The sequence below is a fragment of the Acomys minous genome (assembly GCF_964271855.1).
Source record: "Acomys minous genome assembly, chromosome: 3".
Classification (NCBI taxonomy): Eukaryota; Metazoa; Chordata; class Mammalia; order Rodentia; family Muridae; genus Acomys; species Acomys minous.
The window spans coordinates 51,571,132-51,643,220 of record NC_140485.1 but is presented as its reverse complement, the minus strand read 5'-3'; positions in this window follow the sequence as shown (position 1 = coordinate 51,643,220).

Below are 72,089 nucleotides of genomic sequence, written 5' to 3'. Positions count from 1 at the left end.
GTACTTTGAGGCACAGATTGTTTCTTTACGAGTTATTTGCTAGAGAGGTCCCACAGGCACCCAAACCTATACAGGTTAATGCCATTTTTTCTTGGTTTCCACCATAACCAGATGATAAGTCTATACTGCTGGAGATACCACAGACTTTGGTTGAATGACACAGATAAATTAACCTTCAATTGACCTAGGAGAACTCTCCTCCATTGGCTTGGTTTCATAGTGTTGGAAGGTGCAATACAAAGTGATGGGAGATGAAAGACGTCAGTGATTTTACGCAGTGCTGGACTCTATGTGCTACAATACCGACCTGTCTGGCAAGAGATGCCTCCTAGTGTAACAGTGGCAGTACTGTTTATGGTGATACCTACCATCTCTCTGGATTGGATTTGAAGCCTGATTCATAAGAGAAAATTCATACCCAGTACTGTAAATATGTCATAAACCATGTTTAGGAAAGTCACAGGCTCTAGAGGAGAACCCACTGATGTTCTTGTTCTAAATGGTTATGTTGTTGAACTGCCTTCTTAGTATTTATGCTTATATTCACAGACTTGGTAAGAGAAACTTTTTATTGCACTGAGAAGTGATTAATACAAAGGTATATTACCATACAAAGTGATGACAATAAGTGACCAAGTGCTCATCTGTAGATGGAACATTTATTTCCAGCCTGGCTCCTCTAGACTCAGGAAACATCTCAGAAGAGGGAGCAAAAAGATAAAAGATAGAGAATGATGTGTGTGGGGGGAGGTGTTGCTATGAAATGCTGCCCTATGAGCATGACATGATTGATACATACGTGGACTCACAGTAGCTGTGGCTACTTAAGATATGCACATGACCAAGCCAGTCCAAAATTCCAAAATGGGACATGCCCCTTGAGCTAATATGCAGATATAAGTGAGTATATACCATTTGAGTCTTTCTGCTTCTGGGTTAGCTCACTCATTATGATCATTTCTAGCTCAATCCATTTATCCACAAATTTCGGGAATTCCTTGTTTTTAATAGCTGAATAGTATTCCATAGTGTATATGTACCACAGTTTCTTTATCCATTCTTCTACTGATGGACCCTTAGGCTGTTTCCATGTTCTGGCTATTATGAATAAGGCTGCTATGAACATGGTTGAGCAAATTTTCTTGTTGTATGCTGGAGCATCTTCTGGGTATAATAAGAACTGTCATAGGGGAGGGGAATAAGGGGAAAATGGGAGGGAGGGAAGAATGGGAGGAGACAAGGGATGGGATAACCATTGAGATGTAACAAGAACAAATGAATAAAATAATATATATCTTGGAAAAAACAAAACAAAACAACAAAACAAAACAAAATTCCAAAATGAAGGGGGCTGGACTCCCAAGGCCCCACCTAGCTGAGGAACTATTAACAATTGATGGCTACTAAGAGAATGAGCCTCACATTTGTTTAAGGAGTGGCCCTGGGTAAGTGTTCCAGTGCACAACTCTATATTTATGTGTGTACGGGCAGCACTAATTGGACTCAGTGGGTTAAAATAAATTATATAAAAAAATTAACACAAAGTTGGGTGGGGATTTATAGCAGGGTTCTGGAGGGAGCTTTAAGGGCAGGATGTGAGGTGTGGCCATGAGACACTGTCAGTGTGTATGAACTTCCAAATGAGTAAATCAAAATAAAAAAATGGGACTCTGTATAGTCAAGCTGACCTGCCTTCATGATGCACTTCTGCAACAAGTGGCACAAAAGCTGTGGAACTAAGTGGCCATTGTCTCATGGACTTTAAAGCCCACTCCGTGAGAAGTAACTCATACTTGAGGCTGCTTGGGTGACCAAGGACATGAGACTAGATAGACCATGGACTTACAGAAAAAGCAAATACTACCGTCCTACTAAAACAATATAGTAATAAAATGACTCTTAGTTACATTCAGCTGTACCCACATACTCTTCAGGTTCTTGTTTGGCCATCATCAGAGAAGCTTCTTCCTGCAGGTGATGGGAACAAATCCAGAGACCAATAACTAGACAATGTGAAGAGAGTGAGTGAGAGGTGTTGGAACACTGAGTATTAAATGAGATACCTCTATCAGATCTTTCCACCTCCACCTCAGGGCTCAGACATCTTTGTAAAAGAGGAGACAGAAAGGTTGTAAGATCCAGGGGAGATGAAAGACACCAAGAAAACATGGCCTTCTAAATATAACAGGGCTAATGCAATATGAAATCACAGAGTTTGGCAGCATGTACAGGGCCTGTGCAGATCTAAGCCAGATGGGATCCCAGCATTGAGACCGGAAAGTAGAAACAAGACATTATCTGCGAGCCAGAAGCTGTTTCCAATAGATTACTGCTTGCAAAATAAAAGTTAGTTTTCTCCAACAGAGTCTCACTGGGTGTGTAAATCACACTAAAGGACAGCCTCCATGTGCAACAGTATATGGCCACCACAAAACAAACTCATCGGTGTTTTGGAAGGATTTTTATCTCATGATGCTTTGGGTAATATATAATATATAACAATTATATATTATAATACAATACATCACATGAAATTTCATTTGCTTACAGATTATGGTTTCCAGTTATACGTTTTTATGGGCTTTCAGTGTTTGTGCACATGTGTATCTATGTCTGTCTGTCTGTGTTTCTTGTGGTTTTTCTTTGGCTCTTTTTTTTCCCTGTTTGTTAGTGTCCTGTTCTCTCTCTCTCTCTCTCTCTCTCTCTCTCTCTCTCTCTCTCTCTCTCTCTCTCGTTTGTTTTCTAATGAAAGAGAAAGAAATATGGAATTAAGTGGATGGGGTTGTGGAGAGAATCTGGGTGGCTTGCAGGAGGAGAAACCATGAACAGTATATATTGTATGCAAAAAATCTTTTTTTCCAAAAAAAAATTATAAAAAAACATGACTCCACAAAGTGATGGCCTTGAGCCATGTGCAATCTTTAAGTGCCAAGGTCATCAGAAACTCTGAATTTTAGATAATTCTACTACCAGAGAAGTGTTGGGAAAATGAATGTCTCTCTAACCCATGGACTAATAGGCTTTTCTGTCTGTTTATTTATGAGCATCATTTAACATACTGTAAGTTTCTGACAATTACGTCTAGAACTTGATGACACATTAGCAATGGCACTACCTGATTTAAGACCAACTGCTAGGGAGTTGCTGTTTCCTTTATTCTTTCTCCACAATTGGAGTTTCACCCACATGTTGTCTTATGCTGAGAACTCCTGACAGGCCCCAAAGGGAAACTCAGTCCCTGCACCTACAGAGGCTGCAGTTACTTATGCACTGTCTTGCCCTTGAAGTTTTTCTTTTTCATATAGAGCTCTATTTTCAAGTATCTAGATGATATTTCCCATACATAGCCAAAATGTTAAAAAATGTTTTAGAAACATCTACTTCATACACCTAAATTCAAAAACCCTTTAGACAGTTTGGAAGTCAAAAGATTATGATCAGGAAAAATGTAACCACGCAGTATAGGGCAGTTAAAATGCTTAAAATAGGCACACGATTAAACACTGTTGTTGCTCAGAAATAATGTCTTACAGGATCACAGGACTCCTCATGGAAGCAATATAATTCTAAGCAGGTTTTACATAAGCAGTGACAGTTGATGATGGGCCTTTTCCCTGTCTGTTTATAAACACTTTCTCTTGGTTGTGAGTAAACCCTCCTGCATCACAGGACGTCATGGACAGAATGAGAAGGGCTCCCATAAGCTCATATGTTTGAATACTCGATCCATAATTGGTGGCACTATTTGCATAGGATTAGGAGGTGTGGCCTTGCTGGGGGAAGTCTGTCACCAGGCATGGGCTCTCAGCTGCTGTTCTAGACCATGTCTGCCTGCTGCCATGTCCCCTGCCATGATGGTGAAGGACTCCTATTTCTCTGAAGTCTAAATAGATGCTGCCTTTAAGTTGTTTTGGTTATAGTTTTATCATAGCAATACAAAAGTAACCAAGACGGAGGGGAAGGTTCATTTTCCTCAGCAGGAACTTTTCATGGCTTTGCATTGACTGTGTCGAGTTTGTAGATTTTTGTGGGGATTAATGTACCTTTCTTAGGGTATAGGAAGAATCCAAGGCAATATAAATAAGTGGATGTGTGCATGTGGAATGAACCACAAAGGTATAAATAACTATGATGCCTGGTTCATAGGCAGTTTTCATAGGGAGAGACACCAGCTTGCAGCATAACGTTATCATTTTGGAGACACTAATGGGGGGGAACACATATGGAAAGTTTTAGAAGCCACTTGGAATATTTGTCTGTGGTCCATTAACTTCCCATCTGATTAGAAGAAGAAGAATGCTTTTACATGCGTTATTAGTGAATCAAAGAGAAAGCAGAAATAAAACCAGCTTTCCCTCCTTCATATAAGACGTTGTTCTGGGTGTTTTAATTCTGTCATTTCAAACATATTGAAGTAGGCAAGAAGAAGTAGTGATTTGGGGCCAAGTAGGTCACTCAGTTGTTAAAGTGATTGCCATTAAAACCTGATGGCCTGACTTTGGTAACCAGAACATATGTAAAAAAAAAAAATCTGGGTCCTATAGTAGTACTTACTTGTAATCCTAGTGATAGTGCTAGGAAAGTGGCTAGGAAAGTGGAGGAAGATCCATGAATTTGCTCTCAATGAACTCTAGATCACTAGGGGGGGAGGGAGGGAGGGAGAGAGAGAGAGAGAGAGAGAGAGAGAGAGAGAGAGAGAGAGAGAGAGAGAGAGAGTCTATGTGTGTTGTTATATATGTTATATATATATGCATGTGGATACACACCTCCAGGCACACAGTACACACACACACACACACACACACACACACACACACACACACACACACACACACACCACTCCCAGGAAGTTCTGATTTATAAAAGTCAAAAGGTCTGCTCTACTTAGGAGCCTGAAATCACTAATCTTTGAAATCAGCATTCACTCACACTTATTTACTAATCTATTTCATTCAAGGTAATATTCAGTCTCCAAGAAAAAAATTGTATAGAACACAAATCCACTGTGATGGTAGTTATGTTTTTATAGATTTAGTTATATTTTATAACTTTTATATGTAAAAATGCAATATATATGTGTTCTGTAAAGGTGCATACTAAATTGGTAATAGTGGCAATATTGGAAGATGGACAAAGAAATTGAATATGTTTTATGTCTGATCTTTTAATCATTTATATAGAGAATATGTCCATGTACTATACATGCAACTAAAATTTAACTTTAAATGAGTATTTTTGCCAACAACATATATACTAATACAGACATAAGAACTGCACCAGGTATTTGAATTAAGTAAATGAATAAACAGAATGAGTTTATGAACATAGTTTAGAAAACTTGCTTCTCTAAGCTGAGCCACACACAGCTGGGTGGAGCTTGTCCTTCTGAGGTATGTTAGTACATATGTAGCGTGAGGTGGGCACTCTTCAACAGGAATTTAAGTACAGCTTTTTATTCTTGTGACTGGGATTTCTTTAATGGTATTTTAACAAGACTGGATTGGAAGGGAGTCCCTGGGCTCCTCTTGCTTCCAATTCCAGTGCTTGGGTTACAGATCTGCAGCTTCAAACCCAGATGTTATGTGGGCCTGGACACTGAACTCAGTCTTTTACTTGGGTGTCAAGTGCTTTGCCCATCTTCCTAGCCTTACTTCTTTCTTTATTGTTTTCTCATAGCTATTTAACTTTCTTTATTCACGAGTCTCAGCTTAAATTGAACACTTGCCGTAATAATTTTCTGTGTCCCACTACCTTACAAACTAGAACAGGTGTCTCTTCATGTGTCCCTATAGCCCACTACTTCCTGTATCACTGTACTCTCTCCTCTAAGGCTCACCATTGGCTGGACATCAGATGCACTATTGAGGCTTTCAAAACACACACAAATACCTGCCTTCCCCACAGACCTATTGCATTTGAGTCCTCTGAATGTACTTAGGTATTTTTGTATTTAGTATGCAGTGTGTGATGTCAAGGGTGCTTCATGACCAACTGTACTATGACATGTTCTCTGATTACCTGCACCTGTTTCTTTTACTGCTACTGAGAATTTTTCTCACCCTCTTTTCTAGTTCTGATGTTGATGGAAACACTAGAATCATCTCATAACTACAGAGATCATTTCAATTTTTCCCAAATTTTAAGACACATTTGGTGTTGTAAATGATGTTTTCTGGGTCTTAGACATAGAAAATGGGATGTCTAAAAAGAACCTTGGCAAAGTCAACATTCAAAAATACTTATCCCAAGCAGCCTTTCATTGCAACATTGTTCACTGTCCATTTTAGTTCATTTGCATACTTTTACCATGCTAGCTCATACCCAATAATAGCATTAGGATTAAGACGGAGATGTGAAATATTCAAGTTTATCCCCAGAGTCACAGTTTTTCTTCAAAACGGCAAATGCTGTATTTTTTCATGCCTTCCTCTTTTTTCTTTTAAAAAATTTAATTTTATTAATTTATTCAGATTACAACTCAATTGTTGTCCCATCACTTGTATCCTCTGTTCCTCCCTCCCTATCGCTTTCACGCTGTTTTCCTCCCCTAGGTCTAAGACCTAGGGTGACCTCCTCCCCCACTGTATGGTCACAGGCTATCAAGTCAGAGTCACAGTTTTAAAGAGTCTCACTGACTCTTATATGCAGCACAATACAATCAGTGTTGAAGAGATTCTTTTGGATCCAGATTCTCCAAATAACTTGGTATCCACATTGATTCTAAAAATCATGTGCTTTTGCTCAGCATCCATGGATGGTCAAGACACAGGATACTGTAATATCAGGAGGTACTAGAGTCTGGTTCTGGCTTTATCAGCTAGTTCTACTGTTTAGAGGAATCATGGGCTTCTCTGTGCTGCAATGTTTCTGTCTACAAAATGTAGGAAATATAGTGTAACATCTATTTCATAGAATGTTAGCAAGATTCAGTGAGTTAATACACATAAAAGGCTCAAGATATTGCCCAGAACATTGCTTTAGGAATAATAGCTGTTTTATTCTCAAAGATTGGGCACACAACCAAATTATGCAGATGCTACAAGAAAAGCAGGAATAAGATGAGGAATCAACTAATTACAGCAAAACAGTCACTTACAGTAAAGTGGAGTACATGAAGTGACTGTGTACTCAATACAATTAAAGAGATGTAATTTTTTATGAAGTGATATCAGTAAGAGTGAGTTGTTCTTTTCATTTATCTCTCAGTAGGTCCTCTGGAGGTCTTGCACTTTTGGAGTTTTCACTTTGTACTCTTTCTTAAAGAATTTACCTTGAATTGTATAAACTAGCTTTATAAAACTGAGATCTTCTAAATGAATATAAAAAACATTATTAATGAAGAACAAAACAAGACAAAACAAAACAAAAACCAGAAGAATAATTGAGACCAAATTAACGAGATAGGCTAAATGTACACAGACTACCAATGTTTGCCTTTTAACTTAGGGGCTCAGAACAATTTGCCACAATCTAAGTTTTAATTTTTTTTTTTTAGAGTGGGAGGGTTTTTTTTACAACTTACTAAAAATGTCACATTACCCAATGGATGGACATATTAATTTTTTATTTTTACTTATTAATTGCTTTAATCTTAAAATATAAGGAAGAATTAATTAACTATCCTGATGGGGAAGAAAATTTAATAGCAGTTTTAATGACTGTAACCTTAGCAGGATTTGTAATACTCCACAAAGATGGTAAATTCACTTATTCTTTCTCTTGAATTCCTCACCTTCTGTGACTAGCTGTAAGTGCTGATTACAAGTGATTAATTACCTCCTGGAAGACCTGTCTCTAGCTCAGTTTTTTTAGGGTGAAATCAACTGCATCCTGGATTCTAACTGTGAAAAGATGGTACTGTGGATTTTTCTTCCTCATATGATGTGAAGAAGACAGGTTTTTATGGATGTCCAGCTAGAACTTTTCCACAGTCATCAAGACCAGCAAGTACATTGTACTGAGTTGGCCCTCAAATTTGTTTATAGAGTGACAGAGAATATGGTTAGGCCATAACTGAGATACAGTGAGATATGAGGTGACAGGCAACACTCAGCGAGGAGGAGATCACAGAGAACAGAGTAGTTTCTGTGAGTTGAGAATTTAACATTTTGAGCTAATGATACAGCTGAAATTTGAGGACTGTAAAGGATAGTGAAAGCAATATAGAAGCATGGAGAGGAGGGTCAGAAGTGTGTTCAGTGGAAGACTTAATCCTCATTTTAAATACTGACTCATGAGCATGTAGATTGGGCATCTGGGTGGCCTAGTAAAAAGCAAATATCAGACAAAGGACCAGTACTGGGGAGTGGCCAGTTTGCCCTGTGCTGGGAGGCCATTCTAGTTCTAAGCAGTCACTGTGCAATGGTCCTAGGCATTCAGTAGAGACCTTAGAAAGACCTTCCAAGCCTGTTACAATGAGACAAGCTACAGTCATTTGGGGAAGGTGACTCTCATTTGAGAGAATGCCTCCATAAGATTTGCCTGTAGGCAAATCTGTAGTGCATTTTCTTAATTAGTGATTTATGTATGAAAGCTCAGTACGGTGGTTTGATTGAGAATGCCCCCCCCTCATAGGCTCATATAGTTGAATACTTCATCCCCAGTTGGCAGGAACATTTGGAAGAATTAGAACATGTGGCTTTCTGGAGGAGGTGTGTCACTGGGAGTGAGGAGGTGTGTCACTGGGAGTGAGGAGGTGTGTCACTGGGAGTGGGGAGGTGTGTCACTGGGAGTGAGGAGGTGTGTCACTGGGAGTGAGGAGGTGTGTCACTGGGAGTGAGGAGGTGTGTCACTGGGAGTGGGGAGGTGTGTCACTGGGAGTGGGGAGGTGCGTCACTGGGAGTGAGGAGGTGTGTCACTGGGAGTGAGGAGGTGCGTCACTGGGAGTGAGGAGGTGTGTCACTGGGAGTGAGGAGGTGTGTCACTGGGAGTGAGGAGGTGTGTCACTGGGAGTGAGGAGGTGTGTCACTGGGAGTGGGGAGGTGTGTCACTGGGAGTGAGGAGGTGTGTCACTGGGAGTGGGGAGGTGTGTCACTGGGAGTGAGGAGGTGTGTCACTGGGAGTGGGGAGGTGTGTCACTGGGAGTGGGGAGGTGTGTCACTGGGAGTGGGGAGGTGTGTCACTGGGAGTGGGGAGGTGTGTCACTGGGAGTGGGGAGGTGTGTCACTGGGAGTGGGGAGGTGTGTCACTGGGAGTGGGGAGGTGTGTCACTGGGAGTGAGGAGGTGTGTCACTGGGAGTGGGGAGGTGTGTCACTGGGAGTGGGGAGGTGTGTCACTGGGAGTGGGGAGGTGTGTCACTGGGAGTGGGGAGGTGTGTCACTGGGAGTGGGGAGGTGTGTCACTGGGAGTGAGGAGGTGTGTCACTGGGAGTGGGGAGGTGTGTCACTGGGAGTGAGGAGGTATGTCACTGGGAGTGGGGAGGTGTGTCACTGGGAGTGGGGAGGTGTGTCACTGGGAGTGAGGAGGTGTGTCACTGGGAGTGAGGAGGTGTGTCACTGGGAGTGGGGAGGTGTGTCACTGGGAGTGAGGAGGTGTGTCACTGGGAGTGGGGAGGAGTGTCACTGGGAGTGAGGAGGTGTGTCACTGGGAGTGGGGAGGAGTGTCACTGGGAGTGAGGAGGTGTGTCACTGGGAGTGAGGAGGTGTGTCACTGGGAGTGAGGAGGTGTGTCACTGGGAGTGGGGAGGTGTGTCACTGGGAGTGAGGAGGTGTGTCACTGGGAGTGAGGAGGTGTGTCACTGGGAGTGAGGAGGTGTGTCACTGGGAGTGGGGAGGTGTGTCACTGGGAGTGGGGAGGTGTGTCACTGGGAGTGGGGAGGTGTGTCACTGGGAGTGAGGAGGTGTGTCACTGGGAGTGAGGAGGTGTGTCACTGGGAGTGAGGAGGTGTGTCACTGGGAGTGGGGAGGTGTGTCACTGGGAGTGGGGAGGTGTGTCACTGGGAGTGGGGAGGTGTGTCACTGGGAGTGGGGAGGTGTGTCACTGGGAGTGAGGAGGTGTGTCACTGGGAGTGAGGAGGTGTGTCACTGGGAGTGGGGAGGTGTGTCACTGGAAGTGAGGAGGTGTGTCACTGGGAGTGGGGAGGTGTGTCACTGGGAGTGGGGAGGTGTGTCACTGGGAGTGAGGAGGTGTGTCACTGGGAGTGAGGAGGTGTGTCACTGGGAGTGAGGAGGTGTGTCACTGGGCGTGGGCTTTGGACTTTCAGAAGAGTCCTGTGATTCCCACTTTCTCTGCTTTGTGGTTGTGGACCGAGATGTGGGTCCTAAGCTATTCCTTTCCTTTGCCATCACGGATTCTAATCCTCTAAAATGGTAAGCCAAATTAAATGTTTTCTTTTGCAGCTATCTGGGTCAAGAAATTTTGTCACAGCAATAGAGTGGTAATTAAGATGCCCAAGCCATTGTGGGTGGTACCCATCCTGGGTTGGTGGTTCTTCAGTATATAAGAATGCAGACCACTCAGTGAGCCCCGTTGAGCAAGCCTGTAAGGAGCATTCTTCCTCAGCCTCTGCATCAGCTCGTACCTCTAGGGTCCTGCCTTGAGTTCCAGCCTTAACTTCCCTCAGTGATGGACTGTGATGTGGAAGTTTAAGTAAAACAAACCCTTTTTTCTTCAAGTTTCTCTAGTTGATGCGTTTTATCCCAGCAGTAAAATGCCCAATTAACACAGATCCTTCTCTGGAACTAGGACAAATTAGCTCTAGACTGAAATGAGAGTCTTGAACTACCACACATATCACAAAATCAAGACTGGAAGGACTGAACAATTGCTGTGTGCATAGAATGAAGCTCAATATTTAATTCAGGAAGATACTAAAAATCAGGCACATGAAACATGCAGTGCTCATTACATTTTGAGCAAAACAAATCTATGTAGAAGACATAAGTAGAGAATCTGTCCTGTAACTGACCCCTAAATTATAAGTACAAGAGAGTTATATCAGAAAAGAAACAACATTTATAATTAATCTTAGGGGCTGTAATGGCAAATTTTATGTCAATTTGACAAAGCTGAAAGTTATGTGAAAGAAGGGAACCTCAAGTGAGAAAATATCTCCATAAGATCCACCTGTAGAGAACTTTTCAAAATTGATCAGGAAAGGACAATCCCATTGTGAGTGGGGTTGTCTATCCCAGGGATGGTGGTATTGGGTCCTATAAGAAGGGAGAGGAATCCATGATGATCAAGCTAGTAATCAGCACCCCTCCTTGGCTTCTGCATCAGCTCCCACCTTCAGGTTTCTGCTGTGTTTGAGTTCTTACCCTCACTACTTTTGAGGATGATCTATTATATGGAAGTATGAGTAAAACAAACCCCTTTCTCCCAGGTTTGTTTTTTTGGTTATAGTGTTTCATCACAGTAATAGTAACACTAAGACAGGAGTATAAGACAAACAAACAAAACTCATACTCCCACAATTAGTAAAAAGAAATTTAACAGACAAATGGAATATGTAAAAAGTCCAAGAATCTGGCGATCTAACACTGGATGACATGAAAAGGATTATATGGCCTGTCTGTGGTGGCACATGACCTTAATTCCAGCACTAAGGAGGCAGAGGCAGGCAGATCTCTGTGAGTTTGAGGCTAGCCAGGTTTTACAGAGTGAGTTCTAGGATAGCCAGGGACATTTCACAGAGAAATTCTGTCTCAAAAGCCTTCTCTCAAAATCCTTCCTCCTCCCCTCAAAATAGAGAAAGAAAAAAAAAAAAAAAGAATCATATGGTGGTTTGGATGAGAGTGTCCCTCATAGGCACACATGTTTAAATACTTGGTTTCCAGTTGGTGGTGCTATATGGATAGGAAAGTATGTTCCTAGTGGCAGGTTTTGAGAGTTTAAAGACTTCTGCCATTTCTAGTTTTTCTCTCTCTTTTTTTGTGTTTGTGTTTTAAGATGTGAGCTCTCAGCATCCAGTTTCTGTTGCCATGACAGCAGCTTGCTGAGATACTTCTAGCTATGACAGACACTTATGCCTCTGGAACTACAAGCCAAATAAAACATTTCCTTCCATAAGTTCCTTTGGTCATGTTGTTTTATCACAGCCATAGGAAAACAACTAATACATATTCCAATGATTGTACTTAATCTAGAAATGAAAAACTGTGCATCTGAAAATATATTGCATAGGTTTAAAGAGGAGAGCTCTCTACAGAAAAAGAAATAGTAGTGAGTTAGTGGAAATGACAAAGGAAACTATGCAAAAGGAAGCTAAAAACAAATGAAGGAAGCTTCAGTGACTATCACAACAATCAGGTTGTCATAAGTATACATAACATGAGTTTGCAAAGTGAACGAGAGTATGGGCACATAACTCAGTGACAGAGCACTTGCCTATATATGCAAAGTCCTAGGTTTAGTCTATAGTGCAAAACAAACAAATCAACCAATAAACAAACACAGAAACAGGAAGAATGTGATATTCAGCAGAATATCTTTTAACAATGTTGGGGGTGGAAAATTTCAAAGTCGGTGAGAAAAAAACATATAGAACTTGCTTACATCTTTCAAAAGACAGCAGGTAGGATTGATCTGACTAAAACCATGCCAATGTCCATTACGATTAATCTGTGGTGATCAAAGAAAGATGAAGAGCAAACATTGAAAGCAACCCAATAAAAATCACATGTAATAATATATAGTAACGAGAATGTTTCTATCTATTTGGGGAAAAATCCAAATTGTAAGATGATGACATAAGTTGTACATACTTAACAAAGAAAAATAACATAATTTTATATTAATTGTATGGTGTGAAACACATTTTTTATTTTTCAGCTATTTCACACATGCATATAATTAATTTTTAGTCTTCTTCCAATTGGAGGTAAATGACACCAGTTGAGGGACCTATGGGAGAACTTAGTGGTAGAGCATATGCTTAGCATACGTGAGGCATTACTAGATGAAACAAAATCAGTGACAATAAAAAGCAAATCAAAGCAGATATCTATATAAAAGAAAAATAGTAATAGCAACAGTAATGTGGATATGTTATTTTTTTTCTGGTGAAGGAGATGGCTCAGTGGGTTAAAAGCTTGCTGTGTGAGCATGAGGACCTGAGTTCAGATCACCAGCAGTCACGAAAAAGCTGCATGAGGTGGTATTTCCCTAGAATTCCAGTACAAGGGGCTGGGAGTGGAGACAAGCAGATTGCCAGAGGCCTCGTAGCTAGCCAGACTAGACACCCCATGGGTTCAGTGTATCCGTGTGTGCATATGTGCATGTGTGTGCTCATATACTCACTCATACATACCAACATCAATCTCTGATCTCCATATGCACCCGTATGGGTGAGTGCACCAGCATAAATGGGTGCACACATGCATATAAGACACACTCAAAAATTTTAAAAATGTCTTCATGTCTTTAAATGTACTGGAATAGTATTTGGTTAAGAAAGGAAAACAAAAAAATGAATTATACTTGCTTATAAAATCTACATAAAATGCATGCTAGTAATACAAAAATAATGGAGAGATTTAGAATAGACACTTTGTAAGTTATGGTAACTGAAGTTAGAATGTACTATATTAGAGACATGTATTTTAACTTTTTGAGAAACCATTAAAAACCAAACAGGTTATACCTAATGGAACACCCAGAGGGCAAAGTAGATTGCAAAAATATTTCTTAACTGATAAAGAGAAAAACAGGGAGGGGTAAGCATGAGGAGTGCCTGCAGAATACATATTATTTTTCAGCTTATGTGGAACATTTATTAAGAAAACACATCTTTAAACAAAAAACAAGTTTATATAAGTCTAAAGACATCAGCGTGAATTGGAGTATACTATTAAACCAGAAGTGAGTGAACATGAAACTTAACAAAAGAAGATTTCTGGAAAATCTCCAAATATTTAGAGATAGAAAACATGTTTCTAAGGAGCACATAAATAAAAGAAGCAATTACAAAGAAAACAGAAAACCAAAGTGTAGCAAATCAAACTGTGTATAGGGCAGCCAACCTGAGTCCTGTGGGGGAGAAGATACAGGTGAAAATGTTTAGAGTAGATGAGAAGAAATATCAAAAACCTGTGATCAATTCTTTCTCTCAATATATAAAATCAAAGTAAACACAAAATTATAAAGAAACTATACATAGCAGATAAATAACAAACATTAAGGCAAAGCAAGCAAAAATAGCCAGTTAATAATAAGGACTGAGTAAACATCACACTGGTCAAAAAGTAAAATTTCAGGTGGATAATAAAGACACTGAATTAGACTTTCAGTGTCTACAGAATAGCAAGGGCTTTTCCATATTTCCTCCATATAACTTCCAGTGTGCGGTCCACATATGTGTCAGGCAATATAAATCTCCTTATATTAATTCCATATTAATACATTTTACTTATTTTCTGATAAATATCTTGTCTTACTTCTGCTTATTTTTTTGCTATAGTCTATAATTTATAATTAAAATAGTTTATAATTGTTGTTATAAGAATTAAAACCTTCATTATAACTACTTACTTGTGAGAACTGTAAACAATTTCATTTCATAGTAATGTATAGATTTAGAATCTAATTATCTTTGGTACATATTGCATAGGTTTTTCTTAACCACTCAATCATACAAAAAACTTATTTTTACTTAGAGTTGTAGTTTTTCTTTTTTCATATTTAGGGCCTAAGTGGAAGATTAGAAATGACTTCATTTGTTTAAAAAAAATTGTGCTGGCTACATTTATGTTAACTTGACACAAACTAGAGTTATCTGAAAGCAAGGAATATCAGTTAAGAAAATGCACCCATAAGATCTGGCATTTTCTTAATTAGTGATAGTGGAGGGCCCAGCCCATTGTGTGTGGTGCTATCCCTGGACTGGCGGTCCTGGTTTCTATAAGAAAACAGGATCAGCAATCCATGATGAGCAAGCCAGTAAGTAACACCCTCCATGGCCCCTGCCTCAGTTCTTGCTTTGAGATTCCTGCAATATTTGAGTTCCTGTCCTGACTTCTTTCAGTGACAGACTGAAGTAAGCAGAAATATAAATCAAAGAATTTCTTTCCTATTGAGTTAAAAAAAAAGTGTTTTTCTTAGATTAAAAGAGAAAAAGAAGTTAACAAATGCATTAAATATGAATGCTGTGTACATTTTTCTGAAGGTGCCAACTGCTCTCATGCAGCTGGAAGTCTGAGTAGAACCCATGATCCTCCAAGGTGCACTCAGCCTGAGTCAGCCTTTCATTCTTTCTTCTCAAGACTTGATAAAACGCTGTGCTGTGGAGCCCAGGGCCTGACTTTCTGAGTGACTGGTAGCAGGTCAGATGACAGAACACGGAGGCACAGAAAACACATTTCCTGGGACCAGAAATGAAAATTTTTTGAGGAGTTATATGTGCTTTGCCTGATTTGAGCATTACAATGTATACCTGTAACAAAGCATATCATGTAGACATACTACATGCCACAGGTATGTGGAAATTTGTTATCAAAGCAAAGCAAAGCAGGAGAATGGAAGAATGGTCATTTATTATTTTGCTGAGTAGCAGTGACTGGACCGTTTGGAAGAGCAGGGGTCAGTTTGACTAAACCCGGGGACTGGCGCCTAGTTACGCTAAAGGGATCTGTAATTGAGAAGCCACCAGTGCAACAGAGAACCATCGGCTTGAAAAGAGGAGGACGACTTGTCTAAGAAGACTCTGAAGGAATTTCTTCAGATTTCATTAAATTTTACTCCAGAGAGAGAAAATTTAATAAAAAATTAAAATAGTGTGTAAGAAGGCTATATTCTTACTCTCTCCTATAAAGTTCTCTCTTACAGTGACAACTTTTTTGTCACACAGTGAGCATTTGTATCCATTTGATATTGTAACACTGAACTTATTGTTTCCTATATAGTCACGATATTTTATATGTCACCGGTAAGCATGTAAGTTGTCTTCCACCAAGCCTGCCAACCCGAGTTCTGTCCCTGAGATCCTCGTGGTAGAACCAATTTCAAGAGTTGTCTTCTGACCTTCACCTGTTGTCTCTCTCCCTTCCCCTCCCTCTCTCTCCCCACCCTACTAAATATTAAAGATATATTTTAAATACAAGGTTTTAATTAACTAAATAGTATTAATTCCATATAAATCCAATAGTTCTATGTTTAACCCTTACGAAATTGTTATCTAGGAAACTTCCAGTTCACAGTACCCAGGAGAGTATATTTTCTTGATAGCTTCTTTGGCCATTGTTAACTTTTCTCCATGTTTATTAATGACCTTGCTACTGCTTTGACTCTGCAGAGCATAGATAACATTGTAGATGTAGTAGTGGCACACATATCTTGCTAGTAACAAACAAGTCTTTAATTAGACACAAGACCCTCTCAACAAGAGGAAGACCATGCTTGATACTGGAAACTTAACTTCTCAGTTCTAGTTGAGTCACTGTTACTGGAAAATCTACACGCACTAATTTACTAAACCAGCACAATCCCTAGCAACAATCTGTAAACATTTGTGCTGATACCCTAAGTGTGGTCTTAACATCTCATCAAGGACATTATCAATTCTTTTATGCTTTAAAAAAGTTGAAAGGTGCCTGGCTGGCGTCCTAGTTCACGCCTTTGAGGGAGGCAGAGGCATATGTGTCTCTGTGAATTCAATGCCAACAGGACAGCCAAGGCTATGTAGGAACACACTGTCTCAAAAACAGCAAACAACAAATAAATTAAAAAGCTGAAACTTAGAGATACAGTTTGCAAGAATGAGAATAGTATTCAGGTTTGCTTAGCTTCAAATCTGTCTGCTGTCCACTAAACCAGGGCTGACAAACTTTCTGTGTTAACAGGGAAATAGCACATGTGTCAGGTTTTTGTGAACCAACTGGTTTCTTTCACAACTCTTCCATTACAGCAGTGGTTCTTAACCTTCCTAATGCTGTGACTCCTTAATACAGTCCCTCAGGTTGTGATAAGCCCCAACCAGAACACTATTTTATTGCTAGTTCATAACTGTAATTTTACTATTTTTATGAATTGTAATGTAAATATCTGATATGCAGGATACCTGATGTGTGACCTCCAAAGGGGTCGCAGCCCACAGGTTTAGAATTGTTGCATTACAGGCTACAGACATGCTACATAAGACATGAAGGTCTTGGTTTACAGCTGCATTTCAGGAAAAATTACTAACAGAAACAGGTAGCAGGATTTGGCCCACAGGTGGCAGTTTGGCATCTCCTTGAGTAAACTACGCTGGCTCCTTAAAAATATATTTTTTTAAAATTATAAACATATAATGTATATATATAGCAGTGATTCTATTCTAAATACCCACATTTGCTTTTTAGTTTTCATACATGTATGTATGTACTTTTTAATTTTATGTGTATGAATGTTTGGCCTACATCCATGTCTATGTGTCACATGTGTGCCTAGTGTCCACTGAGGCTAGAAGAAGAATCAGTCCCCTGGAACTGGAGTTAGGGAGGGATATGGGCTGTAATGTGGGTATTTGAACTCACATCTGGAGCTCTAGAAGAGAAGCAAGTGATCTTTTGCAGAGCAATCTCTGTTGCTTCAATGTAGTGTACTTTGACCATGCTCACCTGTTACTTTCTCTTGTGCTCCACCCATAACCACTGGTACCCTCCTGTTTCCCCACTAGCCCAACTTCTACTATGGTGCCATAAATGTTGTGTGCAAAAGTTAAGTCTGCAGCTAATACTTAATGGTGCTGATTATCTTATAACTAGATTCCTTAATGAAGTCTTAATTGCTCTTCGGGATTTTAATGGAACTGGAAGCATTGAATAGAATAGTATATTTGAAACTAAAATAATATTCCAGTCTTAGAATACTATCAATTCTTTTTCCAGATTAAATCATAACAATTTCTAATTTTTCAAAAATATTTGGATATATTCCAAAGGAGAATATATTATAACTTCCTCCTTCTGTCCATTTCTCCTTCCTCCCTTCTTTCCTTCCTTCCTTCCGTTTCTTTTTTTTTTTTCCTTAGATTTCCTGTATTCAATGGAGAAACACACACATTTGATTTAGAAGTATATTAGAGTCATTTTCTTCATGGAGTTCATGTTCTCTAACATAAAACATACAATTCCAAATATAATTTGTTCTAAAAAATATTTTAATTTGCCAATTTTAATTTGCATGAGATCAGTTCACTAGAAAATTAAACACATTTTTTCTTGAATGTAATAATGAACACCATTGTCTGTACCACTCAAGCAGAACTACAGTTTAATTGTATTTAGTACAATTAAGTATATATATATAATTTTTTACTACAAGTTGACAGCAGAACCCATTGTTACCTCACTTGAGCAGGAGTGCTGGGGGTTCAGGATTTAAGCTAAGTGAGTTGTAGAAGAGCTAAAATTGTTATTTCTCTGAATCATTTACATTCAGTTGTGAAGTCAGGATTTTCCTTCTCCTTTCATTTTGGTTAATTTCTTCTGAAAATTAGAGGCTATCAGAAGGGCTGTAATTCATCTTTTGGAAACACAAATCACAATAAACTCTTGCTTCTCTCTAAGGTAGTGCTTAGTACCCATTTTGCAGATTGAGTTTTGAAATCCTGCCTTGTATATTTATTTAGTAATTAATGTTAGCTACTTCTAATTGATTGAAAACCAAAGCAAGGCAATATAAGATTTGCTGTTGCTCACCATATCCTATATCTCTTACTTGATTCTCATTTTCCTTTGGAAACTACCTCCTTTCTGCCTGTTTAAGGGTGCTTCTCAAACTTATAGATCATCAAGGTCCTATCTTCTGTACACATAGCCTGTGTAATCCTAACCTTCTCAAATCCGTAGTATTGAGGTTATTGGTTATGACATGAAAGAGACAAGTAGATAAAATGTTGAGGTTATTTATATGTGTACATGTCATCTGATAGCCAGATCAACCCTCTGTTACCGAAGTAGATTGGTTTTTATTAATAGTTTCAATTATTTCCTTATAATCACAATTTTCTCTATAATTTAAATTTAATATAGTTTTAGCAGACTTATTTTGAGGTTACCCATAGGATCTTGTCTTGATCATGGGAAGTTAACAAATTTAATACAAAGCAGAACCTTGAAAAGCAGGTGCGTCTTTCTCTTGCCTTTTTTGTGTGATTGGTCATACCTCTTTATAGATCTCATTCACTTCATAATGTTAGATAGGTTAACCTGCCAGGAGATGGAGAGACCCTATGGATCTAAGCAGACATGGTCCTAGATCGGCTAGCTTTAAGTTGACTTCATAGAGAACTGCAGGGTACTGAGCATAAAGCCACTGAAATAAGCCAAGGATGACTTAAAACAGCAGGAGTATCTAAACAACAAACAGCAATAATAAAACCACTATTTTAAGTCTTTAAATTTTGGTGTGATGCAGTACTTACCATCAGCTGATACAGTTACAATAACACACCAGCCAACCAGTGTAACACATTTACTTATCCTTATTTCCATCAATTACAAACATAAGAACATAGGTGATACACTTGCCCACACAGTATCTGTAGTCTTCTCCCTTATTTTGTGTAAGCCTAGATGCCCCTTAAAAACCTATTTTACTACTGTGAGTGCCTTAATTTACTTTAATGTTTCTTGTAACAATGGCCTATTGGTGGTAAATTATTTCAGCTTTTGTATGCTTGAAAGGATAGCTTCATTTTGTCATTGAAAGATCTATTTATTGTTGGTGTTTTTCTTTTAGTTATTTTTAAAGACACAATTACTTGCTTTAGACTGTACTGCTTTATTTATAGATTTTAATTAGCATATAATCATTGTACAAAATAATGGGTTTTATTATGATGTTTTCAAAAAGTTTATAATAAAATTTTGTCATATTCCCCTATCATTCCAATCTCTTGAAGGTCCCTTTAATTTTACTAAATAGTCTCTAATTTTACACACACACACACACACACACACACACACACACACACACACACACACTCAGACTCTCTCTCTCTCTCTCTCTCTCTCTCTCTCTCTCTCTCTCTCTCTCTCTCCAATATACCATTATGCATATGAGAGAATATTTACTATTTGTCTTTCTGAGTCAGACTTATTTTGATTAACACGACGATCTCCAGTTGAACACATTTTACAACAAATGATTAAGTTAATTCTTTTTCATGGCTTAATGACTCTATTGCATATTCATACTCCATCTTCTTTAGCCATTCATCTGCTGATGAGTGCCTGAGCTGATTACCTAAATTAGATATTGTGAATAGTGTGTTACACAAACATGGGTAGATTTCTGTGTATATATGATGTCCCATCCCTTGGGCTGCTGATAAAGCTTGCTCTTCATGCCTGGTTTGAAACAAGTTTTTTATGTTAAATTTTGGCCTAATTTTATTTATAGTTCTTGTTTTGAGTTCATTGATTTTTTAAAATTTTATTAATTTATTCAGATTACAACTCAATTGTTATCCCATCACTTGTATCCTTGCATTCCTCCCTTCCTCCCACTTTCACCCTATTCCATTCCTCTAGGTCTAAGACTGAGGGGGACCTCCTCCCCCACTATATGGTCATAGGCTATCAAGTCTTATCTTGGTAGCCTGCTTTCTTTGAGTGCAATCAGGACTCCCCACCAAGGGGAGATGGTCAAATATGGGGCACCAGAGTTCACGTCAGAGCTAGTCCCTTCGCTCCATATAACTGTGGAGAATGTCCTGTCCATTGGTTAGATCAGAGTATGGGTTTGATGTTTACAACTTGTATTGTCTTTGGTTAGTGCAATAGTTTGAGCATAGCCCCCTGGGCCCCAATCCACCCATTAAGATGTTCTTCTTGTAGGTTTCTAGGACCCTCTGGGTCCTTCAATTTCCCCATCTCCTATATTTCTCCTGGCTAAAATCAAATGTTGAAAAATTGGGGCTATTATTCACTTAAAATAATTTCTCCCTGTTTTCTATCCTTTTCTGTTTAATCTAACCACCCAGTTACAAGCACTTAAGTATTTTTTGTGTTCTCCGATGCTTTACTAATTCCCCATCTAATGACATTTAGTCCATTCTTCCCATTGATCTTATGTGAATAGTTTTTCCTGTCATGACTCCAAGGGCACCGATCATGCTTCTCCTCTGTCTAAATGCTTTTAATCTATCAAGTGTTCATATGTAATTTCAGATATTGCATATCTCATTCCTGGTGGATTGATTTTTAATGTATGTAATTTCTGTTCTTGGGATACTTAAACTTTGCTCAACTTCCATCAATGTCTGAGATGTGGTTGTAGTAATCACTTGACTGTCATTGTTTACTAATTCATCAACTATATATCTTTAAGACTGTTTTACTTTTTCCCCCCTCATTATGGTCCATGATTCCTTGCTTTGTTGCTTTTCTGATAATTATTGATTAGATGAACACTGTAACCCATATATTAATCTTTTATCTTTGTCTGGTGGGAATGCAAACTGTACTTGGCACTGTGAACTCTGAAGAACATTCTACTTTATTCTACTGGTTATTTTTTCCACAGGCTTTATAAAGTCTTGGGAGGAACTGTCTACAGATATCAATATCTTCCATTGTTACCATGCTATCTTTTCTTGTTATTGGCAACATCTTCCTACTTAAACACGAACTGTCTGCTCTATAAAGGTAATTTGTGTAGGCGTTGTTCTTTTAAAACCCTACTTTATTTGGGGTTCATTAATGCCTCTCCTTCCCTTCCAACCTACCTATCCTAGGTAGAAAAGACAGGAGGTGAATAGGGACAGTGGCAACTCCTTGAGGTGATTCTACTCTTTGTCATCAGGGTTCCAGAAGAATCATTAAACAGCAAAAGTGACAGCAACTTCAGCAGCTGGAACATACATGCATTCTCTGGAGTGTTTCTCTCTAGCAGTACCTTGAAGTGGAGCCATGAGCAGCCAAGTGATATGAAGCAATGCAAAAGCATTTGATTCTTGTTATTTGGACATTTACATTTCCCCATAGTCTGTACAGGATGTTTTGCTATTTGCAAATACCATGCCCCTACAAGAAGTAGTTCCCTTTCTAGCAGACAAACATCACATGCCCTCACAGAAGTCTGTTTCATATCCCACACTTGGGGTCAAGACAAAAACATATTTACATCCACTACATATATTCCCACTTCTGTTAAAAATACTCTATTTCTCTAACATTAATAAACTATATAAAACAAAGATAATTATGAGAGTTATAAAGTAAAATTACATTTACAAGATCCATTCCATTTGTATTTGACAGTCTTAGAGAAAGTATTCTACTATCTGTCCTATACTAGTGAGTCCTAGTCTATTGTCCAAAGTTTTATCAAATCACTTTATCAAAACTTACATTTATCAACTTAGAAACATGTTTTTAGATCCTAAACAAGGTTAATTGTAGTAAGACTATGACTATCTTCAACCCCATGAGAGACTTAAGAAGGAAATATTACCTAACATGTAGGAAGTGCAGGCAATCAGCTTCCAAAAGTACAGAAATGATAGAGACAGTTGACTGCCTGGACAGTCACCAAAGGTTTGTCCGTGTCATTGGGGTATCCAATCTTCAGCCTACTAGCCAAGAATATCTGACAGACTTGTCTGTGAAGCAGGAATTTTGAAGGACTGGCCCACATAGTCTCTGCAAAGCTGGACAATCAATTTCTCAGTGTCATGCTTGCTCAGAGTTTGGACAGTCAGCTTGCTATCAGCAGTCGAGATAAGAACAGTTTTTGTACAGTAGCTATTTTGCCCATCATCTTAATTGAAGTAGATTGAAGGTGCTGCCAGGAGCAGATGTTTATCTCTGTCAGAAAAGTCCTCTATTGTTAAATGCCATATTCTATAGATTTCTGAGGAGTTTGAAGATCATCTATCTATTTACCATTACATAGTGAATAATAATATCTATCTGTCTAAATAGGGAAACACTGCTTGTTTCTAGCTATGGGCTATCTGCTTAACCTTAAGCACATATAAAAGAGTCTAAATAAAGCTTATTTCTGTAATTAAGTAAACTAGTATCTAAGAAGACCATGATTAAGAGTATTTATAGGTGATTAACTACTAATGTGCATCTCCAATCATCCTCAACACTTTGCAATTATTAGCTTTATAAGACTAGAATGCAGCTGGGCAGTGGTGGCACATGCCTTTAATGCCAGAACTGAAGAGGCAGAGACAGGTGGATCTCTGTGAGTTTGAGGCCAACCTGGTCTACAAAGTGAATCTAGGACAGCTAGGGATACAGAGAAATCCTATCTCAAAAAACCAAAACCAAACCAAACCAAACCAAACAAACAAACAAAAACAACAACAACAACAAAAAACCCTAGAATGCTACATCATAGTTTTAGATGAGTTGCATATATACAATACATTAAACAAAAGTTGAACAAAATAATCTTATATTTCTATCAATATACAATTCCAATGTAAAATATTTGAAGCTAGTAGATTCAATAATCTACCTTTTATTCTGTAATCCTATACCCCCTCTTTTTTTATCATTCCCTTTCCCCCTCCTTTTCTTTAACACCAAATAGGATAGAAAAATAAGAGAAAAAGAGGGATAGACAGGAGATCCCTGAATCTAACATTTACTAGCCTATAACCAACCCCCATAGATAATAACAAACATTCATAACACAGGAAAAACATCCAACCCACCTATTGGGAATGGAGGCATTGTGTTCTTAAAATTACCTTTTACTGTCCTGGGGTAATAACATCATTTTTGGGTGCTCTTAGAAAAACATTTCCAGACAATCTGTAAAAAATAGCTGTATCTTTTTCTTTCCAGTTTCTGTGGGATTGATCATTTCGACTAGCCTTTTTGAAGTTGATGTGCATGCAAATTCTTGAGGAAACAAGCTGAGGCAGTCTTCGAGGCTGAATCACTGGGCTACTTGCTTTGTCTACATTGTTGTCTGGTCTTTTGCTCTGAAAATAAACAGACTTTAAAAAGTATTAGTATAGATATACATATATATACATATATACATATACACATATATCAGATAAAGATAATTTTCTGCTCTATGTGTGAGCAAGTGAAAGGCATCTATCAATTTTATGTCTGTCTAAACTTTAATACTTAGGCTATATCAAAGGATGGAATGCCATGAGCACCAAGTAGCCAATAAGATTCCCTTGCTATGTGACAACATTCATGTTTCAGATAGTAGGAGGTCTTCATTGGTGAGATCTAATCTTTAGATGTTTTGTTGGTAACATAATTTTTTTCATTCTCTGTAGATACATAACCCTTACCACATCTCATCTCAAAATTCTTGCAGGTTTTCATTCTAATGTCAATACATCCTTATATTAGTTGTCCTAGTCTCTCAGTTTTTTCCTATAATCCAATGTCTCTCACCTGCTGTTATTCCTTTTTCACCAATATTAAGAAAATTTAGAGTTAACAAAGCATTATTTAATCTGTCCTTAGGCTCTTTACTCTTGTTTTTTTTTAAAATAAGCATCTCTTTTTAGGTATGGTTAGCTCTTTCTATAACTGCTTGTCCTGTAGGATTGTGTGGTATAGTAGCAATGTGCTTTATATTATAATATGCAAATAACTACTTCATCTTACTGGATACATATGCAGCAGCATTGTCAGTCTTAATTATCCCATAATTGACATTATTTCCAATAAATGCGTAATTACACAATCAGCCTTTTCAGAACTTAAAGCAGTTGTCCATTGAAATCTTGAGTATGTATTAATGGTATGGTGTATGTATATATTCATTTTGTGAATTTTGCAAAATGAAACAGACATATCCCAGACTTGAGTTCTTTTTTTTTTATTTTTATTAATTTATTCTTGTTACATCTCATTGGTTATCCCATCCCTTGTATCCTCCCATTCTTCCCTCCCTCCCATTTTCCCCTTATTCCCCTCCCCTATGACAGTTCCTGAGGGGGATTACCTCCCCCTCTATATGATCATAGGGTATCAAGTCTCTTCTTGGTAACCTGCTGTCCTTCCTCTGAGTGCCATCAGGTCTCCCCGTCCAGGGAATATGGTCAGAGGTGAGGCACCAGAGTGTGTGAGAAAGTAATATCCCACTCTCCACTCTACTGTGGAGAGTGTTTTGTCCATTGTCTAGATCTGGGTAGGGGTTTAAGGTTTACCGCCTGTATTGTCCTTGTCTGGTGCCTAGTTTGAGTGGGACCCCTGTGCCCAAATCTGCCTATCATAATGTTCTATTTGTAGGCTTCTAGGACCCTCTGGGTCCTTCTACTTTGCCTTTCTCCCATGAATCTCACATCTAGAGTCCCACTAGTATGTCCTCTCTTCTGTCTCTGTTTCCTGGTAAGTGAAGGCTTTCATGGGACATGCCCGTTGGGCTAATATGCAGATATAAGTGAGTATATACCATTTGAGTCTTTCTGCTTCTGAGTTAACTCACTCATTATGATCATTTCTAGCTCAATCCATTTATCCACAAATTTTGGGAATTCCTTGTTTTTAATAGCTGAATAGTATTCCATAGTGTATATGTACCACAGTTTCTTTATGCATTCTTCTATTGAGGGACACTTAGGCTGGATTACTTAGCAGGTAATGGAGTTTGGTTCTACAGAGAACACAGGACATTTTAAAATTATTTCTTTGGCTTGGTGCCAAATGATAGAGATTTTTTTCTTTAATCCTTAACTATTAACATAATGTTTTTCAAGAAATTTTGAGGCTTCTAACACATTTCCTATTAGTAATTGGTCAATTTCCTCATTTCTTTGTGCCAATGGACCTGATAAACTTTATGAGAAATATGAATAATATATAAGGGACAGTTTCTACTTCTGATGCTCTGTTGCAATTGCATAATTAACAAAGTCACTTCTGAGTTATCAGGAGTAAATTCTGCAGTTTCTATATGCAAAACAATTCTTTTTGCATATTGAGAATCAGTAATTATATTAAGAATTTCGGGAAAATTTAATAGTACCATAAGGATTGCATACAATTCTGGTTTTTTGAACTGAGGCATATGGGATTTTGATCACCTTGGTTATTTTACATGACTTATAACTTGCCATTCCCATCTTGTTTGTATCAGTATAAAACATTGGTGCATCTGCAGTTTGTGTTGCCTTTATAATACATGAAAGAATCCAATTAGTTCTTTTCATAAATGCTATACATTTGTCTTTCAGATATTTGTTATTAATTTCTTCCAAAGTAGTTACTACAAGCTCTTTGCCAGTCTTCATTGGTTACCCACAGTGGCACAATCTTAGCATTAGTGAGAGGCACTGCAATTTCAGCCAGGTCTGTTCCTGATAACTGACCCAATATTATTACACATTTTATAATTAATTCAATTTTTTTCTATGTATGTCTTCTATTTTTCATTTGTTTATGTGCTAATAATATCAATTTCATAATACTATCTTCCCTTCCCATAATAATTCCAGAAGGAGAATGAGTTAAAGGCAAAATAAGCAAAATCAAGTTTAGGATCAATTTGATCCACATATGCATCTTGTGGTTTTTGTTCCACCAGAATTAACTCATGTTCTGCTTTAGCTTTAGACATCTTATACTGTTAAAATTTGAATCTCCTTGTAATGTATGAAACAAATTACTTAACTCCAAATTGTAGGCCTCAACCAGTTAATAGACCCCACTAATGTTTTAAAATCATTAAGAGTTTGTAGCTGGTCTCTATGGATTTGCAGCCTTTGTGATCAAATTTTTGTTGACTTATTTTCTAACCCAAATAGGTTATTGAATATCCTCTTTGTATTTTTTTTCTGAAGCAATCTGTAATCCCCAGCATGGCAGAATTCTTTAAGTTTCCTTAAACATTTTCTCTAAAATATGTGCATCAGAATCAGTCAACAAAATATCATCCATGTAATAGTAAATGATAGATTGAGGAAATTGCCCATGAATAATTTCTAATAGTTGTCACACAAAATATTGACACCACAATTAAAGCACTGGGTGTTTTGACATCCAAATATCTAGATTTGTTTTGTCCTATGATATTGTCATGATGCTCCTGGGAGCCAATGTCAGGTGTCTCTTACCATTGTCTATTGGGGCTGCTCATGCTGTTAATGGTCTAATTACTCTCTGACATTCACTATTTGCATTTTCAAATGCCAAGGTCTGTATCAACTCCTGTCATCCTGTCATCAGAGTGTGATATGGCTTTATTTATAGCTGAAGTCTATCTCTGTAAGAAGTCCATGAAGGTTTCTGCAGGGCCTTGTATTACCTTAATCAATGAAGTAGATCTCTTCCCTGGCTCTTAAGCCATATTCTAAACTCTTAACGCCTCAGTGCAACATTGTCCTATTACAACGTAGTCAGATTGGATTTGCTCTTGTAGGTCAGCATAACCGCCTTCACCAAGCAGCTGGTCTTGAACATTTATTCCCCTTGCCATCTTATGCTGTTCCATCTTCTTAGTTTCATCTTTCCACCATGACAACTGCTGTAATTGCTGACCAGCTTCTCTAGCACAGCAGACACCAATCCCTTCCGATCTTTGGCAATGGTTCTAATTTGTAGAGCCCAGCTACTTACCATTTGTTTAGCAAATGAGAAATCCATTTCATATGTCACAATAGACTCTTTAAAATACTTTAAGTCTAACATTTCTATTGGACACTATGTCATCTCATCATAAGCATTACCATGATCATTAGGAGGTATATGTTGCACAAATACTGGGAAAGCTGAAGGTGACTATGTAGTCCCAGGCAACTCTTCTGGTGGTGAGCTTGGCCCAACACTAATCTATTTTCCCTGTACAGCTTTCTGTTCTTCCTGCCCACTCCCTTGTGTGACTAAGGGGCTCCAAGTACCTGCCAGTGGAAGTGCATGGAGCAGGGCTGAGCAGGAATCTGCTTTCCAGCCTACATGACTTCCCTCTTTCATCCTGTGGGAAATTCCCACCCTCAGATACCAAGCCTGAACTCTCTCCTCTCTCTAGACCTTTTCATTTTTCAAGCATTTCAAACTTCACCCGCTAGAATGTCCTCCCCTCTGTCTCAGTTTCCTGGTAAGTGAAGGCTTTCATGGGACATGCCCCTTGGGCTAATATGCAGATATAAGTGAGTATATCCCATTTGAGTCTTTCTGCTTCTGGGTTAACTCACTCATTATGATCATTTCTAGCTCAATCCATTTATCCACAAATTTTGGGAATTCCTTGTTTTTAATAGCTGAATAGTATTCCATAGTGTATATGTACCACAGTTTCTTTATCCATTCTTCTATTGAGGGACACTTAGGCTTGATACCCTATGAACATATACAGGGGGAGGTAATCCCCCTCAGGAACAGTCATAGGGGTGGGGAATAAGGGGAAAATGGGAGGGAGGGACGAATGGGAGGATACAAGGAATGGGATAACCATTGAGATGTAACAAGAATAAATTAATAAAGGAGAAAAAAAGTAAAAAAAAAATAAAAATAAAAAACTAAAACTAAAACTTGAGAAGTTAAAACAACAACAACAACAACAACAACAACAAAACAAACTTCACCTGAAAACTCCCTTTTTGCACAGCTAACTCTGCAGTCCTTTCTAAAAGGAGTTGAGTGAAATGTCTGATTTTCCTGTGTCATCTCTTTTTGTTGTTGAGTCTCCTCATCATAAAACAAAAACATAAAGTCCTCTCTGGGTGCAAGGCAGGAAAGAACCCTACAACATTGTTGTCATTTGCTGGTACCCTGAAACAGTATCTTTATATCTTCAAAACCTGCAGTTTCCTCTACAGCAATAGAAATTAAGTTACCCCTTATGCCTAAACCACATATGGGTGCCACCTGTAGGCTTTGATCTTTTTTAAGCCTACTTTATTTGGGGTTCCTTAATGCCTTTACTTCCCTTTCAACCCACGTACACTAGATAGGAGAGAAAGGAGGTTAATAGGGACAGTGGAAGTAGACCTTTGTAGACTAAGTTCCTTGGGGGAGATTGCACTCTTTAGCATCAGGATTCCCGAAGATCCATTAAACAGCAAACCCATGATACAGCAAAAGTGATAGCAACTGCAGCAGCTGGAAGGTAGAAGCATTCTCTGGAGTGCTTCGCTCTAGGCGCGTCTTGAAGTGGAGCAATGAGCAGCCAAGTGATGCAAAGTGATCCAAAAGCATTCAATCTTTATTATTTCAACTATTTATATTCTCCCATAGTCCATACAGGATACTTTGCAACTGGCAAATACCATGCCCCCACGCAAAGCAGTTCCCTTTCTAGTGGACAAACATCACAGCCCTCTCATAAGTCTGTTTCCAGTGGACAAATATCACATACCCTCACACAGGTCTGTTTTATATCCCACGCTTGGGATCAAAACAAAAATGTTTAAATCCACTACAACTTTGTCATTCTGTATTACTACTATGTGGTAAGCTGGGACACAGATGAGTAGCTTACCCTGCCTATTGTCCATTGACCCACTTAATGCAGGAAGATAAATGTTTCCCATGCTCATTTGTTTGTTCACAGGGGAAAGCAGAAGTTCCTTTCAGTTTGACTTTGTTGAGAAAATTCAAATTTAATACAATAAAAACATGCTGAGCTCTGCTCCACAGAAGCTTGACCTTAAGTATTAAAATGTCTAATACACAAAACAGAAGCAGCTGTGTTTGACCCCTTTCTTCAATCTCTTCCTCAGTTTTAAATTTATTTGGCTCATACCATACGTTCACCCCCCTACACACCTCCAATCCTAGGGAATTGGATTTAAATGTTGGTGGTGAAAATTTTCATTACAACGTAGATTGGAGATTTTTGGAATTGCAAGGAAAATTTTTTAATAATCTATTGGTAAATTAGAGAATAATTCCAATCATGAAAGTAACTTTCCAAGAAGAAAACCCAGTAGGATTTTCTCAAAATATGGCCTCTATGATAGATGTAAGAGAGGCAGTATTTTTGAATTGGTAGGGGGTGGAATTGATAGATGAGACTTAGGAACTTTCAGTGCTATAAAGTTTTGTTGAATTCCATGTGTTTTCTTTATCATTGTCAACTATGCATATTATTTAACCCCCCATGATAGAGGACAACATGAAATCAATAAAACCTTTTAAATATATTTCATTAATTAATTAATTTATGTACTTTACACCCTGATAGGAAATTCTCCTTCCTTCTAGCCTCCACATCCCTCACTCTTACCTCACCTACCTTTCCCCTGTGCCTACCTCCTTATCTTCTTAGAAAAGAGGAGCCTTCTCATGGGTATCACACCTTGGAATATCCAGTAGGGACGGGGTCCATCTTCTATTCAGGGTAGGCAAGGCTGTCTGTCCAGTTAAGGGAAAAGGATCCAAAGGTAGGCAAATGAGTCAGAGGCAACCACTGCTCCTGCTGCTAGAGGTCCCACATAAGGACCAAGATGTACATCTGTTACATATGTGTGTTTATGTGTGGGGGATTAGACCCATCACATAGATGCTCTCTAGTTGGTGGTTCTGTCTCTAGGAGCCCCTATGGGCTCAGGTTAGTTGATTCTGTAGGTTTTCTTTTGTTGTCCTTGACAGCTCCATCTCTTTCAACTCTTCCCCCTGTTCAGTCAAATTCCCTGAGTTCTACCTAATGTTTGGCTGTGTTTCTCTGCATCTGTTTTCATCAGATGCTGGTTGAAGCCACTTGGGTGACTATTATGCTAGTCTCCTGTCTTCAAGAATAGCAGAATATTATTAGCAATGTTAGTTGTGCGTTCTCTCATGGCATGCAACTCAAGTTGGGCCAGTCATGGAATGGCTAGGTCAAAGGTTTTGTGTGGGGGTTGGTGTTCCCCTCTTTCTGATGGAAGTCCTGCCTGGCTACAGGAAGTAGCCACTTCAGACTCCATTTTCCTGTTGTTAGGAGTCTCAGCTTGGGTCACCACCATTGACAGATGCCTTCCCCAATGATTTCAGTTCTCTCTTCCAGCCCTCCCCCCACTTTCTGACACTGATTCCCACTCTGTTACACTCCCTACTCCACTTTTTCACACAGTTCCCTCCCTCCATATACCTCAGGTGTCTGTTTTATTTCCCCTTCAGAGTGAGATTTAAAAATCTTATTTGAGTCCTCTCTGTTACTTTCTTTGGGTCTGTGGATTGTAGGATGTCTAACCTGTACTACATGGCTAATATCCACTTATAAATGAGTATATACCATGTGTGTCTGTATTTCGAGGTCTGGGTCACTTCAGGATAACACTTTCTAGTTCCATACATTTGCTTGCAAATTCCATGATATTGTTTTTAATACTGAGTAGTAGTCCATTGTACCACATTTTTAAAAAATACATTTTTTTGGTTGAGGGACATCTATGTTGTTTTCAGTTTCTGGATATTACCAATAAAGTTTCTATGAACATATTTGAGCAGGCATCTTTTGGGTATAAGTTCAGGAGTGTTATTTATGGGTCTTGAGGTAGAACTAGTCCTAATTTTCTGAGAAAGCACCAGATTTATTTTCAAAGTTCTTGTACAAGTTTACACACTCACCAGCAATGGGGAAGTGTTCTCTTTGCTCCACATCCTCACCAGCATGTGCTGTCACTAGAGGTTTTGATCACAGTCATCCTGAGGGGTGAGATGTAAGATGAAATCTCAGAGTTGTTTTGATTTGCAGTTCCCTGGTGACTAATGAAGTTGACCATTTCTTTTAGTTCTTCTCAGCCATTAGAGATTTCTCTGTTGAGAATTCTCTGTTTAGTTAAGTACTCCATTTTTTTTTAGAATTCAAATGTAAGTTTATTCTTCACAGACATTATATATATTTCTACTCTAATATGAGTTATTGTCCCCATATTACTCAATTATAATACAAGGTTTACTTCCAATACTTTGAAAGTGCTATTGCAGGCTGTTTAGGATAAATAAGTTATACAAGTTAATTGTTAGCTGATCAAATCATAGTCATATCAATCACTAGTCTACTTTTATCACAAGAATATACATCTTAGGTGAGGCAGATAGATATGATTCTATATAAAGATAAGGTAGGATAGTTAGATAATGTCTTCAAAAACCTCAGAGACATGCAGAATATGGTACTCCATTTTTTTAAATTGGGTTATTTGGTTCGTTGGTGCTTAATTTTTAGAGTTCTTTATCTATTTTGGATATTAGTTCTCTGTCAGATGTAGAGTTAGTGAATATCTTTTTCCATTCTGAGGGATGCTCTTTTGACCTATTCACAGTGTTCTTCACTTTACAGAAGCTTTATAGTTTCATGAGGTTCTGTTTATTAATTGTTCATCTTAGAGCCTGAGCTGTTGGTGTTCTGTTCAGGAAGTTGCATTCAAGGTTATTCTCCACTTTATCTTCTATTAGATTTAGTATATCCTGTATGATGTTGAGGCTGTTGGACTTGAGTTTTGTGCAAGGTGATAGATATGGATCTATTTTCATTCTTATATATGACTACATCCAGTTAGACCAGCACCATTTGTTGACAATGCTTTCTTTTTAATCTACTGTATGATTTTTGGCTTCCTTGTCAAAAATCAAATGTCAGTAGGTGTGTAGGTTATTTTCTGGGTCTTTGATTCAATTCCATTGATCAAACTGTCTGTTTTTATGCCCGTACCATGCCTTTTTTAAAAATTACTATTGGCCCTGTAGTACAGCTTGAAATCACAGATGATGATGCCTCCAGAATTTCTTTTATTGTATGGAAATGTTTTGGCTTTTCTGTTTTTTTTTTTTATATGAAGTTGCGAATTGTCCTTTCCAGGTCTGTGAAGAATTGCATTGGAATTTTGATGGAAACTGCATTGAAACTTTTGATAAGATGGCCATTTTTACTATGTGAATCCTATTGATTGATCCGTGAGCATGGGAGATCTTTATATCTTCTGATACCTTCTTCAGTTTCTTTCTTCAGAGACTTGAAGTTCTTGTCACATATAGGTCTTTCACTTGCTTGGTTAGAGTTTCACCAATGCTGGGTGTGCTCATGAGGATCCAGTAGGGAGGGAGCTTGGGTGTAGAGGTCTCACCTGTCTATCCTGGGCAGCAGCAGTCCTCTGTGGATGGAAGTTGAACTCTGGACCAGGAACGGAGTATACAGGAGACAAGTCAGGGCTAACCACTGCTGGGGTTGCCAGGAAGACAAGGCAGGCTGGGAATTGTGGGTAAAGGGGTCTCACTTGGTAGTCCCTGATGGCAGCAGGTCTCTGAAAATGTGAGTAGGTCTGTTGCCTGGGAGATGGAGCATAAAGGGGAAAACATGTAGCTCACCACTTTTGGGCTTGCCCAGGGGAACTCAGTAGGCAGATTTCTGGGGACTTAGAGATCTCACTTGTCTGTATTTGATGGCAGCAAGCTTCCAGCAATGGAGGCTAAGCTGTGGGCCAGGAATGCGGTGCACCTTTTGTTGTTCTTTTAATTTCCATGAATCCCATGGACCAGAATTGTCCTAAGAGGAACTAAGTCCTAGTTAGCTGTAATCTTAATGAGTAAATTAAATATCCTCAAACCAAGATATAACAATTATACCCTTTTGTACAACTTAAATGTTTCCCTATTTTTTCCTTCCTTTCTTAATTTGACAATACAAATGTATCATATTGTGTGAAAGTTTCTGTAGTAAAAGTCCAACCATCAGAAATAAAGTTTCATTGTTTCTTCCAATGGTAAATTGAGAAAAAACAGAGAAGATTGTTTCTGAGGTTGCATTTTCCATATTTTACCTGGATACCATTAGACTATGCTTTATATTTTGGTGAATAATCTTGTATTAGGTCTTCAAGTGTGTTTTTTTTTTAAGTCCCCGAAGAGATTGGCAAGAGAGTAAGCAATCTAATTGAATTCTCATGCATTCATATGCCAGACTTGGACTAACTTTAGAAGTGGGCTGTCTCCCCAACACCTTTCATAATAAGCCTTAAACATCTTAAGATCTAAGGGATGATGAAAAGAAGCGACTGTGCAGACAAAGACTTGGGCATCCAGGCATTGACTAGCTGCCTCCCGAGTTTTCTTTCAATCTTGCCACCTTTCAGGGTTTTTCTTGGTGTTTGATACAGCTTTTTCAGAGACTTAATAGCCGCTTGGTATCCCATGTAAGAAAAGGAACATGGCCAGAATTGATTGGCTGTATGCTGGCTGGACTCAAAGTGGCTATGGAACCTTCTGCCTTACTTAGCAGTTTAACCCTTTGTAGTAAAAATACCATGCCCTCCTAGTGGGAATCAAAGGACATGTATTAGCAGTTCCATGCTGTTACAAAGAAAGAAGGACTTGGTGGAATTTTTGTAGCCCATTCTGACCATTGCATGTCTGTCTTTCTGAACTTTGATATTTGGAAAATGCTGAGAGAACTCAGAGGTACTAGGAACCATAGGGGTGTAAATTCAGAAGGTGCTGACATTTCATAGCTTTAGTTTCATCTCTGGCTGAGCCCCAGGGCTCTTGATGAAGGCCATACTTAACTATATTGACAGTTTACCCTTCCCTCTAGCCTATGTAGATTTGATGTCTTTGCTTACTAATAGCTCTGTGCCCATCTTATTCAGTCAGAACACTGACTAATGAATTGAGAGATGGTAGCTAAGTAAGTTTTTTATTTTTTTATGAAAATGCCAGTTACACATGGCACATATTGGTCATAGTACATTACATGACTTTATCTATTTTAAATGCTGGTTGCAATATATCTCAATAGACAAATCTATGCATCTACTAGGTATGGTGAGTAATATTGATTTATTATTAATAGTTCTATAAGACATTCCAGAAATAAAAAATGAACATAAAAATGGAAGGGGTTTGTGTTCTATGGTTTTTCTGTAGAAATTCAGGTTTATAGAGTTTAAGGTTCCAGAATGGGGAAGAAGGTGCCACATGGAAGAAAGAGAGATTCTTTCTTCCAGTAACTGTGCTGATGGAATTCATGTTTCATGTAAAATAGATCCTAGGGTTTGATGACTACAAGCAATAGATGGGCAGCCAACTTATTCAGAATGTAAATTCATGACAATAGAGAGTATGGAGGAAACTCATTAAACCTCAAGAACATGAGAAAGATTAAAGCACAACACTAAAAGAGGCTAATAATTCCATTCTAGAAAGTAACCACTGTGGAGAATAGAAATAAACATTGTGAACATATTTGTGGCCTCTCGATATCCTTGCTTTAAAAAAGCCCCACTCTCTTCTTTTTCCAATTAGCTTTTCTGAGTGATTTATGAAGTAGGTGGTCTTAGAGATGTGAATACAACACCACAAAACTGTACCAGAATTAAGAATATACATGTGACTGTGTTGGTATACCAGGATGTTTAATTTTTTTGATTTTCCAATAAAAAATTTTGAAGTTTTTGAAATCACATTTTTTAATTTTTAGTGTATATGTGTATATGTGTGTGCATGTGCATATACATGTGCATGTGCATGTGTGTGTGTGTGTATGTGTGTGTGTATGTGTGTGTACATATTTACTCAGGCATTATTGTGGCATGCATCAAGCATTGGAGATCAGTGGATACCTTGAGAGAGTTAAATATTCTCTTTTTGTAATAAAAAATATGTTATTGTCTTTTAACAAAACAAAATGTAAAGTGATAAGATAGAAACTATAGCATCAATGTTGGACCAGGCAAATAAGCAAAAGGACCAAGAACCCTAAGAGGAGTCATAAGTATCAGAGATCTACTTGTTCACACATTCAGGAGTCTCATAAAAACACTAAACTAAAAGCTGTATTATATATGCAGAGGACCCAGTGCTTGCTGCTTCAGTCTCTGTGAGTTCAGATGAGTCTTGTTCAGTTGATTTAGAGGGCCTTCTCATTCCAGTGTCCTCTATACCCTCTGGCTCTTAACCTGCTCTGCCTCCTCTTCCATGGGGTTCCCTCAGCTCAGAGAGGAGGGATTTGATAGATACATCCCATTTAGAGATGTGTATTCCAAGATCTCACTCTCTGTAGTGTCTGGATGTGGGACTCTGTATTAGTTCCTATTGGCTGCAGGAGGAGGCAACACCTATACAATAGCTGATGACTAAAGACATTGAGCATTTTTTTGTTTTATTTATTTATTTTAAATTTTATTAATTTATTCATATTACATCTCAATGGTTATCCTCTCCCTTGTATCCTCCCATTCCTCCCTCCCTCCCATTTTCCCCTTACTCCCCTCCCCTATGACTGTGCCTGAGGGGGACTTCCTTCCCCTATATATGCTCATAGGGTATCAAGTCTCTTCTTGGTAGCCTGCTATCCTTCCTCTGAGTGCCACCAGGTCTCCCCCTCCAGAGGACTTGGTCAAATATGAGGCACCAGAGTACGTGTGAAAGTCAGACCCCACTCTCCACTCTACTGTGGAGAATGTTCTGTCCATTGGCTAGATCTGGGTAGGGGTTTGAAGTTTATGGCTTGTATTGTCCTTGGCTAGTGCCATAGTTTGAGCGGGACCCCTGGGCCCAAATCTGCCTATCATAATGTTCTACTTGTAGGTTTCTAGGATCCTCTGATCCTTCAACTTTGCCATTCTCCCATGCTTCTCTCATCTAGAGTCCCAGTAGGATGTCCTCCCCTCTGTCCCAGTTTCCTGGTTAGTGAAGACTTTCATGGGACATGCCCCTTGGGTTAGTATGCAGATATAAGTGAGTATATACCATTTGACTCTTTATGCTTCAGCACACAACAAGAAAATTTGCTCAACCATGTTCATAGCAGCCTTATTCATAATAGCCAGAACATGGAAACAGCCTAAGTGTTCCTCAGTAGAAGAATAGATAAAGAAACTGTCGTACATTTACACTATGGAATACTACTCAGCTATTAAAAACAAGGAATTCCTGAAATTTGTGGACAAATGGATTGAACTAGAAATGATCATAATGAGTGAGTTAACCCAGAAGCAGAAAGAACATTTAAGTGTTACTTAGCCATATGATATTCTTCTGTTGAGAATTCTCTGTTTAATATTGATCCCCATTTCTTAATTGGGTTATTTGGTTTTGTGGTGTGTAATTTCTTGAGTTCTTTATATATTTTGGATATTAGACCTTTGTCAGATGTAGGGTTGCGGAAGATGTTTTCACAGTCTGTGGGCTGTCACTTTGTTCTGTTGACAGTGTCTTCTGACTTACAGAAGCTTCTCAGCCTCATGGGGTCCCATTTATTAATTGTTGACCTTAAGGCCTAGGCTGTTGGTGTTCTGTTCAGGAAGTTGTCTCCTGTACTAATGTGTTCCAGGCTCTTCCCCACTTTTTCTTCTAACAGATTTAGTGTCTCTGGTTTTATGTTGAGGTCTTTAATCCATTTGGACTTGAGTTTTGTGCATGGTGATAAATATGGATCTAATTGCATATTTCTACACGTAGACATCCAATTAGACCAGCATCATTTGTTGAAGATGCTATCTTTTTCCCATTGAATAGATTTGGCCTCTTTCTCAAAAATCAAGTGACCATATATGTGTGGATTCATTTCTGGGTCTTCAATTAGACTCCATTGATCAACCAGCCTATTTCTGTGCCAATACCATGCTGTTTTAATTACTGTTGCTCTATAGTACAGCTTAAGATCAGGTATGGAGATTCCTCTGGAGGATCTGTTATTGTACAGGATTGTTTTAGCTATTCTAGTTTTTTTGTTTTTTCCATATGAAGTTGAGAATTGATCTTTCAATGTCTTTAAAAATTGTGTAGGTATTTTGATGGCGATTGCATTGAATCTATAAATTGCTTTTTGTAAGATGGCCATTTTTACTATGTTAATTCTTCTGATCCATGAACACAGGAGATCATTCCATCTTCTGATGTTGTCTTCGATCTCCTTCTTGAGAGATTTGAAGGTTTTCTTTGAAAAAGTCCTTCACTTGCTTGGTTAGAGTTACTCCTAGATATTTTATATTGTTTATGGCTATCATGAAGGGTAGAGTTTCCCCAATATTTTCCTCTGCATGATTGTCACTTGTATATAAGAAGGTTACTTACTTTTTGAGTTAATTTTGTATCTATCCATTTTGCTGAAGGTGTTTATCAGCTGTAGGAGTTCTCTTGTGGAATTTTGGGTATCACTTATGTACATTATCATATCCTTTGCAAATAGGGATAATTTAACTTCCTCCTTTCCCATTTGGATGCCCTTGTTCTCCTTTTGTTGTTTTATTCCTCTGTCTAGAACTTCAAGAACTATATTGAAGAGATATGTAGAAAGCAGGCAGCCTTGCCAGGTCCCCGATTTTAGAGGAACTTCCTTGAGTATCTCACCATTTAATTTGATGTTGGCTATTGGCTTGCTGTATATAGCCTTTATTGTGTTTAGGTATGTGCCTTGTATCCCTGATCTTTCCAAAACTTTAAACATGAATGAGTGTTGGATTTTGTCAAATGCTTTTTCTGCATCTAAGGAGATGATCATGTGTTTTTTTTCTTTCAATTTGTTTATATGATGGATTTCATTCATGGATTTCTGTATATTAACCCAACCCTGCATGCCTGGAATGAAGCTTACCTGGTCATGGTGAATGAATGATATCTTTGATATGTTTTTGTATTTGTTTTGTGAGTATTTTATTGAATATTTTTGCATCAATGTTCATAAGAGAAATTGGTCTGAAGTTCTTTTTTTTTGTTTGGTCTTTGTGGGGTTTAGGTATTAACATGACATTGGCCTCATAGAATGAATTTGGTAATTTTCTATTCATTTCTGTCTTTTGGAGTAGCTTGAAGAGTATCGGTATTAGCTCTTCTTTGAAGGTCTGGTAGAAATCTATGCTGAAAACATTTGACCCTGGGCTTTTTTTTTTTCTTGCTTCTATTTCTATAGGAGAAATAGAACTATTTAATTTGTTTATCTGACCTTGATTCAATTTTGACTAGTGGAATCATTCAAGAAAATTGTCAATTTCCCTTAGATTTTCAAATTTTGTGGCATATATACATTTAAAGTAGGATCTGATAATTATTTGTATTTCTTCAGTGTCTGTTGTTATGTCTCCCTTTTTATTTCTGATTTTCTTTTTGTTTTGGATAGTCTCTTTCTCTCTGCCTTTTAATTAGTTTGGCTACCGGTTTTCTATCTTGTTGATTTTCTCAAAACAAAACAAAACAAAACAAAACCAAAACAAAACCAAAAAACAGCTCCTGGTTTTGTTGATTCTTTGAATTGTTCTTTTTGTTTCTAATTTATTGACGTCAGCCCTGAGTTTGATTATTTCCAGACATCTACTCCTCTTCGTTGTTTCTGCTTCTTTTTTTTTTCCCTAGGGTTTCCAGATGTGTCATTAAGTTGCTTATGTGGGATGTTTCCAATTTCTTTATTAAGGCACTTAGTGCTATGAATTTTATTTTTAGCACTGCTTTCAATGTATCCCACAAATTTGGGTATGTTGTTCCTTCATTTTCATTGAATTTCAGAATGTCATTAATTTCTGTCTTTATTTCTTCCCTGACCTAGGTGTCACTAAGTAGAGAATTGTTTAGTTTCCATATGTATGTAGGCTTTTTGTTTTTATGTTGTTGTTGAAGTCCAGACTTAGACCATGGTAATCTGGTAGGATATAAGATATTAGTTCAATCTTCTTATATGTGAACTAAGATTAGTTCAATCTTAGAATGTGATGTCATCTTGGTTGATTTTACCTTTGATGAGTATGAAGTGACCATCTTCATCTCTTTTGATTAATTTTGGTTGGAAGTCTATCTTATTAGACATTGAAATGGTTATACCAGCTTGCTTCTTGTGTCCATTTGCTTGGAATATATTTTTCCAGCCTTTTACCTTGAGTTAATGTCTATCCTTATGGCAGAGATATGTTTCTTGAATACACAGGAATGTTGGGTCTTGTTTATGCATCCATTCAGTTAGTCTGTGTCTTTTTATTGGAGAATTGAGACCATTGGTGCTGATAGATATTAATGACTAGTGACTGTTAAGTCCCTTGAATTTGATGTTGGCTGCAGTAGAGTGTTTGTGTGGTTATGTTTTTGTGACACTGTAGTAGTCTATTTCCCATGTAATTTTGGTTGTAGCTTGTCACTTTGGCTTGGAGGTTTTCTTCTAATAACTTCTGTAAGGCTGGAATTGTGGATAAGTACTGTTTGAATTTGTTTTTGTCATAGAATATCTTGTTTTCTCCAGCAACGGTTATTGATAGGTTAGCTGAGTATAGTAGACTGGCCTGGCATCTCTGGCCTCTTAGTGTTTGGAGGACCTCTGTCCAGCCCCTTCTAGATTTTATGGTCTCTGCTGAGAAGTCAGGTATAATCCTGATAGGTTTGCCATTATATGTTAGTTGGCACTTTTCTTCTGCCACTTTTAATATTTGTCTTTGTTCTGTATATTTTATTTTGATTATTATGTGGCAGGACAATTTTCTTTTCTGGTCAATTCTATTGGTGTTCTGTAGGCCTCTTGTATGTTTCTATGCATCTGCTTCTTTAAATTGGGGAAATTTTCTTCGGTAATTTTGTTGAAGACATTTTCTGGGCCTTGGAGTCGTGCATCTTCTCTTTCCTCAATGACTATTATTTCAGTTTCTTATTATAAATCCTGAAAGTCAATCTAAGATCATCAAGCTTGAGGCAAACACCTTTTTTTTAGCTGTTTCGTTGGCCTTGAATCAAATCTTTCTTATGAATCCTGTTGCACTATGTGGCAAGGTATACGTGTTTTGTGCTGTTAGAGGGTTGGAAGTTTTTATCATCACCAGATAGCTGTGAGGAAATCTGACATTTACCAATCCAATATGGTATTTCCTTTTCTTCCAGGTTAAGCAGTCCTTTTTGGAGTTGTGATTATGGTGCCTACATGGTGACTCTTACAAAATTTTTCACTTCCTTACTTGGAAAGAGTGTGCCTCCATGTTAATGTCTGGGAATTGAAAGGCTCATGCTACTCTGTAGTAATAGAGGAAATGGGAACAATCAAGTGTCCCATGGTTTTCTTCTGGACTTTTCTGTGTGGTGATTGTTCTGGTCCCCCACTGATGTTTTCTGATGTTTTGATGTGTTATGGGATTTGCTCACCATGTAATTTTTCTGTTAGCTCTAAGACTATAATTTCCGCTGCCTTTTCAATGTTTATATGTCTCCTCAGTGAGACACTTGGGCATTTCTGTGTCACCTGAATGTTAGATACAGGCTGGGAATTTTAGTATTGGTGCCACCAACTCCTGCATCCACCACAGCAAGTGTCTCTGGTGTATTGCTTTCCACAGCTTATTTGATATGGTTATGGACTTTTCCCAGAGGCCAAGAGACCCCTTCATGCTAAACTGGGAAATTCTGACACTATCTATTGGGTGTTGGGAATCTCCCACCATCATCTTGATAACTTTACCCCTCTTTTCTTATGGTTCTAGGTTAAGAGAAGAAAGCGAAGGCTTTCACTTCTGGCCATCTTGCTTTCCCTTGATCTGTCTTCCCACATTTAACAGGAACAATGGAGATCACTTTTCTGCTTCGGTTTTCATTAATCTATTTTACTTCTTCCTTGGCCAGGTCTTCAAGGACAGAGAGCTTCTGGAGAAAATGCTGAGTTAATGATTAAGGAAGATCCAAAAATAATACCTTCTTACTCATCAAACACATGGTTTGGGAACAAGGAAAACCCATGCTGAGAATCCCTGCTGGAAAATGGGGAAGAACTAAATACCTGCCTGATACAGGAATCTGTCCAACTGTGTGCCTGACAGGTGGTGATTCAGCTCTTATGTGTGTCAACATATTGAACAGCTGTTTCTTGCTCTGTAGTTCAGTCCATCCCAAGGTTGGGCAATTCTGTTTATTCTCACATATAGGATAGTCTCAAGGGGCTTGAATAAGAGACTTGGAAAAATTTGTGTAAGCTCCACAGGTCCAACGTAGTGCTTGTTACATAGAAGGCTGTCAAAAATTGAATACATTTGTTAAGGTGTATCCTCATAACTCTTAACCCTTGGCTGTGCTGCCTCTCAGTGACACATGGGTCCATAGATTAAATTTTTACTTTTATATTTTTAGGCAGTTCAAGTATTGTTGTAGCACTCAGCTGCATTCAAGATGAGTGATACACTTTTGAATCCTTTAATAGAAAAATGAGGCTGTGGTCATAGGAAGTGAAGTGTTTGGTTATCAGCAGGTCTATAAGGGAGCTTGAATGAGAGGAGAGAAAACTGCATATATGTATTAAAGGAAATGGTTTGGGAAAACTAAGCTCATTAATAAATAACAAGGGTCATTAAATTAATAGTGAGTGCAGAATGTGTCCTTGGATATTCATTAAGTATTTAATAGAGCCACTTGTGAAATTTTACACATATATTTAAATGATCTTAGTTTGGTGATATAAATTTCTTGAAGAGGTACTGGCAAATGGTATTGTGAAAAAAAAAGTGGTGATGAGAAATTGCAGGGTTTCTGGATTAACCAACAAAGATCACAGGGTAGTATCTGAAGGAGGAAGGGTTTTTTTTGTTTTAGTTTTAGTTTTTTTTTTTTTTTTTGCGTAGATTTGTAATGTTTTTGAAGGAAGGAACTAAAGCAGAAAGAGTCAAATCTACAAAAATGCTAAGTCAAACCAGCCATAGATTACTATCAAGTCCTAGGACTCAACTCTTCTGCTCCGGCTCTCAGTCAGAAGGATGGTTTATTAGTTTAGTAAGGGGTCGGAGCTTCAGTGTTGGCTTGGGATATGGGGTGATCAGAACCTGGGAAGTGGTCCAAGTTGGACATATAGACTGATTTCTTGTCACTTAAAGGATTTGGATTGGTGCTTCTGGCAGTCTAGAGACTTCATCTAAGCAGTGCACATCAGTAGTAATAATTAGAAAAATGCTATAGTTTTCTTCCTTAGACCTCAGTGCATTCTTTAAAGTCACATGAAGTTCTTATAACTTTGATTTATAAGGTTATAAATACTTTTCTCACCTCTTGTTTGTAATGGAAACATTAGGAGCAAAAGCCTGCTTTGCACCCAAAGGCAGCCGGCTCCTTCATAATTGTCTGTCCCTGGGTATACTCCTGTCATGGAAGGCTCTGCATTTTCTCTCAGAGGTGTTGACTTCCCTGCATCTATGTTCTGGAGAACTCTTACCATGGCTTCAACACTTCTGAAACATTAGGGAAAACTCCATCAATTAACTGGCTGGAAATTTTTTTTTAAATGTGTTCCTTGTCTAGTTCAAGACAACAAATTATTTTATTGCTTAAATGAAAACACATTTGAAGGTGAAAGGAATGTTGTCACTGGAAAACCATGAATGTGAACAACAATCATGGACTCACATTGCCTTGGGGAAACTAGGATGGGGCCACCTGAATTTGACTAATTGATTGGATTTCTCTAGCTACTTTGAGGTTATAAAAGCAACCGTAGGCCCTTATGTTCTGAAAGAAAATTACGAATATCCTTAGACATTTTATTTTTCTACTAAAATATATCAAATAAACCATATCCCACTTTTAAAAAAGCCCACTGCAGTTGTGCTCTGTGGCACAAAGCTGTAATCCTTGTTACTTGAGGATCTGAGACAGAAGGATCACAAGTTCAAGGTTAGCCTAGGGGCTTTGTGAGTCCTGTGTGAAAATAAAAAGTGAGAATAGAGAAAGAAGGTTGGAGTGTATCTCAGCAGTAAAGTACACGCTAGCTTATATGAGGCCTGGAGTTCACACACACACACACACACACACACACACACACACACACACACGGGGGCGGGGGGATGGACAGGGTTAGTGCTAATTTTGAGCTTCGTTTTTTTTTCCTGAAATCACAACATTAACTTATTTATCTTGACAAATTGGAATCCTAACAAACTTCCACGTGTAGATTGCTCAGTTGAGGACATAGCAATGTAGATATAATGGAAAGCCAAGCTGAACTGCCCTTCTACTACCTTGGGGATACATGAATAAGAGTACATGAGCTTGATTAGTGTAGATAATGGGTTGATTAAAATCATAAGCAGGGCTGGAGAGATGGCTCAGTGGTTAAGAGCACTGTCTGCTCTTCCAAAGGACCCAGGTTCAGTTCCCAGCATCCACATGACAACTTACAACTGTCTAACTCCAGTTCCAATGGATCTGACACACTCCCACCAATGCACATAAAATAAATGATTATTTGCTGGAGAGATGGCTCAGCGGTTAAGAGAATTGTGTGCTTTTCCAGAGGTCCTGAGTTCAATTCCCAGCAAGCACATGGTGGCTCACATCCATCTATAATGTGATCTGATGCCCTTTTCTGGCATACAGGTGTACATGCAAGTAGAGCACTGTATACATAATAATAAATAAATAAATCTTTTCTGGGTGTGGTGGTGCATGCCTTTAATCCTAGCACTTGGGAGGCAGAGGCAGGTGGATCGTTGTGCCTTCAAGGCCAACCTGGTCCACAAAGAGGGTCCAAGGCAGCCAAGGCTAACACAGAAAGACCCTATCTTCAAACCTCCCCTGCCCCCCCAAAAAAAAGAAAAAAGAAAAGAAAAGAAAAGAAAAGAAAAAGAATGAATGAATGAATAGAAAAGAAAGGAATCATAAGCCATAGGTTTTCAACTACAGGATGCAGTGACAATACATTCTTTTGTTTTTTGATGCAACTATTAAGCATATTATATTTTAATTCTCCTGAGTATAAGATCAAAAATCTTAAGTTAGTTTTTGAAATAGATGGAGACTATAGGCTGAGGTGAAATCACTGAAGTCTAAAGAGCTATACCAGACAACAAGTAAAGAGTTGAAATCCAGAAGGGTATTGGAATATGGGACTGACTGTGTCTTTGGCAAAGAGTGTGTAACTTGTGCCCTTTTATTATAAAAGAGACAAACCAGATCTTGAGGGAGATACAAGGGGGTACAGATGTCTCAGAGTTCCATGGGGGACACCGTGATATTTGCTAATGTGTGAGGCATATTGAGTATTAATTAAAGGGCCTGCTGTATGTACTTAGGCTCATGCAGATATTCTCATGGTGTGGATGAGAGCATATGCTGTAGGGGACCGTGGGGGAAAGTGCCTTGCTGATCGTCTCAGAAGACACAAGAGGGTAGTCCATCTGCCCAAGCAGCCGCTTTCACCAGAGTCTGTGCAGACATGAGTCACGCTACTGTGTGTGTTTGGAGAAGTCCAAGCCCTGATGAGTCACTCAACCTCAAGTCCAGAAAGTTCTTCACAGCCATCAAATGCTTGAAGCCCTTCCAGAACACTAACCTCATGCCCCCTCTATTTGCTTTTCATGTGTGTAAGTTATCGACTGAGTTTACTTCCATTGTCTTAACTTTCCCAGGTGCTTCTATAGTTTCTTCTATCTCCACTGGTTCTTTGAAAGGTCCCCTAATGAACGCTCAATGACTCATTTGTATCTGGATGCCCTCTTTCCCAGATAGAAAGGTCCATGAATGTCAGTTCTGGATTGCTTTATTCACTACCACACCACCACTTGGCATAGTGATGGTCCCACAGGAAGTACAACATTGTGTTGAATGAGTCAATGATCTGCAGGTCAGAGATAATAGATACTAATGGTGCTTTAATTTTTTCTATTGAAACCTTCTTCTTATATCTCTTACTGCCTTTTCTTCAACTACCTCTTAAATATTGGTACTTATAGTATTATATACTTTGCCTTCTTGTCTCATTTTGTGCTTTCCTCAAGTGACCTCTCTTTGCATAGATATCCGCACAGACACCAAAATACTGCGTCTAACTTAGATTTAGATTTATCTTCCAAGTGTGGGGTCTTCTGGATACTTCAACTGAAACCACAGCTTTCCACCTCACAGCTGGGGTGGTCCACGGTGAAGGACTCTCTGGATTTCCTCAGGCATCTGTGCATCATCTCAATATGAGAAGCTCATCTCTTACCATGCATTCTTTGAGCTGGTCTCCTTATAATTAATCTGGGTAAGCTTAATTCATTGTCACTATTTTTCAGCAACCGCTTTGTGTGTTCTAGTTATGAAATAGCCATTAAAAAATGTAGATTCATATACAATCCTAAATATCTGATCTGATTGTCTCAAGCCAAAGTTCTTTACTGTATAATATTTACTTGGCCTCTCTGGGTTCTGGGAAGTTCATGGATTCAGTGGGTTCATTAGCAATACTTTTCTTTAATAAACCTTGCCTGTTCCTTTCTCACTCTACCATCCATGTTTGCACATTGAGTATTTCTCTGAATCTCTTGCTTTTTTTCTAATGACTAGTGGAACAGCCTTAATTCAGAGCCAGCAAGCCTTGCAGTGTTGAAGAGTCTTGGTTCATCCCTGAGATGGTAAATGGGTTGCCATGAGCAAACAGCTGATCTTCTGAGAGGAGGAGGTAGACATACTTCTTTTGATATAACCAGGGAACTGTCTTCTATTACATAAGACTGGTGGGGAACCGGCAGAAGATCAGGTGATATCCAAGAACGTAAGGATTAAGGAAAAACTATTTTTGAACCTATGAGTAGACAGACCACTGCCTTAGTTTTTCACACATGGATGTGGCATTCCTAGTCTTAGATGAGGAAACCCTCAGTGAAAATTACTCAGGAGAAGAGATTTTGGAGTGAGTTTGAAGGGAAAGACCAGGAAAAGGAATTGAGAGGCTTCTCAAATGCTGTGCTTTTCTCTTAAAAAATCACACGTGACCTTTATGAAGATTAGTTTTTGTTCTTGGTACTTAGCATTTTCTGTAGGACAGGCATGGACTGCTGACTGTTATGTCCACACCTCACAGATCTTCACAACCCCATGTGCAGGATGTGCAATATTCTCTGCTTTACATTTGAAGATGCAGAGGCTGAGAGGCATTGAATTCCTTCCTGCCAAGAAGATGGAAATCCACAGATAGCTCCTAAGACACTGTCTTCCCTGGTGTTTTTCCTGAAAGTATCTGCTGCCTCACCCACTACTTCCTGAGAACTAAAAGGGTGATTTCTACGTTCTTTTGCTGTTTCTAAGTTTCCATCTGGTGAGCTGGTACCCTCAGCATCACTGAAGGCTGACAGCCCACCTGCATTCACACAGGATGTTACCTTGCTTTCTACCGAGCTGATTAATAGTGAGGATACATTATCAGAGTTAATAGGACTCAAATGAGGAAGACTGGTCAAGCGAAACCCTGTAAATTGGTTTGTGTGCTTCCTCTGTCTCTTTTAATACCTAATGCTGGGGATTTTCAACCTTGTCCAGCCGGGCTACAAGGGAAAGGATTAACGTAAATAGGAGATAAGGGAGCATCCAGCTGCTTTCGTGGCCCATTTGTTAACATGAAGAGAATTCAAATCTGCAACAGAGAAATCTCTTTTCTCTGAAAACACTGCTTCACCTCAGAAAAATGACTGAAAATACATAACCCTCTTGCTATATCTTCCTCTCTCTCATGTGCTCTTTTCCAACCATTTGTGTCTTAACCTATTCAGACAACTATTACAAATACCAAAAAAGAACATTTCTTGCACACACTTTTTAAGTCTGGGAAGTCCAAGTTCGAGGCAAGTTTGTTTTCTGGTGGGAGCCTGTTTTCTGTTTCTTTGGTGGTTCTTTCTTCCTGTGTCCTCACATGGTGGGGGTGAGGGACATGGAGATGCCTTTTCCTGACCTCCCTCCCATGCCATCTGCAGCCAAACCCTCACTTCTTGTGCTTCTGAAGAGAAGAATTCACACAGGGCACAGGTGGAGCAGGCACGCAGTCAAGGTTTATTTTTAGCTGGCTAGAAAGTGGGAGCAGTAAGTACACCCTCCAGCATGGGCAGTGCCCATAGCCCAGAGACTACAGCACAGCCTGTCTCCAGCAGCTGGACTTATGTAACTCTTGGTCTATCACTTCTGCCCCAGCCTGTCTGGGACAGTCTGGATCAGTCTCCTTGCTGGTGTGTCCTTCCAGGAATAGAAGGAAGTTTTCATAGAATTTATCTTTACAACTCTCCAGTAGGCTATAATTAGGGTTAGATGCAGGGCTGTGTCTAAGAATATAATTACATGTCACATGGAGAAGTTTGCTAAATGAAGGGACAGCATCAATTTGCATCTTCTCCCAGTAATGGTGGTGGTGGGACTTCCCTGGGAATAGCTGAGACCAGCTCTGTTGTTTTACCCAGAGCAGTGTCCTTTCTCTTAACTGCTGAGTTTACCTACCTCAGACTCCGATATAAGGGCCCTTATTTGCCTTTCCAACCTTTTGTGGGGTTTTGCTTTTGAGTTTTCAAATGCCTTTATTTTACAGTACTGTGTTGTACTTCAAGGTTATCCACATTTTTCAGTGCTTAGAACTAGGAGATGAGAAATACCACTTGTGCTCAGATCTGTAATCTCAGCACTAAAGACACAGGAGGATCACGACTTTAGCCTGGGCTACATAGTAAATTTGAGTCCAGACCAGATTACATGAGAATCTGTCTAAAAAAAATTATAAAAGGCTGGAGAAATAGCTCAGTGATTAAAGTGTTTGCCTTGAAAGTCTAGGGACCTGAGTTTGATTTCCCAGACTTGCTATGCAAACTAGCACCAGGCAGACAGAGAGGAGCAAATTCTCTGCTCTGGGCTCCTTAGACAGCTAGCCTAGCCTATTTGGCAATCCTCACGTCAATGAGAGACTTGGCTTTTAAAAAAAATCATGGTGGATGGTTCCTAAGGAAGTCTACCAGAGCTATTTGTGTACCCCCATACATGTGCTTGAACTTGAACACATATGCACACACTTGTTCTTTTTCCTACTGTTGTATTATCACTGTCTTGTCTTTGAATCACCCACAAAGTGAAAATCTTAATTTAAGGGTTTTGAGCAAATAAGAAATAATCAAGATATAGAAATTACATAATTAGGCACAGAAATTCTTCATGTTCCAAAACATTGATCATGCCAGAGTCTCTATTATTCTGGAGTTGCATAGGAGTAAGAATTTTTTCCTGCAGGTTCTTGTCACAACTATTCTTACAAATATTCTATGGGTTTTTTTTTTTGAGTCAAAGTCATAGTATGTTGCCTAGGCTACCCTTCAACTCAGTATGCAGCACAGGCTGGCTTCTACCTCCTGAGTGCTGATTATACAGGTGTACACTGCCACCTCCTACTTAAAGATTCTGTTTACAAGAAGATAAATCTGCTCAGGTAAATCACCACAAATATATTTATTTCTCCAAATATCTGTTTACCTTCAGCTTCTCTAACCCCAATAGCCCCCTCATGTAATCTCTGCACAAAGCACCTGAAAGAAGCTGAAAAAACCTCTTTTATTAAAGAGGTGAACCTAGGTTGTGATTGCAACATCACAATTGACTCTTTGTGTGTCAGCGGAAAACTTAAAGATTACCCTTTTATGACAAACTTATGAATGATAATAGTTCTTGTTTTAAAATTACCAGTGGAAGGTGGAAGACATATTTTCAGCCCCTCCCCCCCCCTTTTTTTTTTGAGACAGGGTAGCCCTGGCTGCCCTGAACTCCCTTTGTTGACCAGGCTAACCTCAAACTCATGAAGATCCACCTGACTTTGCCTCCCGAGTGCTGGGATTACAGGCAATGCACCACCATTGACCAGCATCAGGCTTCTTTTATAAGAGCACCGACCAATAGAACCCAAACGAGGGTTCTATTTCCATGGCTGAATCCCTTCCAAGAAACTTCAACTTTGCATGCCTACTACACTGGTGATATGTGTTGATACATGAATTTTGGAGGGATAAAACACTAACACCAGAGTGCTTTCTCCGGCTTCCTCTTCCCACTGGGACAGGTTTCTTGGTATGAGTAATACATGAAGTAACAGGAGGTAAACACTCTTGGGATGTGTTTGTGCTTCCAAACAGCAGCTGTGGCAAAGGTCTGGAATGGAGGAGTAAGTGGGCCTGGATTCCTAAACCTATGTGAACTTGAGTTCATCTAGGATATTTCCCTAGATCTTTACAACTCAGTCAGTGCTGAGAATAGCCAATCCAGGTGAGAGGTCCCCAGGGGAAATAGTGTCAGCCAATGATGAATGCTACCTCTCTCCCTAAAGCAGAAGTTAGGTAGAGGACTTAGGGTTTGTGGGGAACTGGAGAAGAATACAGGAAACTAACCTTTTTTTAGTATTTTTTTCTCTTTTTTTTTTCTCTTTTATCTTCTTCCTCTTCCCTCCCCTACTTTTAGGGTTACAACTCTTATTGGATTATGACTCTAGCCTAGTCTTTTGTTTAATTTAATTTAAAAAAATCACCTAAAAGCCCTGTTTCTATGTACAATCAGTCTGAGAAGTTGGCTTAAATACACAAAGGTTGGAATGCCACAATTCAGATCATAACAGACTGTCTTGACTTGAATCACCTCTGTACTTTATTTGTCTAAAAATGTAACCAGTTAGAACACGAAGATCCAATTAAAAAACTTTACAAAAGGATTTGTTTAGAATTTATTTATTTTTATGTTTTGCCTGTATATAAATGTACCACATATGCTCAGTGTCTGTGGAAGACAGAAAGGAGTGTCATATTTCCTAGAACCAGAGTTGTGGATGGTTGCGAGATACCATATGGCTGATGGACTGAGTCTGGATCCTCTACAGGAGCAACAGACTCTTAACTGCTGAGTCATTTCTCCAGCCTCCAGTTACAAAGTTTTGACACAAAATTAATTGTCTATGGGATCCTCCGAACACTTGGAGTCTGTTAGAAAGTAAGTGGATCCTCCACTAACCCCAAGCCTGGGAGAACATCTGGCCATGCAAATAGTGGAGTGAGCTTACAGCCAACAATAGTGCCTTAGTCATGAGCAATATGTATCTCTAGATGAGGTTCAATAAAGAGGTCTTACTGCCTGGGCACAGCAAAACTGAGGAACCATTCCTTCTTGTCTTCCTTTTGAGAACAGCTCTGGTGCGGATGGTTGGCTATGTGATCGGCTAACTGGCCTCACTGACCAATAGCTTCCTATGATTCCCTAGGGTGGCTTTGTCCATTACGATGAAGTGACCAATGACTTTGCTATGTTTAAAGACTCTGTGTTGGAAACAAAGATGGGAGTGTTTACTCTTCACAAGTCCTTGCTGGTGCAGATCAAATGGCGAGCTCTGGAGAAGATTGATCTGAAGGTCATTGACAGCACCTTCAAGTTTGGCCATGGTCATTTGCAGACCACAGAGAAGAAGAAGATATTCATGGGACCACTCAAGAAAGACCACATTGCCAAAGAGGAAGGTGCTTAATGTCAGAAAGAGTTTGCACAGATGGCGAGGTCTCAATAAAAACTTTTCCAATGTGTGTAGGGAGAGTCTTACTGCTTCCTTCATGGAAGAGGTTACATAACACCGAGGTAGGAATTGTTCATTCTGATAAGATAAGCTGCCATTCTAACACAATTTCCAAAAAGCTTTATTAAAAGAGCAATGGCCAAATGGACCATTGTAATAAACTATATATTAGGTTGCTGTATACTATTTCTCAAATTTTCTTGGGCAGACAGCATTCTGAGGGGCATTTTCCTGATGAGGTGACTGATAATCCCATTTACATTAAAAATAATTAATTAATTTTGAAAATTTGTGAAAGTATTTTAATTAAAACTTTGTTTCACGAAAATATATATTGTATTTTGAGCATATTCTCCATTGTTCTGTCATGAACAATGTAGAGAAAAAATTCTAAAGCTCTTTATCAAAGGGTATGGTGACAAATAACATGATTTGAATCTGAGTTTGTAGATCACGTAAGGCATAAGAAACATTAACAGAGTTGCCTAGCATATACTCATGGAATTCAGCTTTGAAAATAACACAAGTGCCTCCTAAACAACCTCTAGGATGTTAAAAGACTTTATTATAAAGTCTAAAGTTTTATAATTAAGAAGAGAAATTCCATGGGCTGTATCATTGTCATTTAAGACCTCTGAGCATACTTAGGAAATTTTAAAATATCAAATAACAACATGTGATCCTGAAGTTGGGGGAAAAAAACTGGATGTTAGATGATCATATCAGTGGGGACCAGTGCTGTAACATAGGCAGGTTAGCAGAATGTTCTAGAATCTTTATTGTAGATATAAGAAGGCAACAGGAAGGTAAAGGAGACATGAGATGCCAATGGACTGTGTATATACACATGAATTTGTCAAAAAGTTAAAAGATAGTAATTCAATTCTTGCAATCAAATTTAACAACACATATTAAGAATTGTTTATACTGTGTTCAAGTTGATTTAATTACAGTCATGCAAGGTTGGTTCAACATGCAAATATCAATAATTAAAATATGACATATAAGTAGACTTAAGGATGGACATATATGATCATTTTAATTAGTGCAAAAATATGCCTTTGACAAAATTTAACCAATGTTGTGAAAAAAATACCCAGAGAAACTAGAAATAAGGGACACATTTCAACATATAAAAACTAGATAAAACACTTAATAGCTAAATGGTGGGGGAGCAGAAGTTTTCCTCCAAAATCTGGAACAAGGGTGTACACACATTTTACTCTTACCAATATAGTGCGCAATGCCTTAGTTTATTATAGAACAGAAAGGAGTAAAATGAATTAAACATGAGAGGAAAAGTCAAATTATCCTTGCTCATAAAGAATTTGATCTTGTACATAAGAGATCCTAAAGACATCACCACAACATCCTTAGATCTGTTAAACAATTTCAGCTAAATAGTTGCATATTAAATCAAGGTAAATTTTATATATACTAATACTAAACTTGCTGAGAAAAAATGTCAGGGAAAATATCCTAGTCATAATAGCTGCAAAACATACCTGAGAATAAATGTAACCAAGGAATTCTTACTGAAGTGAACAAATATAACAACCATTTTTAATTGATGTGAGATAAGAGTCTGTGTGGATTTGGGCTTCCATTTCCTGGTGTTTAAATATTCTGGGTGTGTTTCCTGTATTTATTGGTCATATATACTTCTTCACTTGAAAAGTGTCTATTCAGTTCATTTGCTATTTGTCAGTTCTAGTAGTTAATTATTTTGTGTTTAACTTTTAGCTCTTCACATGGTCTCAATATTTATTTCCCATCAGATATGCACCTAGCTAAGATTTTATAAACCACTTCTTTTCTTTGGGGCTTATTTCCTTTGATGTGCAGAAGTTTTACAAAGCCATGCAATTCCATTGTCCAATTGTGAAGTAGACTTCCAGGAGTCCCTGACTATGCTTACATCTTGGCGTATTTTACTCCTGTCTTCTTCCAGTTGTTTTAGATCTTATGTTCAGCCTTTGGGTTGTTTTGATCTGGTCTTTGTATAGGTAGGCCAAGAGAACTTGATCTGGTTTTATTCTTCTGCACTTGAGGATTCGTTGCCAACCTGACCAATTACGTGACTCTCAGTGGAAGTTGAGACCAGGTATTGTGATTCCTGTCACTCTTTTTGCTTCAGCTTGCCTGAGCTGCTCAGGCTCTTCAGTATCTCTATGAGTTATAAATGTTCTTTTCCCTCCTTTTGCAAAGAATGTCATTAAACTTTGGTGGAGATTGTATGGAATCTGTAGATTACTTTCAGAAAAAGACTGGTCTTACGTTAGGTTTTCTCGCTGGCATTTCCCTTTGCCTTACCCTAGGGGCTCTTATGTCTTAGTCCCTTCCACGCATTGGGTCTCCTAAGCCACTTTCACTACTTACCTATCTCAATTACAGCACCCCACCCCTCAACCACTCTCTGTTCCTCTTCCATGGTATTCATTTTCAGTAGCTTTAATCTCCATGTAATAAAAACTGCACTAGCATTCCTTGTGCTGCTTGTTGTCGTTTCCCCCTTTAGGGAGGGCTAAGACTAAAAGGGTGGGGAATTTTATCTATTTTGTGGTCTGAGTACCCAGAATGGGAGTGATGCGTTTAGCTTTTCATGGATGAAGTAATGCATTGAGTTCCAGGCTCAATTTTTTTTCCCATGTGGCTTGCCTCATTAAATTCTCTTAATAACTCTTTGGAGGGGATTTAGTTTTATTATTATCTTAATTTTTCCATTTGGGAAATTGAGACTTTGAGAAATTAAGTAGCTTATCTAAACTCCTACTGCTTGCAGAAGGCAGAGGCAGCTTTCAAACCCAAGAAGTCTATTCCTAGAGCCCACATTTTTTTTATCCTCACATTATTCTCCAAGTAATCCTTACTTTGGGAGTTATTTAATGCTAAATAACTGGCATAATGCTTTTATTGGTGTTGATTTACTGTATCAGTGAAACTCAACAAGAAGGGTCCAACCAAATGGAAACTTCTCTTCCTCGGTTACTGAGGAAGCCTGGAGGGAGGCCTTTAGGAAGCCTACCGCTGGTCAAAGCATGAAGAACTGTGGCTTTTTGACTATGCTGCTTCTGGTCATTTAGTCCACAGGTCAGGAAGAAAGCAGGAGAAAAAGCCAAGGTATCAGTGCATGGACAGATTTATTTCCCTTAAATTTTTCCATTGTGTATAAACAATTACTTATCCACAATAGGAGCACCTTAAGCAAACCATGTTGTTAGGAGGGTAGAAAAAGAGGACACCAGATAGGTCATAGCCATGCCTCCCATACTCTTGTTAAACTCATTAAGATTTTTGTATTGGAGTGTACCGTCCTGTAATAATCAGGAGAGTCGAAGGAAGTTGGCATAAATAATTAGGAAACACACTTATCACCCACCAGGTGTCCAGAAGTAGGACAGATTACAGCAGCGATTCAATGGACATCCTTGGGAATTACACTCTTTTCATCTCTCTCCTTTTGCTGAGTTAGCAGAGCCTCGCTACATGCTGGAAGCATGGTGCTGTGGCAGTTGACTCATCAGATCCACACACAGTGCCACTTACAGGAAAAAGAAGAACTTCATTCTCCCTTTCAGGAATAAGGTTTTCTCTTCTGGAGAGTATTTAGTGGACTTCTCAAAGCTTGCCTTCATTACAGGGAAGAAAGTTTGACATTAACCAAAGGGTATCTGCTACTCACAGCTAAGTGAGTATCCACCCCTGTAGGTCATGACTACAAGAAGTGTGGAACAAGCCAGAAAACAATTTTGTATTCTGTGAGCAGAAAAGAGAATAAAAATTAGAGAAACAACCACTTATATGTGCCAAAATAATAATCATTCTTTTCAAAATTACTACAATTTGGTTCATTCTTCTCAGCTAGCTTTTGAGTAATAATTTTCTTGATGTCAAATTTATGGTAGATATATTTCTGATAACACTTAAAGTGTTAGATGTATTAGGATTTGAAGCTTGAATTAATTTGAATTACATCTTTGTTCACATTTCTGCAGTCATCCCGGGCTGCCTCACACATTTCATTTGCAAAGGGAAAGCTAGAGGAATGAAAGAAGCTCAGAAACCCTTCCCAGGAGGTGCAAGCCAATTTCTCCATGCGTCCTCATCCCTGTAACTCACAATTGCCCCTGTGTTAGTCTTTCTGTAATGGTCTCTTTATGTGACTGAGGCTGTAACAACAATTCATCATTGCAGCCATCAGATCCTCAAAGACAACTCCATAGAACCTGAACTATTTTCTAGGGAAATTGATTTCCCAATTTTAACTTCATGGCTGACTTGCTGTGCTGTTTATAAATAAATAGCATGAATAATTTAGCCGAAGATTTACTGTGACTTACAGATATCATTCTTTTTGTTTTTTTTTTCCCCCGATGTTGTCTAAATGTTCTGTTTTCAAGGAAATAGGATCTTCAAAAACAGGGGCTTTTGAAGTTCCCTGAAGATTTGATGAAGGAGTTTTCTCTACATGGTACAAGTTTATATTAGGCTTAGGTCAATTTATAATGAAATGAAAAGAACATTTGCATGTATATTCAATAAGCTATTGTACTTGCATCTAACATATTATCTAAAAAGCCATACACCCCATTTTGCATACATGAAGAAATGGGCTATGGATATTGTTTAGTCGGTAAAAATGCTTGGTGAAGAATCCTGAGGACCTGAGTTTAGCATCCACCTAAAAACTGAGTGTGGTACCTGCCTATATCTAAGCTTGTGGTAGGATGATGCGGATCAGAGACAGGAAAATCCCTGAAGCTCATTGGTTGCCAGTCTAGCCAAATGGAAGAGCTCCAGTTTCAGTGAGAGACCCTGTCTCCAAAAACAATGTGGAAGGCAATTGAAAACGACATTTGACACTGGCCTCTGGCCACCATGTGTGTATACATAAATGTGCATTTGCACCATACACACTCACATGTGCACATAACCACATGAACATGTACATATACTGTTGCACACCTCCCCCCACAGATAAAAAACATATATGCACACAGTTTTGAGTTGTGGATGCTTAGGAAATTTGACCTTGAGTAAAAGTAAGAAGACAGGCCAAGCTTCAGCAGTGTTTGCTATTCTGTGCTGTACTGTTTTTGTTGCCATAGTACAAACCCAACAAGTTCCCCTCCTTGTGTAAGCTATTTGCTGCTCTTGCTTTCTTACTGTCCTCTTTGAAGTGGGTCCTTGTTGACATCCAAGTTCTGCTGACTATGAGTGGCTTTGCTAACCATTTTAAACCAACCCCCAATAATTATGGGGCACCTCCTGTGTCATGGCTCTGGATCACAACACAAAACATGTCTGTGGTGGAGATCAGAGATGCTGAACAAAGATGCCCATTCTTTGTGTTTTCTGGCCATGCTCTCTGCCAGCAAGGCGGATCTTTTCTTTCTATAGCTTTATGCTTTCATGTAACATACTGTGACAACATCCATTCCTCATTGCTGTCTCTTATGCCCTTGCACTTTGATGACTCCTTTCTTTCTAATTCGTTCTCGCCCTTTCATGACACACTTTCTCTCTCTTTTGGGGTGGTGTGTGTGTGTGTGTGTGTGTGTGTGTGTGTGTGTGTGTGTGTGTATGTGTGTCTTCTGCAGGCAGCCAGATATGTTGTTGTTTATGATTTCCATACCCATTAGACAGAATTCCATAACATGCCTTTTCTATCCCGCTCTTAATATTTTCTACTCTTTATTTCATGATGCTCCAGGGGTGTTGGTGAAGGTTGGTACCCTCCTAAACAGCCAGGTCACTATGGTCCCGATGGACAGATATTGCTGGAAAGTCAGCGATATAACACTCAGCATCCATAGTTGTATAAGAACATTAATGAATTTTCTCCCTTGCAGTCTACATAGCACCTTTAAGCACTATGAATGCTAGCCAGCAGGGAGGAAACTTCCAGTCCAGCTTTAGAGTGACTTATCTGTACTTTATCAAAACTGTGTGATGTCTTTAACAATAGAATCTTAACATCTAATTCTTCTGGAAAACCTGAATTAATCGTGTTTAGGAAGTCTCTGGGGATTCCCCGGCCAACAACTTATAGGGTAGTGTACTGTAACCAGCACTGGGACTTTTGTTGAAAAACCGAAGCCTTCTTTCTGTGATCCATGTTCTTTATACATGTAGCTCACATCCAAAATTCCATTTTTAAATTACATTTTCATTTGGTTTATAAATTAGTAGATTTATATATGGCTTATTCACCCATCTTTAGTTTTTGTTGTTTCTTCCGCACCACTACCTTTTACTATCCCACTGTTCCATCCCCATTTAAACCATTCTAAACCTCGCATTTCCCCTTTTACTTTTACATAACATATATGTTATGTGTGTTAGTACATATATGTTAGCACCCCCTCCCTATACCTCACAGCTCCTTTCTTGTTTCCTGTCCTCTATAGAGACTCACTCCAACTTAACCATAGAACTCTAAAAATTTAGTGGGGAATTAAAAACAGAGCCATTTAGTACATTGGTATAAAATATAGCTATTTCCTATTGTACAAACAAATGAATATCTATTTCCCCCTTCTAAGTTAATACAAGATTTTTTTATTTAACCTAAGGATGCTGGCACATCTATTGCCTATGGGTAGTAGAGTCATCAACATCATAAAGAAGTTTCTCTGACCAAAGTTGAGAGCATTACTAATGTACATGTGTAAACATGTGTACGTGTTTAGAAGTCTTTTTTTAAAAAAACAATAATTGAATTTAATAAAACATAGTAGATTTATACATCCTAGGTTTAACAGATAGGTGTGATTCTATAGATAAGGCAAAATAGTTAGATAAGGTCTGCAAACACTCAGAGACCTACAGAATAAGGCAGTTAAAGATGCTTTTAATATTTTAAAGATTCTTTGACAACAAGACAGGTTAATTCCTGGCAACACCCAGCCTACCTCATGAAGATGATGAGCATCAAAGAACCTCCTTATGGAGATGGCCTCAAATGTAGCAAACAAGCCACTGGGCAAAATGCCCTCATTTCTCCCACAGACAGAATTCTGCCTAAAATGGTCAAGCTTGGATATAGGCAGAGTCGATGGCCAAACTCTGCCAAGACAAGGTTATCAAGTCTTTAGTAGTTCCTGCCTCACAAATATGTCTGTCAGATATATTGGGCCAGAAGGCTGGAGTTGGTGCTCCAATGTTATAAAGAGTTTTGGGTGACTTTTCAGGAAGAAAGCTGTCCGTCATTTTTTTTTTTCACTTTGGAAGCTGCTAATCTGCACTTCCTGTTTACTCAGGTAATTATGTTTTATTCCTTCTCAAGTCTCTGATGGGGTTGAAAACCAGATAGTTTAGTCTTAGAATTAACCTAAGCTATTTAGGGATTTAGATGTTTTTAGGTCTAGATAGATGTTTTAATTTGACAGAGATGAGATATGATAGATAATGATTCTCATTCAGAATTTTACAATCACCAAGATAGGAAAGATGTTTTCTACAAGGTTTCCAAATACAATTAGCCAAAAAAAAAAAAAAAAAAAAAAAAAAAAAAAAAAATGTAATATCCCTGTTTTTTGTGATTATCTTGCTCTATGTAAATTTTGTTATTTATGTATAATAATATAAATGTTTATGTCAAAAAGTAAAATAAAATCAAATCTTTTGACGACAAAAAAACAAAGATCGCATTTAATTAAACAAAGTAGATTCCCCCACATGGCCTATGATCTCTGTGGGTTTACAATGTCCCATGTAGGCCTCAAATCCAAATGAAAAATGGTTTTCACCCAGAAATCAGTCCTGCCATTATTGCACCAGGCACATAAGCTTGTTTGCTTCAATTCATTTTGTTTTATTTACAACAGGAGACATTTACTATTTTCTTTTTTTCAGAAATGGCAATAAACTCTTCCCTTTCTGAGTTGTTTATATCATGAGTGAATAATACAGACAATCTAGATCAATGGACATAGTCTTTCCATGCTGTTGGAGATTTCTTCTTGCCCCCTCCACCCAAATGTTACAGAATGTGTCTAGAGTTACCAATCTATGAGTCCATGAGTTCAACTGAGCTTGAAGCTACAAGTGTTATTACCAAACCTTTTGGTTACAGGACACTTTCTTTCTTCTTTTTGTTTACCTTCTTCCCTCTGCCTTCTTCTTTTCTATTTCTATTCTCCTTTTCTTCTTTGTCCTTAGTATCATCTATCCATTCTTTACTCAATATATCCCCCTTCCCACTTTCTGCATAGAAAATTCTGTTTTGAAACAAAAGATGGCTTATTGATATATCTACCCCTTATAAGCTTAGGTAAACCACTTTCCCCTAAAGTTCTTCATCCTGCTAAACGAGAGATAATAGAAGATGATACAGGATATGCACGTTAAGTTTGGTGTACACTAAAAACCCATTTCATGAGTTTATAAAATGGAAGAGTTTTAGATTCTGTCATCACTTTTCATCGTTGTACTCTGAGATGAAATTCCTGGATATGATGAAAATTATTCAAGGAATATTTGTCAATTGACTTAATAAGTATAAGTAGCTTCACTTTCCAAGGAAGCTCTCTCTCTCTCTCTCTCTTTCTCTCTCTCTCTCTCTCTCTCTCTCTCTCTCTCTCTCTCTCTCTCAATACTGATCATCCAACCATGTAATTTTGTTTTCTTGGACTTCACTCAGGAGTTTACGTCTACCCTCTTTAAATTAATTATAGTGTTTATGTCTTCTTTTAACTCCTTGAATTCCATACTCATATTTATGATTGTCCTTTTAAGTTTTGCGTCCTAGGCTTCATCTAGGTAACTCCTGCTGTAGAACATTTTATAGGATTGGTATGTTTTCCTGGGGGACATAATGTTTTCACATTGCCTTTCATAATGCCTTTCATATTGTTTGTGATTTTGCAATGTGACCTGGGCATGTAGACTTTTTTCCTTGGCTGTGTTACTGATTCTAGCTCATCTCTGTTGTCTGAAAACTTGGTTTTGGTTTTGTTATTGCCTGAGCTTGATTGATTTCGAGACAGGCATGAAGAGTTAGGTCAGTTCTTCAGATGCTCAGAGTTGACTTTTGTCTTGCGCGTCTGTGTAGTTCCACTTCTGCGTAACCAGGGATGTTTATGAACAGGACTTCTGGAATGTCTGCCTCATATGGTGTGCAAACTGTGTTACCTCAGCTATGCCTGGAAGGATGAGGATGGAACAGAAAGGCTGGGATTTGGGGACTGACCATGTAGGCCAGCATTCAGGCTATGTGCTACTTGGCTAAAAGCTTTAGATTATATGAGTAGGTGAGATTCTGGGAGACTCAGCAAGCAAGGGTGACATAGAGGCTGTGCAACCAGATAGCTACTAAAACCTTAGAACTAGGAAAGAGCTATATTTTTAATGAGCTTGCACATGATACAGTAGTGTATAGGAAGGAAATATTTTTAAAAATATAGGAGGAACAAAAAAGTTCTGACCCTTGGCAGATGTTAAGGTTCAAACTGCAAGTTGCATAGAAAAAATTACGTTTCACCTGATAAACTGATTAAATATTTGAAAATATTTATGTAAGATTTTGTATCTACATTGTTTATTTAGATATTATAAAATATTGTTTGTGTGCACTCAGGCATACTGTAATTTGACACACCTTTCCTGACATCCTATTATCTTTTACACAATTTTTAATCACTAATTTGTGTGATCTGTCGTACCACACATGTATTTGTGTTCGTAACCCTGATGTCTACTCTGATTGGTGACAAAGAGCTCAGAAATCTGGTAATCAACCAGGTGATCTGAACACCTTTTGAAGGACATTAATCACAGAAATGGAAACTGGAGAGAAGATTATTCTAGACATAGAGGTGTTGACCTGACAAACTCACCCACAGGACAAATATCCACTCTACATTTCTTCCTTTAGTAGATTCTTTTGGGGCACAGAAATGTGATCATTTAATTGTATGCCTGGCCTGTGCTTTGGAAAAGAAGAGAATCATTTGTGGGTTGAAAAGTTTCTTCAGTGTTTGTTGTAATTCTAACCACACAGATCTATCTGCCTCACAGGTCCAGAGCTCCATGTGATGTAGCATGGTCTGAGTGAAAGATCCCCATGAGCTCCTGGTTCTAGAATTAAGTAGCTGAGTGGTCGTTGTCACTCTCACTCCTTGGGCTGCTTACTTGGACACATGATGAGAAAGCTGAGTTAGATAAACTAGATAGTATCCAAGTTCCTTCCAGCTTAAGATAATTAGTACCCTACAAGATTTTATACCTATAGAGAATATAGGGATTGCAAAGGAACAGCCTCTGGGATGAGGACTTTACATCCCCACATCACTACACACTACCCATAGGCCTTTGGGTACATTGAAAAACTCTCTAGGACTCAATTGCTTAATTTTCTCTTAATAAATGCATCACAGTGTAGAAGGGAATATCCCATGTTTAGCATAGTGCCTGACACCTAGTAATCATCCACTAAGTAATAACGTCTTTAAAAAAAAAGACCTATTATATGTTCCTCTCTTTACTTTCAATTGTTCTCTGCTTTTTTAGTTTCTGTGCACATACTTTACTCACCAGCAAATTGATATTGTGGTGTCTGGCACAGGAAACAAAAGTCTTTCTTTCAAGCACATTGATTTATTACCAGTGAGAATTTAAAATTTAATAAAGTTAATGGTTGGTTTTAGCAGCAGTAATTCAAGCAACTAAAAAGCCTGACACTAGGGTCTGTGACTTATCCAGCTTTTAATCTCTAGGGTCTAGCACTCTGTGTTGTGTGTTGAGAATAATCAATAGATGCTACTTGGCTAAATCTTCAGTCCCTGGCAGGTTTGTTTTCATAGTAACCAATCCTCACTAAGTACTTAACTCTGTCAATCTGAACTAAGTGTTTGCCGTTGGCCCTTCATATTTCTGGGTTCAACCACCTGCTGGTCAAAGATACATTAGGGAAAAATTGTGTCCATACTGAATATAGATTACCAAAAAATGTATTTTTATCATTATTCTTTAAATAACACAAAAATATAACACAATAGAGATTTTGTTGTCTTAAGAATCATAAGTAATATATAAATGCTTTACAGTATATAATAGAGGATGCTGTACATAATGTATTTGCAAATTCCATGTTATTTGTATAAGTGACTACAGAATTTAGTATCTGCATGTAATTCTGGGAATAGTCCCAATGTGTATTAAGAAAGAACTGTGTATGTTATAACCCCTTTAATTCTGATTTCTAGCATATTGTTTCTTCCATTTTTATATATGAAGAAATGAAGGTCCAGAAAGATAATTTAGTCAAGAATCACACAACAGAAAACTAGCAGAATTAGAACATAGCTTCTGACTTTTCTGCCACTAGAACTGGTGACCTTGCTGAGACCGTATCTTGTTCCTACCTCCTGGATAAATGGCATCTAGCACTAGAACATTTCTTCTGATTCTAGATTGTTGGATATTACAGCCCTTGGAATTTTAGGCCCATGAAATCCAATGCCGTTCTTACTATTGCTGATATTAATAATCTATGGATTATTACTGTTATTGTAATATTCTTTTTTCCTTTTTAGACAAGGTGACATATATTGGGGCATGGAACTCAAGGATGAAGAAGTGCCCCATAGCATAACCAGAGAGTAAAGCCTGAAGGCACAACCTTGGAGGACAGAGACCCAAAGGTGTCTCAGAGGAAGCAGCTTTTACAGTGGAAGGGTGCACTTTGTTAGTTGTTTTGTTTTGTGTTTGCTTTTTAAAAATTATTTATTCACTGTACACTCCAAATGCACCCCTCCACCTGCTCTCCTCCGGGTCCCATCCTCCCACCCTCTTCTTCCCTTTCTGTCTTCCTCTCCTTCTCTCACTCTTATAATTTGTAAGAGCTTGTGACTCATTTAGAGATAATCAAATGTGGCATTAGAAAACTCAAGAGGAAACAAATACTCCTCTCATGCTGAGATCTACCCTTCCCCTTTTTTCCAAGCCAGGCTGGGACATGGCACAATTCCCCCCTGCTATTTGTATCATGCAACAGATGCAACAAAGCTTCTCAATGTGCATAGCCTGATGAAGAATACCCATTAGCTTCAGAGGTCACCGCCCTTCCCCTCTCTTCAACTATATTTAATGAACAAGTATATCTTGTTTGTGTGACATTTAATTTTATACAATGTTAATTTAAGGAATGGATTAGTACAGTGGAAATATTAATGGTGATGTCTCTTCAATCTATTACCAAGCTGTCGGTTTGTCCCTGAGAAAATATTGCTGGGCCAAGACCATTGCTCAATAAGAGTAATTTTGCATTGCGAATGTCTATGCCCTTGTTTTGTCAAGGCTACATTACAGACATTCTTTACTTTTTACCAATCTGGATTGTGCTGTTTGGGGAGTACCGGCCTATTCAGATGAGATGCACCCCACCCCTCTGCAAGAGTCCATCTTCATTTTTGTTGTTTAGTCATCCTTTGGATGGAGGGTATCTGTTCTTGGTTTATTTAATTTTATACTGTTTAGCTCTTGGTCGTAGCTCTAAAAGGATTGACTAAACCTGCTCTCCTGCTCATGGTTCATGGTCCTTCCTCTTCCTTGCAGCATCCGTCTACAGTCTCGATCTCCTTTTCTACTTCTGTTTCTTTCCACTTTACTACTTATTAAATAATTATCCTAATCATTTATTTATGATTTGTTGATGTCTGTGTTGTGCATGTCTTTAAGAAATGTGATAGTGATGCCTGTAATTTTCTTTATTTATGTGGATTAGCTAGTCCACAAAAGATGTTCATCTCAACTAGAGGTATAAGAAGAGATCAGGCCTTAAATCTGTAGGAGATATTCTTTTAAATTATGCAAAATATTTGATGTCAAATATTTTCATCTCAGTTTTTTTCTTTTAATCATCATGGTGCTTTTATGATCCCATCATCACCCCTTGTGTATCCAGTTGTTTACCTCTGGCTGCTTCTTTTCTTGTTTCTGTGGCTATGAAAGAGACTCCCAGTGGCTGGTGTGCTGCTGAAGCTCTCTCATCTCTCAGTTTTGTCATGGTGTGATGGAATGGTGACACGTTGTTCCCGGAGGGGTCCCTGTCTGGGATATGTAGAGCCCTGATCTTGTGACAAGGAGGCATGAAAATTTTTAAAAACTGTCAGTTCCTGAAGGCATGATTTTTGTTGTGGAGAGGTAACAGCAAAGCATTGCCTGGTCATGGTTGCATTAGAAAAAAAAACCCCAAAACAACAACAACAAGAAACAAACAAAAACAAAAAACAAAAAAACCCAAAACAAAACCTGAGGACCAGCCTCAGTTTTTTCAATGGGACTCTAGGAATAGTGATAATACCTCTATCCTGAAGTTGCAGAGGTTAATAGGAGATAATTTATACAATCTGTTTACTACTGTGCCTGACACATTGATGAATGGTTTGCAATTAATAGTCTAACTCCAAGCTGAGTGTTCCACTAATGCCACAATGTTCTGCTAACACTACAATGTTCCGCTCCACCCTAAGGAGATTTGCTCCTTTATTAATGTGGATATGATATGGATTCTCTGAGAATACAGTGGAAATCTAGGGATGGGGACCGGTGCTCTGTGTCACAGTACTTAATTGTGAACAGACACTCTCATGCTTCATGTGCAACAGACTGTGACAGCTGAGGGCAAGAACACGGGCTTATTGTAATCAAATACAACTTACAAGTTCTTATCTCTGGATCTCTATTCAAGTAGCTATCGTGTGGCTTGGTTGCTACCCACAAGTGGCAAATGTGCAGGCATCTTCTAACTGAGATTACTCCCTAAGCAGAGAGTTCTAAGTCCCCCGTTGTTTTTCCATTACTATTTTCTGTTTCTAGCCTTCTTAGCTAGCTTTCATCCACAGGAGAAACAGATACAGTGAAGGAAGAAGGGGCCTAAGTTAGGTGCACGAGGTATGGCTTCAGAGGACATGTAACAAGAGGGTGACAGATGGCAACAGTGACTGAGGCTGTGCTAGGATACAGTGGCCTAGCAGTGAGAAGCTGATGGTCTTGGCTTCTTTCTGCTACTCAATGCCAGATGCACTGTGAGTTCCTTTCAGTCATGTCCTGCTCAGATGTCTCAGTCAGGTTTCACCTACTGTAATGAGTGTCTTAGATAATCAGCTTATACAAAGAGAGGCTTTGGGGTGGGAAAATAGCATGGGCAGTGACGTGCCTATTGTGCTAGCATGAGGTTCTGAGTTCATATCCCCAGGTTATGTACCAGTCAGAAGATGTGACTCTGATGCTTGGGGGAGGGGGATTGGAGACAGGAAGACTCCTGAAGTTCCTTGGAGAACCAGTCTAGCAGAATCCATGAGCTCCAAGTTCAGTGAGGGACTCTGCTTCAAAAATAAGATGGAAAGCAAAAGAGGAAGATGGCTGATGTCAACATCTAGCCTTTACATGCCTATATCCACACACCCACACCAACATGTGCATATACCACATATGTGTGCATATTCTTTTTTTTTAATTTAAGATTTTATTTTATTTTATTTTTGGCAATAAATTTATATTATAACATTTAAGTAGAAAAATCACATATAGCAAAAAGAACCGTGAAACAATCAGAGATTATATGAATATTACACTCAAGGTGCTTTGGCTAATTGCATCTGGCATCCTTGTAGAAAACATCTATCCTATCTTGGTGAGTCTAAAACTTTGAATGAGAATCAATATGTATCATATATCATCTCTGGCAACTCAAAACCTCTATCTAGACCTAAAAACATCTTAACCCCTAAACACCTAAGGTCTAAGCTATCTGGTCTTCAACCCATCAGAGACTTGGGAAGGAATGAATCTTATTTAATTAAGGGAACTGGAAGTGCAGGGTATTCCTAAATACACAATTACAACTTGCTCAGTCCTTATAATGTTATTTGTATATATACGTTAGCCTGTGTATTATAATTACGTACCCTGACATTACAGGAATGTCAAGTCATAATGTCAGCCTGGGTATTGAATAATCCCTCCATCACTTATAATTGACTTTTGCTTGAAACTTTGTAGAATAATTTTAATCTAGCAATATTGTTGCTCTGGCGAGGGATCACATCCAAAGACCTAGGTCTGTGTGGTCTGACTAGAATACAGACATGCCTTTAGTATACACCATTAATCCCTCTGGCTGGAATACACACCCTTAATCCCTCTGGTTGGATTATAGAAACAACACACCCTCTGGCTGGATTTGTCTTTAATCTCAAACAGTGACATCTAATTGCATGATAGACAAAGTCATCAGAGAAAGATTTCACAGAATAAGTCAGAGATGCATCTCTCATGAGAACAGATAAAAAAGAGAAGCTACTTAAAAGCAGCACAGAAAGAGAAAGCCAAAGAGTTTGTGGAGCAATACAATAGGGTTTAGGAATAAATACAGTACAGTTTGGTGCAGATCATTTGAGAGCAATTGAGTTCATATAGGTCAGTTTGTGGAGTTGAGAGGCAGTTTTTCCAAGAAGAGCAAATTCAGTGAGAAATAGAAAGAAGCGAGTTTGAACCAGTCAGCCTCAAGAGGGCCTTTGAGCCAGAACAGGTGAGTTGAACCAGACAGCCAGAGTTCAGAAAGAACTAGAAAGTGTGATCTTATTCAGCAGTAAGTCTCAGAGGCTGAAACATTCTAGGTCTAGGTTGGCAGACAGAGGCTGGAAGCTGAGGCCTTCAAGGTCAGGGATTGGAGAAGATTAGATTGTATGGCGGCTAGAAGCTTCCAGGTCTAGACCTAAGGGTGGGTAGATAGAAACCTTCTAGGCTCAACCCAAGCCATATATTGATAAAGCCTGGGTACGGTTCTCATCTTATCCCATCTTCTGAGGAAATAAAAACACCATTGATAACACACGACCACACCCACTTGTTTATCTGTTATCTATGTGGCTGCTTTCACTCAACTGTAGCAAAATTGAGTAGTTAGAGTGGACAAATGTCTACAGTGTTTAGTATCTTGGCCCCTGTGAAGATATTCTGCACTCTACCTAAGTGCAATAGTTTTCTTTCTACAGATTAATGTTAATGGTGATAACATGAGGTGTGGAATATGTATTTTAAAGCCCATGGTTCTTACTGAATGCTGTTAGGTCCCTCTTTCTGACCCTGTCAAGCAAGATAAGGATGCTATTTACATTGTGATTTCTTATGGAGAAAAGGGAAATAGTAATTCACGCAAGGTACTTACTAATTCCTGGAATTTAAGAAAAATTTGATGTGTGTTATCTGTTTATAGAAGTCAAAAGATGGGTACGCAACTAGAAATGAGAAGTGGGGTAGTGGAGTACAAATATAAAAAAAAGCTCTAGGAAACCATCTGTGTGTAGGAAAAGCAGCTCGCAACTCTACATGAGAGTGGCTGCGTGAGGTTTGGTTATGGCAGATTAACCATACACAAGCATTTCCCAGGGATTGTCCACACCTTTTCAACTGTGCCCAGGCACAGTCTCCCCTTCTTCCTTCATGTCTGCTTGTGTAGGAAGCTCAATCTACAGGATTTTTCTCATTTACCATGGGAGGTCTCCTGTCCTGCATCTGCAGAGTTTGGTTCATATCCAGTGCTTAGGTGTTGCCCCTTCCTCAGCTGTTTACACAGGGAACCTGGAGGTGTGGGAACTGCTGCTGCATTTCACTGTGGATAAGTTAATGGATGCCTACATTTGTCCCCACAGGCATTACTGGTCTGATCTTGGAAGCATTTCACAGTACAGAAAAACGAGTAAGGATAATTCAAAGTAAGGAATGCTCCCTCCCACTAAATGGGAAAGAACCACTTACCAGTCATGCTGTGGAATCACACTCCTTAAAAAGTTAGAAAGCAAATTGGTCATCCAACTCAACTGGGAAGATTTAGCTACCTCATCCTCACTGGGTTTGTAATCTTGTTGCATAATAGGCTGCCACTTTTACTCCAGCAAGTGCAGCCTTTATGGGTCGCTTTTATTTGTGCCCTCCATAAGCCGGCCCCTTACCTTGGCTGCAGCCACCACTGCTGTTGAACAACATCTTATGAGCATTGACTCTTCTAAGCACTGGGTTAAGCACCTGTGTCTATGGTTAGAGTTATCTCAGAGGCCTGCTCACATGAAGAAGTCTATAATTATTTATTGAACAAAGGCTGAATGATGATAAAACAACAAACACCAGACATAGCTTCTGCTTTTATAGACTTTATAGACTGCTTTATTGACTTGGGATAAATGAAGGAAAGGTGGGTTAAGTCCAGTCCTATTCTGTGCATGATGATCAGCTCTGTGAAATAGGCATTTACAGAAAAAAAATTAGAGGCTCAAATAAAACCCCATGCTAGTAAAGGGTTAGCTCTTTTGGAGTTGTTGGCCAGTGAGGCCTCACAGACCCTACTGTAGTCTATTGCTATTACTCTTGAATTAACATTGCCCCTCAGTTGATGGTAAGTTCCTAATTCTGAAGATACCACCTACTTGAGTCACAGAACATGGAGAAATCAAGCTAGTACTGGCCTGGAAGCTTCATCCCTACTGGCTAGCTTTTATAGTTCTGCAGGATGCTATGTACCCATACACCATTACCATAGGAGAAAATAGTCATTACTCATAGCCAAGTATGAACCCTGAGAGTTACAATAAAGTAGGCCAAGCAATGTAATAGTGGCAAGAATACCAGGAGAGGATCCAACTATTTTCTGATTGGCTTGAAATCCTGCTTGAAAAGATGAAGCCTGTACCTGTAACCATTATTGGGCCAAAAACTTGTTGATAGACAGGTCATCAACCATAGGGAAGCTATTATTTTGCTAAATGGACATAATAGTAAACAAACTCCTGATGACTTGACATCATGCCTATAAACCAATGTAACTCTCAGTCCTCTTCTGAGAAGCTTTACTTTGCAGAAGATCACAGATTGACAGGAAGAAAAGAATATCAGTTTCAGAAAGTGTATGCCAGTTTCATACTATGCATCAAGAAGTAGCAAAGCCTGGACTTCATGCTGTGTTCAATTTTGCAATCTTCACTTGAAAATTTTATTACACTTTATAGATAAATTATTTCTCAGAGACCATATTTTCAGCAAGTGAGCACACTTCTGTGTAGTAGTAAACTTTATTCTGGTTAATAGGTTGTAAAGAGTGTCCAGACTTGGGATGATTGAGATAAAGGTTAGACTGCTCTTCAGTAAGAATGACCAGGTCCCTAGGACTAAAGGCTCCTGTCTCATGCATGAAGGCTGTCCTTCTCAGAATAGGTCCAGGCCTGCTGCCCCTGAGTCACCTGGAATGTTTAGTAAAAGTGCAGCTTCTTTCTGGGGTTATTATAGAACTCTTGAATCCTACTTGTGATGGGAAATCTGCAAGTTATCCTTAGGTACACTGAAGTTTCAAGCCATATGACTTTGGTCAGGATAACAGATCTCACAGCAGAAGTTCTGAGTAAGAGTCCATTTAATGAAGGGCATTAGAAGACTTCATTTCTATTCACAAGGCTAGGGAGCAAAGAATGGCAAGACTGTTCTGGGATTTCAGGAATAACTAACGTGTAAAGATTGCAAAGAAGCTGATGCCTTGATCTCAGCTGACATTGCTTGTAAGGAACTCTAGAAATCTCATGCAAGCTGTCACATATAATAGATTTCCAAAGTGCCTACATCTGTCTGGCTCCGCCTTCTGCTTTTTCTTTTGATTTTTATGTGAATATCACTTACTAGGTCAATCTTACTGAAACTGTTCAACAAGCATTTGAGCACGTACTTCCCAACACTTCGTTCTGTAAGCAGGTGAAAGGATATGGTGGAGAATCGCAAGTAAGTATCTGGCATGTTTAAATGAATGGCTTTATTAAAACATAATTTGAAAATTACTTAAGAAATAAGTCTGTGAGACTACGTATAGGTGGTCTGTTGAAAGATGATTTGCCTGTATTCGGGAGATCGCAAGGAGGTAACAATGCTTTTTGTACAAGCATGAGGACCTGCACATATTCAAGAGCCCTTCTTCTCCTCACTACCCTATCTGGACACACACTGCCAGCAAAAGACCTCTGCTCCACCAGAGGCCACACCACCACCCAGATTCCCAGGTAAGCCCCTCTCTTCTTTAAGCAGTCTTTAAAAGTCCTTCAGTTATTAAAGTCCAGAGCCAGGTGGGTTTGGTGCAGAATTCTACCAGACTTACAAGGAACACCAATACTCCACAAAATATTATTCCACAAAATAGAAACAGAAGGAACATTGTCAAACTTATTTTATGAGACCACAGTTACTGTGATAGCCAAACCACACAGAGATTCAACAAAAAAGAGAGTTACAGAACAATTTCAGTCATGAACATAGATTCAAAAATATTCAATAAAATTCTCATGAACAGAACCTAAGAACACATCAAAAATATCATCTACCATGACCTAGTAGGCTTCCTTCCAGAGATGCAGGCATGGTTCAATATATGAAATCTGTCAATGTAATCTATCATATAAACAAACTTAAAGAAAAAAAAACACTTGATCATCTCACTAGATGCTGAAAAAGACTTTGACAAAACATAACATTCCTTCTTGATAAAATACTTTACAGGCTTTTAAAGAAAAATACTCAACTTTATATGAAAAAAAAAAACCAAGATAGACAAAACAATCCTCTACAATAAAAGAACACCAGGAGGTATCACCATCCTTGATTTCAAGCTATTATCTAGAGTTCTAGTAATTAAAAAAGCATGACATTGACATAAAAACAGACAGGTTAATCAATGGAACTGAATCAAAGACTCAGATGTAATTTCACACACCTATGGCCACCTGATTTTTTTTTTTTTTGAAAAGCCAGGAATACTCAATGGAAAAAAATTTCAATAAATGGTAGTGACCTAACTGGATATCAGCATGTAGAAGAATGCAGATAGATCTATATTGACCACCTTGCACCAGCTCAGTCTAAGTGGATCACATATCTTAGCATAAAACCAGATAGACTGAACCTAATAGAAGTGGAAGTGGGGAGTATCCCTGAATGCATTGGCACAGGAGACAACTTTCTGAACAGAACACTGGTAGTGCAGGCACTATGAATAACAATCAATAATTGAGACCTCATGAAACTTAAAATATTCTGTAAGGCAAAGAGCACTGTCAATAGGACAAAGTGCCAGCCTATGGAATAAGAAAATATTTTCACCAACCTCATATCGGACAGAGGCCTAGTATCCAAAATATACAAAAAAAAAAAAAAAAAAAAAAAAAAAAAAAAAAAAAAGAAAGAAAGAAAGAAAGAAAGAAAGAAAGAAAGAAAAAAAAAGGCATCAAGAAATGGGATTCAGATCCAAATAGAGAATTCTCAAAAGAAGAATCTAAAAGGGCTGAGAGACATTGAAGGAAATATCCAACATGCTTAGGCATCAAGGAAATGAAAATCAAAATGACTCTGAGATTCCATCTTATACCTGTCACAATGGCCAAGATCAAAAATACAAGTGACAGCTCATGCTGGTGAGGATGTGGAGAAAGGGGAATACTCTTTCTTCTATTGCTGGTGGTAGTGAAAACTTGTACATCACTATAGAAATCAATATGGATGTTGCTCAGCAATTGGAAATTGATCTACCTTATGACCCTGGTATACTACTCTTGGGCATATACCTAAAGGATGCTGCATTCTACCACAAGGATACTTCCTCAGCTATGTTCACAGTGGCTATATTCACAATAGTCAGCAATCAAAAACAACCTACATGTCTTTTAACTATCCTGGGACTTTTTTTTTTAAACACAGAAATGTAATGGGAATATGTTTTTGTCTTAATCCCAGGTGTGCAATATGATGCTGCCTCAGATTGATGATAGCAGCTAACTATGATTTGTCTTGTGCTCTGGCAAGGGTGTGATTTTGTCAGCTGAGGATAGTTTATATTTGGAATCCTGAGGAGTCTTCAGAGGATGTATAAGTGCCAAGGTCACAAGAGAGGCAGAGCCTTCTGCTGCCTCGGCTATTGCTGGTTGGGGATATCCTGAGGATGAAGATCAAACTTTCCCCAGGGAATTTGATGTCCCTTATCAGCAGTAAATAGTCTAAAATATTAACATCCCTT